Consider the following 69666-nt stretch of genomic DNA (forward strand, 5'->3'; position numbering starts at 1 on the left):
TGATGCATGTTGGTCTTCAAGTAGAATGAAGATGGTTTTTGTTAGATTCTATGTTGCTCAGGTTCTTCATTTTGTTAGAAGCATTTGTATCCAACAAATATTGGGATACGGGTATGGGGATATAATCCTTCAATGACTATTCAAATACATGGAAAAACTTTGGGGGGAAATGGGCATACTCTTGTCGGAATATACCCAATCTGACTCTCACACACGAATCCAAGTAACATAGGTTGAATGAGTTAAGAAATTGGTAGAGACTGTAGGTTGAGGCTTCAGGTAATGTAGAATTTCAATTCAGCTATGATTGTCTGTTTTCCAAATAATGGAAAATGACACTTGAAGCTTAGCTGATTACACCAGTTGGGTTAATATAGTCTATTGTCTTTCTACTCCTGCAAGTTTCAAGTGTTGCTGTCTTAACAAAGGAAGCTAAGCCAAATAAGATAGAATCACCATTGCGAATTCAGTCCTCATTAACCCCGAGTGTCACTGCCTTTGTAATACCTAAAAAAAATTACTACAGTAAGAAAGTAAGATAATATTCTTGATATAGTAAAATAAGGAAATAAAGTGATAAAAAGGGTAATTTTGAGTTATGTCAACATTAAGAAGTATATTATGACATATTAATTTAAGAAATGATTAAATCGCAAAAGTGAGAAAAGTTGTGGCCCAAGAGTAAATACTCAAAATGTAAGGGGTTAAAGTGTAAATATGAAAAAGTTGAAGGACCAATAGTGCAAATATTTTAAGGGTAGAATAATCTAGAAACCAAGGAAAATGGATGAATTAGGACCAAATTGAAAAGGTGAAGAATTTTGAGGGACTAAATCATAATTTTACCAAATTAAGTGATGACTCAAGGATGGAATTTTAAAAGAACATAAAGGGAAAATGGTCAATTAGAAGAGAGAGAAATCTAGAAGGAAATGATGATGTTGGTGATATTTTAAATTAATTAATTAAATAAATATTAGTTTATTAATATTTTAATTTCATTTTTAAATGATATTTTATTATTTTATTATTAATTTATTTAGTATATATATATGTGGAAAGAAAGATGAAAAGCAACCAACCCATCATCTTCCATGCATCCAACGTGAGGAGAAGAGAGAAAGAATGAAAGTTTTGCTTTCTTTACAATTTGGTCCTTCCTCCAAAAACTTACCATTTTCACCTAGAAATCAAAAGAATTTCTGTATCCATCAAGAGAGAAAGACAACAAGGAGACTATGGGGAGCTAGAATATCAAGTTGGATTCAAGAAATTAAAGCTGAAGGAGAGAGAAAATCAAGTTAAAGATTGAAATCAATAGGACAAGGTAAGAACATTGAGATTTTAATATATTTTTAAGTTTGATATAAAGTCTTATGTTCTTGATATATTAGTGAAGAAAAATAAGTGAAAGCGATGGGAAATATTATAGAGAAAGGGAATAAGGAAGTTATAAACTTAGTAATTAACATTTTGCACTAAAACAGTTTTGGACAACAGCAGTAGGTTGACTTTGAAAAATCACCATAAATTGTGGAAATCAAATTAGAGGATGAACAAAATATGGAAATAAAGCTACTGAGTCTAGGTTCTCATAGAAGAAACGGTGTAAGTAATGGAATTGTAAATCATGAGATATAATAGATTTTGTGAGACAAGGTCAGAATGATTTTGGATTCCCCTTTTCTGTATTTGTAAAATCATAAAAAATTATACAAAAATAATTATGGGTTATAATTTATCTGTTTAAAATCATTAAAGATTCTATTTTCAATATAAATAAACAAGGATATCATCTGAATTTTGTACAAGGAGATAATTAAGTTTTAGTGAAGAAGGGTCGGAACTGTCAGACAGCAGAATAGAGGTGAATTTAAAGAATAAACTGTACTTATTGGCTAAACCAAAAATTCTTAAAATTTTATGGTAAGAAGATATGTGAGTATAGTTTCAGATAAAATTAACAAATCTTAATTTTGAGTTCTGTAGCTCAAGATATAAATAATTTAGTGACTATGACTCAAGTGGGCAGCTTTGAATGAATATATAAATAAATGGTGAAATTATAGAAATGTTACATATAAGCATGTTATATACATTAAGGATGTGGAATGGAGAGGAGGAGGAGGAAAATATATAATTATTCAACTAGCATGAGTTTTCATTAAAAATGACCAATTTACATGTTTTAAGTTCAGGGACTAAATTGAACAAATGTGAAACTTTAAGGGTAAATTTGTAAAAATGTCAAAAAGTTACCAAATTGCATGAAATGAATTTTTTTATTATTTAAATTAGTAAATTGAATGAAATATTAATTTAGATCAAGATTGGGTGGAAATTCGAGAAAAATAGAAATTTTCCAAAATGTCCGTGAATTTTGTTATTTCTGCAATTTAGCCTGGTAAGTTCGTATGAACTATATTTTGTATAATTTTAATAGAAGTGAATGCTATCTGGTAATGAATATTATATATGTGTGTGTTTTATTATTGGAATTGAATTATTATTGGTAATAGGTATAATTATTAGATGTTTTGAAATGATTATCGGAAGCTCGATTGGGTTGGAAGCTTGTTGGAGATATATCACATTATCCATTGGTTCTATTGGTAATTTTGGATGATTTGATTCTAGTTATAATTACTTGTATAAGTTAAATTGGTTAATGTTAGCTCATAAATGTTTTGATTTTGATTGGTTATAAATATGACTGCTTGATGAAATGAAATGTCTGAAAATTAATTTATAAACTCCGGTAATACTCTATAACCCTATTCTGGAGAAGGATACAGGTTAGGAGTGTTACAGCCTTATCAATGGAAGCTAAGCCAATTAAGTTAGAATCACAATTGAAATTCACTCATTGTTAACCCCTTGGCTGATAAAAAAAAGATCAGATTTCTTTGTTTTTGTGTCCTGGATTAATCTATTCATTTAGTATTTAGATAGGGCATTTGGTGTTTTCTTCATGATAATTTTATTGGTTCTCTCTACTTTCTAAGGTCTTTAAATGTAGAACATTTGGGTTTTGCCCAAAGCAGATTAAGATTGAATTTCAGAATTTGCATGCTCGTCTGTTCTTGGTATTGTGTACCTTGTAAATGATGAGTTTTTTTACTGGTATCTTATAATATATGAAATGATAGTTTATATTTGCCTTTTATTTTGGGCATAAAGCATACATATTAACATCAAAGTCCATGCCGGGTGGTTTAGACTTTGAGAGGTTTCCTTGTAGAATTTACGAAAAGATTAAAGTCTCTGTTTTTAGCATCCATGGGAATCATTTACCTGCAATTAGTTTATGATTTGAACTGAATCACATATAATAAAGCATTTATATGTGACTTGTTTATTTGTGTGTACAAGTTATTTGGATTGATGAAGAGGTTGGTCATGGGGAATTCCATGATGCTCAGACATGATCTTCAGTGATAATATCAAAACTTACCCTTAATTTCTGTCATCACTTGTATTTCCAGCACAGGCATGCTAAATTTTTTTCTATTACTTTCCTATATATTTGGAAGATCCTACCTCCATATGGCTGTTCACATTGCTGTTCACCTGTATGTTAGGGATGAAAAACCATTTTGGTTCTTGTTAACAACCTCTGGAAGTTGAGCTTGAATTCTATTAGCATGAATCATGGTTATACACATAAAATACAAAATGGTATGATATTAGTCGAAACTCTTTTATAGAGATTGGGTTAAGGCATTTAAGCACCAAAATAACATTAAAAGCAGCCACCATTGAACCAATTTTGAAGTAGTCATATATCCATTAGGGCCAGGGCTCTTATCACTATTCAATGAAAACGTAACAGCTGTGATTTCTTTGTTGGTTACTAGTAAACTGTTTTAATCGAGAATAGTCATATTGCTATATATCTACATTAGTAAACACTAGTAAACTGTTTGATAAGCATGGAAGTCAAACTGTTAGCAGATGATTAATTGGGATTGATCAAGTTTTAAGAGTTGATTCCTACTGAGAATATGCGCAACTAGTGTTTCGACTGGCTTGTTGTTTCATTTCTTGTTCGATTATTTGTTTAGTTGACTAAGGTGGTTGTAATAGTTAGTGCAAATCAGTTTTGAATGACTATTGTAATAGTTAGTGCAAAACATGATTTTTTTTATTTTTAATTTTAACTATTATTTTTCAATTGTTATTCAAGTTTTAATTTTATTGTTATGGATTGGTTTTATGCATTTGTTTTTCAATTTACTAAACAACGCATTTGTTTATTTTTGTAATTCAAGTAAAGTTTGGATATTTTTTATTTTTAATATTCCAATTTATTAAATAATGCATTTGTTAAAATAAAAATAATTAAATGCATAAAACTAATTGTATTAAACATTAAATTAAAATAATTAAATTATATTTTTTTATTTTTAATAATTTTTATTTTTAATATTCCAATTTATTAAAATAAAAATAATTAAATTCTATATTTAATTATTAAATGCCGTTTAATAATTACAAGTCCTTAATTGTTTTAATTAACAAAATATTTTTTTAATTAACTCTGATGAATATTAATAATAAATATAGAAACAACAAAATTTCAAATAAATCTTAAAATTACATTAAATTTTAATTTGATGTAGAATGTAATTTAAAAATTTTATTTTGGTGCAATTGTATAAATATAATTTTAATTTTAATTCAATATATAGATGAAATTTTAATTTTATCTCAATTATACATATACCTACAAAGCATCAACATAATAACATGATCAAAGATTTTGAAGACGAAGAATTTATGCAAATTGCTCTAGACTATTTTCAAAATTTGTTCACCTCACAAGGATAGTCTATTTCTACATAAGGTTTTGGTTAATAGACTAGGCATGCCATCTGTGATTGTATTATCGAGGCCTAAAGTGCTTTTATATCATGACAGCTAATTTGATAAAGAAATGAATTTCAAGTTGCAAAGATAATTTTAATTTCTATTTTTTGATTCGTAAAGATTCTAAATTTGTATTGTTCATTTTTCTTTGATAGTTTGTTATTGCAACTTGAATTCTTTGGCTTGTTTGATTGCTTCCTCCACTCACAATTGAGCGTCTTGTATTCACTAAATCACTGTAAGTTCTTTGGCAATTAAATTCTTTAATTTTATTTTACTGTTATTGAAATTAGAATTGGAGAAATGTGACCCTTTTACTATGATTTGAAGATATATAACACTTTAATATATTGCAGTAATTGTTCGCCTGCCTTTAATTGGACAAAGTGTGAGGCGTAAAAGAATTGGTATTGCATTGACAATATGGTTGCAAATCTGTAGAATCGCGAGTTGGTTCTTACTTACATTGGGTGTCATCCATAGCCTACATACTTATAGACCAAGGATGAGGTCCTATATTTTAGATTTTTGTGCAAAACGAGCTTATGTGAAAAGACTTATAAATGCTAGTGACGAGACCTGTATTGAACAAGTTAGGATGAATAGAATTGCCTTTTTTAAACTATGTAAGATGTTACAAACGTTAGGGGGATTGAAGTCGTCAAGGAACATGCTTGTTGATGAGCAAGTGACAATATTTTTACATATAATTTCTTATCACCTTAAAAATCGAGTTATCAAGCATCACTTTAGTAGGTTCAGGGAAACTGTTAGCAGATCATTTCACAATGTTTTAAATGTTGTCATTCATTTACAAGATGTGTTATTTAAAAAGGCAGAGCCAATTACAACTAATTCTACAGACCCAAGATGGAAATGGTTTAAAGTATTGAAGTGAGTTCTATATATAGCTTCTACATAATTTAGTTGATTTAGATTTAAATATAGTATCCTAACCCAACGTTTTATACATGTGAAATAGAATTACTTAGGTGCTTTAGATGGAACCCACATCAAGATTAGGGTTCCAACAGTTGATAAACCTAGATATCGAACGCGAAAAGGTGACATAGCAACAAATATGTTAGGTGTTTGTACACCTGATATGCAATTTGTATATGTTCTTCCTGGTTGGAAAGGTTCTGTTGCTGATGGGCGGGTTCTTCAAGACGCCATTAGTAGGAGACATGGACTAAAAGTTCCTCATGGTAAAGTACAAAATTAGAGGACTTTGAATTATTCTTTAAGATCAAACATTATTGGGGAATTAATCATTTTAAAAAAAGTTTTTTTTATAGGTTGTTATTATCTAGTTGATGTTGAATACACAAATTGTGAGGGATTTCTTGCACCTTTTAGAGGACACGATATCATTTGAATGAGTGGCGTCAGAGTTATCAGCCAAGTACTCCGGAAGAATTTTTTAATACGAAACATGCCTCAGCACGTAATGTTATTGAAAGATGCTTTAGGTTATTAAAACATAAATGGGGAGTACTTAGGAGTCCATCATTCTATCCTATAAGGGTGCACAATAGAATCATTATTGCATGTTGTTTGCTCCATAATTTTATTCGAACCCATATGAGTATTGATCCTATTGAAGCGGAGTTGGGAGAAGGATTACCTAGTAATGTGGTAGATGACGATGAACCGAATATCGTAAATATTCATCCATTGGATGCATGGGCTACTTGGAGGATGGAACTAGCCAACCAAATGTTCGATGAATGGCAAACATCTAGAAATTAGTTAGGTTTAGGGACAAAATGAGTTTGAGTTAATTTGTTTATGTTATTTTATGTATCTAGTTTGTCAAACTTTGGTGGGGTTTGAATTGTTTTTTGTATTGTACTAAACTTGTTGAATTATAATTTAATTTCTTTTCATTCATCATGTAATATAATTTTATAAAGTGTTGAGCTTTTGGTACATGATATTGAACTTAATTTTAATTTTATAAAGTGTTCACCTTTTGATTCATGATATTAAACTTAATTTTAATTTGTTTTTTTTCTTAAGATAATTATGTCAGGTGTTTTAGAATCAAATGTTTCTTCCGAAACTTCTCGAGGAACCAAAAGGAAATGGGTTCCAGAAGAAGATGCAGCGTTGGTTTCCTGTATGGTGGACTTGCACAATGTTGGAACCTTTAATGCTGATACGGGGTTCAAAGCCGGTTATTTAAACGAGTTGGAAAAAATGTTAGAAAAGGCTTTACCCACTGCAATGTTGAAGGCTAGACCTAATATTGAATCGATGATTAGGCTACTGAAAAGGGATTGGTCAATCGTGTATGACATGCTTAATGGCCAAAATAATAGCAGTTTTGGTTGGGATGAACATAGGCAGCTCGTTGTTGCTGAAGATGCGGTTTGGAACTCTTATTTAAATGTAAGAATTATTTCAAGTCTTTATTATCTTATTTTTACCAAACTTATAACTAATATGAATTCCTCATTTTTATAGAGTCATAAAGAAGTCGGTCAATTCAGACATCGTAGTTTCCCTTACTACGACCAACTTACTGCCATCTATGCAAGAGATCGAGCAACTGAGAAAGATGCTCAAACAACCGCTGACGTTATTGAAGAAATAAATGTTCAGGATGTACCTACTACATATATTAATGAAGAAAGAAACGAATTCTATGACTGCGAAGCTGATGTCTCTTTGGATGACATGGATGTTTCTGCTACAGCACCGCAACCAGATAGAAACCCAGGGGGTTCCACATCTTCAATGAAGAAAAAAAAAAGAATTCTAATGCAAGTGATCATATTTCTTCTTCATTTCATGATGCTGCCACTTTATTGGCGGAAAATATGCGGGCTATTGGCGAACAAATCAGTAGGAGTATTACCTTCGATGTGGTAGTTCAACAAAAGTCAGAAGAATTCCAGATCATCCAAGAAAAAGCTATAAATTTATATCCAACCTTATGTGAAATAGAAGGTTTAACTGTGGATGAGCGCTATCGAGCATTGAGCAAAATTCCAGATCATCCAACGCAAATGCTCATTTTCTTTAGTTTACCTTCTGATGTTTGGTTGGAATGGGTCAAAAGGTTTCTTGCTGACCATTAAAAATCATGGTTATGTTGATGATATTTTGGTAGCTTTTTCTGTTTGTAATATTTGGGATGGTATGTCATTACAATGTTCTAACTTTTTGATGTTGTAAAACTGTATAACATATGGATTATGGATTTGTTTTTCATGAATTTCATGTAACCTTTTCTTAATATATGAATATTATGTTTATGCAAAATATAATTCTCAAGTTATTTATTACTTCTAATTTTTTTATTGTAGAATAATTAAATTATTTGTTTCACTAATGATATTTTAGCACATTAAATATGTATTGCGGTTTAAAAATAATAAAGTAGATTATAAATTATATTTTATAGTATTATATATTATGATTTTAGTAAATTCATATAAGAATATTTAATATTAAAAATTTTATTAAATTATATATTTTTATTAAATTATATTTAATAATAATTAATTTAAATTATATTTATAGTATTATATATTATGATTTTAGTAAATTCTAAGAATATTTAATATTAAGAATTTTATTAAATTATATATTTTTACTAAATTATATTTTAATAATAATTATTTTAAATTATATTTTATAGTATTATATATTATGATTTTAGTAAATTCATTTAAGAATATTTAATATTAAGAATTTTTATTAAATTATATATTTTTATTAAATTATATTTAATAATAATTATTTTAAATTATATTTTATAGTATTATATATTATGATTTTATTAAATTCATATAAGAATATTTAATATTAAGAATTTTATTAAATTATATATTTTTATTAAATTATATTTAATAATAATTATGTTAAATTATATTTTATAGTATTATATATTATGATTTTAGAAAATTCATATAAGAATATTTAATATTAAGAATTTTATTAAATTATATATTTTTATTAAATTATATTTAATAATAATTATGTTAAAATATGCTTAAATTATTTATTATTTATATTAATAATCTTATTAAAATTTAATAACAATAACAATAATCATCTACCTAAAAAAATTCTGCTAAAGGTATTCTAGTCATTTTAGTTTTTTTCCTTGTGCTATTACAACATCATTCCATTCAACCAAACACAAGAATACTATTTACAGTTCTATTCCATTTCATTCTATCAAACAATTGAATTACTATTATGCTTCTATTTCATTACACCTCTATTCCATTACGGCGAACCAAACGTGCCCTAAGTTATGGTGAATCTCATATCCAAGTGGTAGGACAAATATTCATCTTTTAAGTGTTTTCTAATCAGCAATAAGAATGGTCATGTCAAATTCATCATCTTATAATGATCTCAACCCTCCGATTTTATCAATCTTTTCGATAATTCCATCAAATCTATTTTTACATTAAGTAATCAAATTCAATCCATAATCCTATAACGAATCTACAATTGAGTTCTACATAAATGACATCATAAAAGTGAATGCTTCAAAATTTTATTTGTCTCTCCCTTAAATGAAAGGAATGAAAATAATCCCAAAAAAAACTCTACTCAGATACTAATATGAGACCATCCAACCACCAAAACAAATGACTCTATACTAGAGGCTCGTGTTTCTCGGATCTTTTGTGTTCTAGTTTCTCAACTTCTCTATGACTCGTTTTCATTGTTTTGTTTTCTAGTAACTGCACATTTGTTGTTTTCAGTTTCGCAATGTTGTTTCCGCCGCCACCGAAGCAAGTATCTAGAAAAGGGCTCAATAGTTCAAGGTGATTTGCTCACTTTGTTTGCTAGCAGCTTTTATCCCTAAGTGATAAAATCATTCACGATGTGGCTTGAGTCTGCTTTTGTTCTCTTTTAAGTGATGGATGCTTGAATCAAATGTAATTTACTTCTTTTTTATATATGATTTAATTTATACAAGTATTTAGTTATAATTTTTACTAAATTTTCTAATATTTCTGAAATATTTTATATTATTTTTTAGTGATGATATAATATTAATAATATCCTTTGAGAAAAACAAATGGCTCTATATACCTTCTTGGTGTGAAGCAACTCTAAAAATTTGTGTAATGTAACCAAAATAAATAAAAACTAGAGAAGGAATCCAATCTAATCCAAGCAATACAAAGGGCACCATCAAAACAAACAAGCAGAGAAATAGGAAGAAAGAATCATCATATCATCATCATCATCATCATCTATTCGGTTCAGAGACAAAACTAACAGAGAGGATCAATTGAAGAGAGAGAGTGAAAGGCGAAGACAAGGGTATAAGTAAGGTCGGGACTTTTGTTTTCAATCTTGTCTTGGGGTGTGAGCTCTTTACCATTACTCACTTGCATCTACAGTGCGTGCAAATATGGAACTTCACAACGTAACATGCACGTAAAAAAAACCACACTGCTGCTAAATCTTTTATCATCTACCACAAGCCAAAAAAAAGTTGACGCCAGCAAAACAAATGGGAGAGTGAAATAGACGCTCATCAAGGAGAGGATGAGACAGGAAACAATGGGGAGGTTTTTATTGGGAAACTAAAATCCCAAATCTGAACGCATTGATAAAAAAGCCTGAGGTGTTTTTTTTCTGAAACTCATATAAAACAAAACCAAAAAATAAATCACCTCTATCTATCGATCCTTCCCCAAGGATTTTCCATTTTTCATTTTTCTTTCTCCCACTTACCTGTCTCTTTCTTTCATCCCCCTTTTTTCTGTTCTTAGAAAAAAGAAAATGCAGAGCTTCAAAGCTGCAGCACCTCATACTACCCCAGACATGTTTTGCCACTCTTCTTTTTTTCTTAGGTATATTTACTTGCCCTTCACCTTAAGCCATCGTTTTGGTATACAAGTCTCAATGGTTACACTTTTGTTTATGCATGTAAAAGAGAAAACAAAGACTTTTTCTCTAACTCTTTTCGGTGTCTCCGTTTTTTGTTTGTGTTTTGAGTTGAAAAACAGGGGGGACGACGATTTTAATCCCGCTAATGCTTTTCATCACGATGATTCTGTTGACTTAAGCTCAAGTATTCTCTTTTTATCTAAAAATGCATGCTTTTATATATATATATATATTCTTTACTGCTCTTTGCTACTTTAAGCTTTTCTAACAACCTTTTTCTGTTTATAAAATTTTCTTGTAGGCTCCATTTTTAGTTTAAAATCCAGTAATGTTGATGTTGTAGGCAATAGCTTGCACTATGACGCCTTCAACACGGTACTCAAACCAATCTTTCTCTTTGTACATGTTTTTGTATGGTGCTGATGTTGTATGCAAATGTTTTTGCTTTGCTGCAGGGAATCAGGGCAGCAGAGATAGTTTCAAGTGGGACGGGGTGTTTGGATACAGGGCAGTTCATGTATCAGAAAGGGACAACGTTGGGGAATGGGCATATTGAAAACTGGGGTGACTCTGGCCTTGCTGATAATAGCCAACAGACTGACACTTCTACTGATGTTGACACTGATGATAAAAACCAGGTTTTGTCTCTCTGTTTCTTCAATGTTCAAGTGCTAAAGATCATGTTTTGTTCTAAAAGTTTTGCTAAAGGTGTAGTAGTAGAAACTCATGGTACTTCTTGATAACTAGGAATTAATGGGGATAATTATTAGTTCATACTTGGTAATGGACTTGCAGCTTCAACATGGAGCTATTATAACCGTGGATCAGTCCAAGTTAAAAACTGGTGATCAAAAGGTTGTAACATTATTTAAGTTGTGGTGGGGTTTAGTTTCAATTTTCGAAAGCTAACTGAGTGGCCTTTTTGCTTACAGACACTTCGGCGGCTGGCTCAAAATCGAGAAGCTGCAAGGAAGAGTAGATTGAGAAAGAAAGTAACGTGTTTATTGCTGGTTATAATTTTTTTTCCCTTTTTAGCTCTTTGTTTCTCTGTGGTGGATAAATGGGATTTTAGGGGTCTGAGTAATTAGGCCTTCAATTGTGAAGTATGGAATTTAGGTACATGTTCACTTTATAGTGAATCAGCCTTTTGAGTGTTAAGGACTAGTCATTATAGTGGTCATTGGTCAGTATGGAAGAATCGACAAATTGAGGTTGTATCCATGTATGGGAAAGGTAGGATGCATGGCATTGGGTTTTAGCATGATGGATATGTCATCTGTTGCCCCTAAATGGAATGTTGCTGACAATAGTTGTTCAAGGTATTGGAATAAAACTTGAGTGACCTTTTAGGTGTAGTTGATTTACCTTTTCCTTAAAGTGTTTAATTCCACGCCTCAAATAAAATATGGAAGTGGTACACCCCACTGTCTTAAGTCTTCAGGTGAATATTAAACCAGATGCATCTGGTTGGATCGTTTATAGATTTTTGTTTTTGGATAGGCATACGTCCAGCAGCTTGAGAGCAGTCGACTTAGGCTTACACGACTAGAGCAAGAGCTTCAAAAAGCACGACAGCAGGTATGCGGAGTAGTTCATTTTATTATGTTTTTATTGATCCAACCCCATAGGTCAAAATGTATTTTAATTAGTGTATAAACCAAAGCTATCTTTGTGTCTAATTACCTTCATGTTTGAATGCAGGGTATTTTTATTGCGTCTGGACTTTCCGGTGGCCACGGCCTTTCTGTTAGTGGAAATGGTGAGGAAGTTTTTGACACTGTTTTGGGTGTCTGTTCATGGTGTTTAACTAGTTTCTTCTTTTTTCGTTCTTTCCTCTATAAGCTATCCCGTAAGAGTTTTAGTTCATGGTAACTGCAAACGCACAAGCCACCAATGGCAGTACCAGTTGTATGTGGTAGTGCTTTTCAACGCTTTAAACTATTGATCTCAAGCATTGCTTATCATCTGCATGCTCATTTATTCAGTGGTGAAGTTAATCATGTTGCATGGAGGACCATATTCCCTGCATTTTAGTAAATTATGTAGTAGATTGTAGTATCGTGCAGTATAATGGGACCATTAGAGATAAAGGCAATAGCCTATAAAACATATTGTAGAGATGATTTCCTCACATGGTTCAATGGTTTTACTTCCAGCAGCCTTGGCCTTTGACATGGACTATGCTCACTGGCTCAATGAGCATCAACGGCTGATTAATGACCTAAGATCAGGTCTTAATTCTCATCTAGGAGACAGTGAATTGCGCATTCTTGTTGAGAGTGTGATGGCACATTATGATGAGGTTTTCAAGCTAAAAAGCATTGGTGTAAAGGCAGATGCATTTCATATGCTTTCTGGCATGTGGAAAACACCTGCAGAGAGGTGTTTTATGTGGTTGGGCGGATTCCGTTCCTCCGAACTTCTCAAGGTGTTTTACTCTTTCGACATTTTTCTCATTCTATTATCTTTCTTTTGAAGTATCCGTTTTGTTTGACAGCTCTTTGATTTTGATACTTTAGATACTTGGAAAGCACCTTGAGCCTTTGACAGACCAACAATTAATGGGCATATGTAATCTGCAGCAATCCTCCCAACAAGCTGAAGATGCCTTATCACAAGGAATGGAAGCTTTGCAACAAGCTCTAGTAGACACTCTTTCATCTGCATGTTTGGGTCCTACTGCCTGCGGGAATGTTGCAGATTACATGAGCCAGATGGCTATTGCAATGAGCAAGCTTGCTACTTTGGAGAACTTCCTTCACCAGGCTGACCTATTGAGACACCAAACTCTGCAGCAAATGCATCGGATTTTAACCACTCGCCAAGCAGCCCGAGCCCTGCTAGTTTTTAGTGATTACAACTCACGCCTTCGGGCACTTAGCTCTTTATGGTTAGCCCGACCTAGAAACTAATGATAATTCTTTCATTCCATGAAGCTTTTGCTGATTTCATTAATGCTCTTTGCACATATTGATGCGGTTCTGCCATATATTGCACCTTCTTTCACAACCCATTGAAGGTGATGGGATGGCCATGTAGAAACATGATGGTTATGCTATGATTGTAATTTCATTTACTAAACTGAGAAAATTTTCCAATATTGGCCTATAGAGCTGGCATTATTTTAAATAGCGCTGTATGTTAAGTAGAACATTTTAATGCTTGAAAGTATTTAACAACATATTATTATTAACATTTAGATCTTTGAAAGTAACCGACAAAGCTTAAGATGTATATTCTCCTGTCTGGTTCATGATTGTTTGGTTGTGGGCCGTGTGTTTTTTCTCTTGCTCATTCTTGAAGGCCTCCGCCATCTTCTGGAATTGTTGATGTGGGGGATGAACACTCCAGTACCAGTTCTATTGCTATTATCATTTCTCCATAGATTTGAAAGCCAAGTTGGAGCTGAGTTCGTCTTCTCGCCGGCACACCAACTGAAATAACTTGCATGTCTTAAGCGACATAGATTAGCAGCCCCCCTGGCTGGTGGGGAGTTGTTAGTTTCAGTTTGTTGATAATCGTCGTCGTCTTCAGCTGTTAAAAGTAGAATCTGCCTTCTAATTTCAGCATAGAAACCATCGTCTTCATAGTCCATGTCCATGTCCATGGGAAAAAGAGAAGTTTGGAGTAAGGTGGAAATTAAGGCTTGAAGAGCAAGTGGCGTGGTTGGAGAATTTATAGGAGAATCTGGAGAAGAAGTAACATTGTTTAGGGTCAATGTCTCAGGTCCAAAGAAACCTTGATGACTTTAAGTGTCTCCAAATGGATCTTTGAATGTCCCACTTTTTGTATGTTAGTTCATGTTTGTCTCTTAATTGCATTTATTTAATACAAACCCCTTCGAGAACTGGTTTGTGAACCCAAGTGGATTAGAAAGAATGATTCAGGCCTTGTATTTACACTCCACTTTCAAAACCATTGAATCATGACTAAGAAAATGATTTGAGTTCATGGAATCTGATCAAGGATTTTTTTAAAAAAATTTAAATAAATTTAAAATTTTACCTAAATAGCGAAAAATTTATGATTCAATATGGGTCCCCAGTACAAAATTTCTCACCTTTAATCTCAAAACTTGATAATTTCATCATCCGAAACAGTTGATAAGGCCATGTTTTCTCTCCTCTTGCCATGCCATGATAATTTATGTTTTCTCTTTTGTGATAATTTAATTTATTGTACTAAATAATTTTAATTAAATGAATTTATATTTTAAAAAGAAAATCGTCTGAATTAAGAGGAAAACAATAATTAAGGGTATCAAATAACAACTTGTTGACTTGACTGCTATGACGGATACCGTATCAGTCGAGTGGTTAAACCATAAAAATATGAATATTTGCCTATTTGGTACGTAAAGTTGATCAACCAACCCCCCTTTGAAATATTTTTTGGGATTCTCTGGTTTCTTCATTTCCCATGACCATGAGCTAGGAGCCATTTTTTCAGCCCAATCCCTTTTACAACAATAGGATTGCTTGTTTATGAACAAAAATAAATAAATAAAAACGCCTCCAATAAAGTGGTCTGGCCTAGCTTGACATGGTGACCTGATCGATTGACTGAAGTCCTTGGACTGCAAAATAACGGACATCAACATCTGGGTCCTCACTCAGCTCTACCAAGCATGGACGTATCGTCTTCTCCACCACCTATTGCAACAATTCATTACATAATTATGAAGAAGGCAGAGCCGAAAGCAATCGAAATAAAAAATTGGAATACTTACAGACTGATCAACTACTGAAATCAGAGACTGCAAAACCTTCGCAACATTAAACTTAATATTGGGAACCCTGCAGAGAGTAAACAGTTAAAGACATCACTAATTGGGGAATACTATATACATAATACACCTTCATTATCAATTTTTTGCTAACCAACCTGTCTTTTGATGCATTGACAACAACTGGCAACAGTTTAGAACATGTTATTTCTGAGCCCAAAACAGGACCAAGGAGAGAAATAGCACGAAGAAGGGTCATCCGATGAAGATAGTGTGAATCATTAGCTATCTCTAGTACCTGTGCAGATAACACCCCCAACTTTCACATTAAACAAAACTGTCAAACCCAATGAGAAAAGATGCAGATTAGGAGGGCGGCTTTCACGAAACCATTCTGCATAAAATTTTATTTTTTGGCCATAAGGATGCTAATAAAACAGACCAGAGACTGAAGGACTAGGACAGACATCAGTTCAAATTTCAGATTACACTTCTTATTTGCTTTCGGTAGTAAAAATAAGCACGACTCTTCTGCTTTTACTTCTTGCTTTTTAGGTGAAGAAGATCAATTGTCAATATTATTGGACAGACCTGTGGAATAATATGCTGCATCGCCCAATCTGGGCCAAATTCTTCAGCAAGACGCTTTAAATTGTTAGCAGCTGCATCTCGAATAGAGTAAACCTGTAATAATTACAATGCACAATAGTGCTTAAGATAGAAATCATACCATTGTTTGGAATCAGGGTATAATAATTAACAACCCAATGAGAAAAGCATTCACATATTAAATAGAGTTCTCAGTTTGTATGTTACTCCCTCCTAGCTGCCCTTAAATATGCTCCTCTTCCAATTTACCATAAAACTTGAAATGCTGGTTATATAACCACTTTCTTGGAAATTGTGCATTTTCAAACTAAACAAAACTTAGAAAGGAAAGAATATTTCATGAGAAAGTCAACAATATATTCAATTATTTGAAATTTTCCTTTCCTGTCTTAAAGCCATCAAAAGTAATATAACTAGAGAATCTCGTCCTGGATCTTTATTCAATGCATAGTTGCCCAAAACTATAAGTCTACTCATAAAAGAAATATTAGATATACAGGAAGGTTCTAAGGAAATAACTAGAAAATGTGAAAAACTATAAGAGAAAGATAAAGAGTACAGAAATATGGCAACATGCAAAGAAAACATTTTTTGGCAACGACTAATAACATGCGTTCCATGCAAGATGGGAGAAAGACACAAACCTTATCCTGCAACCATTGCATGCAAAGGCCACCAAGTTTATCATCAAAAAACCCAACCCCTAACTGATTTGCCAATAATGGTATATACTCAATTATTGCAAGTCGAACCCTCCAATGCCTATCCTCAGCGAGCTCAACAATGGCTGGTAGTAAGGATTGGGACAATAGATCAATCCCAATAACCTGCCAGTAAGAGTTAATTTAGAAAACCTGAAAGCTGCTTGAGAGAATGCAGTTACTTTCAATCATAAAGGTTACACCTAGGATGCACTAAAAGCATGTACACTAGTAAATAGAGAGTTGTATTAAAACTTGAATCTATTCATTATTAGTAACCACTCCTGAGAACCTGCTGCCATTCAGCTTCAACTGGTTTATATGGTTAATAAAAGTTGAAATTTCAAGCAAAAAGCAAAGCAATTGAGGCAGCAAAACATAAGCAGATCAGCACAGACAGAAAACAGCACTGAAGCTTTAAGTTGCAGCTAACCTGATTCACTTGATCAAGTTTGCTGATTATGTTGAGCCGCACATCAGGGAATTCATCCTTCAAAAGGGAGAGAAATATTGGAAGAAGCTGCTCGATTGTTGCATCCTGCAAGGACCATGAAATGGAGTTCAATAAACCCATAAAAGCAATTTAATCCAGAATCTTGATGCATCCAGCACAACATTGAGAAATCTGTTAAGACAACCACAAGTGAAGAATACAAATAAAAAGACATTATATCCAAACTCACTTGCTAGGAGAAATTTACATTGGTAAAATCAATCATTTCTAGCTTGTATTTACTAGTCATAAATTACCAGCAAAAAAAAACCTTACTTTCTATGATACTTCCTTATCGAGGAATTACTCTATAATACATTATCAGCGTTAAAAAACCTTAATTTCTATGATACTTCCTTATTGAGGAATTACTCTATAATACATTACCAGCATAAAAAACCCTTACGTTCTATGATACTTCCTCATCAAGGAATTACTCTATGCTCTTACCTTCCCAAGGACAGGAGCCATTCCCATCACAACTGAAGCCAAAGCAGCGCGGACATGCTGGGAAGAATCCAATGACAGTTCCTGTAAAAGGTATTTGCAAATTGCAATGCATTGAAATGAGAAGATGGCCAATATATTTAACATAACATGAAACACAGAGCGCTTATTCTCCAATAAGATATTTTCATAGAGGATCGGAAGCTTCTTATTATAACTGTATGTACCTTAACACATGGAAGAATGTGTTGGATTGCAAGTTCTGGACTCAAAATTTGACAAAATTTAGTTACTTTTCCTGCAGCTGCAATGCGAACTTCAGCCTCATTATCACGAAGTAACCGCACATATGCAGGAAGCAAATCAGTCCTGAAAACACAATCGACATGTATAAGAAGTCACCAAGAAAACTCCACCTTAGGTTAGCAGGACTGATAACGGTACAGGGGCAAAATTCCATCTATATGACATAGTATATTTTATTAGCGGCTATGCAATAAATAAATACCTAATAGGCTCTGGTCCCACAGCTTCACAAAGTTCATATAATTGATTTGCAACCATATAACGCACACGCCAAGATTTGTCCTGTTAGTTACAAGAAATAGAGCAAATATAAGAGCACGTAGAATCCACAAAACTGTTTGACACTAAAGATTCCTAAAATCATCACAGAATCTTTTATATGCAAAAGAAAACTCAGGAAACTCAATAGCATTTGCACCCCCATACCCTTCTGGTCGCTTAAAAGAGTTTATTAGATCATGAAAATAGATCAAAACAGAAGTATAACTACACCATAAATATTGCCATGCAACAGAATAAAGTCTTCTGGTCACTTCTTGAGGACTGACTTCCAAAAGTCAACCTCCATATCATGTAACCACATCTTCATGCACTTTTAATATGATACCCAATAGATCATACAGCATTAAAAGAATTATTAAATTATTAGTAGAAGATTATATAAGACATGGCACACAAGATTATATAAAAAGAAAAGGACAATAAAATTTGTAAAACTCACACAAAATTAAATTTAAATGAGACAAATAGTGAAATTCACATTAAGTGTCTACACATATACCTGGGAGAAAGTAACAATTACAGGGAGAATGCGTGCAGCACAATCCTGGGGCTCTAACAACTTTCCAAGAGCAGCACATCCCTCAACAGCCAATAATCGAACTGTATCTTGATCTGATACACAAATTTATAGAAGTTTCTTGTGTGAACTCATGAAAAATAAATGTAAGATACATAAAAACTAAATGAATAAATATACCAGTTCAGCTACTAATGCTTTTACTATAACCATTAAAAAAACACTAATAATATCAGTTTTATCAGGAATCTATCATTGCAACACTCCAGCATGATAAATCTATGATTCTGATGCTAGACCCTGCCTGCAAAGCTATCAGGTTTCCTCCCCTATGTCCATATCCCACAAATCGCTTGCAGGTTGAAGCAGTCTTGGGAGGATGATTAACCTTTTATTTGTTGCTAAGTTTACATCCATCAATATTCTACATGGCACACTTATTATAATTTGATGCAAAGAAAAAAAAAGCCCTCCATCAACATTCGATAACAAGTCAAGCAAGACTGCTAGCCTATTACCAAGTAATTAACAAACTAGTCAAGTACATTCAATATGGAAAACAAAAATCAATTTTGTTTTTGAGCAAGATGGCCTAGAGAATACTTGACAAAACCTCAGTAAGGAAACGAAGTCAATTACTAAAAACCAGGCGGCAGTAGAGGAAGCACAGAACCAGAATCCACGTGTGGAAAGATAAATAATGTAAGCTAAAAACTACAGAGATTTTCCTCAACCAAGCATGTCTAAACCATTCAAATTACCATCTTGTGTAAGATCCTCAAACATTTGCATGATGTCAGCCTTCAAGTGAGCAGATTCAACTGTTCCAGCAAATTTCCACAGATTTGACGCAGCAGACCTTCTTACCATGGGCATGTCATCTTGACATAGTTGACCGTATATCGACCGTAATTCTGTTTTCAACGTCTCAGGGGCACTTGGATAAGCAATGTGAAACAGCCCACAGGCTGAAACTCGAGCTGTAAACCATTCTCCAGCAGCCAGCCTCTGAAAATTTAAAATTTGGAACCATAAAGGATGGCAGCCAAGAGTAGTTTGCATAGAAAATAGAATGGTGCCAAACTAGAATGGCTCAAAGAAATACACATAATCCGCGTAGGATTTGATTACAGGTAATGTCTATGTGGGAGTAACTCCAGTCCATCAAATGAGTCTGTTTTCTAATTTTCTTTTTCACTATTATCCACTATGGCCATATTAGCTGCAGATGGGTCTCCGGTGATATTATTAAGTGCTAAATATTACGTATTAACAGTTAAGTGATTTTATGTTTTAAGCATGTTTGGTTATGTAAGCGAACTATAACTGGAAACGATATTTTAAAGCGACAATGTAAAAGTTTTCAGTATGGAAGGGCCAGCTTTTTATTTTGAGGGAGAATGCATTTAGATAGAACCATTTTGAAAACTTTTAATAATAAAACAAGCTACCTTTACTATTATTTAAATTCCACTCTTTTATTGTTTTCATTGTCCTTCACATAAAAAATGTTTCACAACTAGTTGAAAGTTGAAAGAGTTTCAAAATTCATTGTCTCCAGTTACCATAGCTTGCTTAACTAAATCAGAAACTCAATTTCAAACCTACACCGAACAGTTTCTTGGCACACAGCTTAAGCAACAAAAAAGCTTTTTTTTCTCAATGTAAATTAAGCACTTAATAATCCTTATTGAGAGTTTTATAGTAAACAGAAACTAAACCTCACTAAACAGTAGGAAAATACAGCAATGAAATAAATAACACCAAATCAAGATATGAAAAGTCTAACCTTAACTAAAGGAGTAAACCACTCAATCAAATCATTCTCCCTCATCTGAGATCCAATTTTGCATAATGACTCAACAGCTTTGTCCCTTACACAGGTTTCCTCAACAGTGCAAAGGGTTTCCAAAGGCGTCAGCAAAACATGGGCATGCTCAACACCCCCGACATAGGGAATAAACACTCCCAGCTCCTCAGCCATTGCAAGAAGCACCTCATCGTCATCATCATTGTTTTCACTGAGAAATGGAATTAATTCCGACCTGGTTCGCTCTTCCCCGAGAGCACGTGCAATTGTCGAAAGCCTACGGATCGAGTTTAAACGAAGTTGGATATCGTCATTTTTTAGCTCATCTATCAGGACAGCTATTGGATATAGTGGTGCTTCAACCGTAGACATCGTGTTCCAATGCCTGGCAGCTTCAACTGACTAGCTTAAATCTGAAAAAGCTCACAGTAGACCATTTCAAATAAAAATTAAATCTTTTGTCCTTAAATCTCATGATTCAATAATACTTACAAGTAATTAAAACAGATAAAATTTGATGAACAGATCAGTCCCAGACAAAAATAAATAATTCAAATCCACAAAGTTTCAAAGAAATTTTGGATGTAGAAAGAAAAAATGGAAATGGAACTATAAATTTGGAAAATGAAAATGGCAGGCACTGTAAGATCGGAAGGTGACATAACTCCAAATTAGTAACTAAATAATCAATATATCCTTTTTTTTTTGTTAAAAAAGAGAGCTGAAAATGTCAGAGAAGAGCGATAAAAATGAGAAATGGGAAGTGGGGAGTGAGTAATCTTACCGATCTCGACGCCTTCCCGCCGGCTGTCTCTCTCTCTCAAAACAAGAAAAGAAATATTTTCGATTTTCGTCTCCACTTAACTTGATGGTTTTAGTGGGTATATTAGGATTCATAAAATTTCCGTACTTTTTTGGGCTAATTAATCACTAGGTCCTGAACTTGCTTTCTTTACAAAAACGTCTACAGCCGAACAAAAGAGGAATATGGCCCAATGGTTCCTTTAGAAGCTTCACAAAATAATTTGCCTCTTTATTCTTCCTGATTTGAAATTTAATTTTTTTATTTTTATTTTTAGAAATTCAATTATTCTATTTTTTATATTGAAGTTTAATTATTGGTATCATTAAATCATTTTATTAAATTTATTGATATAATTTTTAAAATAAAAGAAATATTCACTTGAAAAATAACATCGTAATGGACTCAAAGTTAACAAAAAGTTTTAACGTTATTAACAATTGAACTCGTTTATTTAAATTTTACTGGAAAAGGGACTAAATTCCTTAAAATAAAAATAGAAGATTTAAATTTTAAATGCATAAAAATATAAGGATTTAGAGCATATTTTAATCAAATATTAACTACAATTATTTTTATGTAAAAGAATTTTTTTGTAAAAGTCAAAAGAGAAATTACTTCAATTACTTAAATTCAAAGTCGACATAACCCCTTCTCAGGCTAATTTTTATAAATATGCTGAAAAAAAAGTAATTGAAAACCTAGGCTAAAACTCTAAAAATTTACCGATCTACGTTATTTTTGGAGAGAGAAAGAAAAATGTGTGAAAACATGCCCTGTAGGATGCGTTTTCACTTAGGTAAAAATTATTTTTTTCTTGCGGTTGGAAAATAGAAATTTGTAGATTGATTTTTATCCATGTTTAAGATAGACATGGTTACAATTTTTAAAGAATGTTTGAATTTACAGTGGTGTTGTGGTACTAAGTGACCTACAAATTTTATCTACTATGTGAGTATGGAGCCTCACCTAAGAAGTCGGATCGCGTTGCAACTCAAGGTCCCAGTTGACAGTGATTATACAGTCTGGGTGGAATTGTAACTAGGGCTTCAAAGTTTACAAAGATTATGTTGTCAAGAGATGAAGCATAAATAGGGTTGTAGTTGATAGTGGTTATGTAGGCATGACAACGAGTTTCTCATCAGAAGAGGATGCTTTATAAAACTCAAATATAAATATTAGGAAAAAAACGTAGTGGCATTTTAGTGCAATCAAGTAATGCGTCTTATCCACCATCATCGAAGGCGATGATCCCATTATTATAACTTGTGATAGCATTTGGGTGTAACAAGTTATATTAACAAGGTCACTACTTTCGATAGAGATGGCCAACAAGAATAACTCGATTATATTGGAAGGCCCCTTGTGTTTTCCTTCATCACACATATGTTTGAGTTTTATGAAATAAGCTCTTTTGACGAGAAGACTTGTTGTCATTCCTTCATTAGCACCGTCAACTACGAACTCATTTATGTGTAATCCATTGACAACATAACCATTGTAAACTTGAAACATTAGTTACATTTCAACCCGAGACGGTATAATCACCGTCAACTTGGACCTCGAGTTGCAAAGTGATCTCGCTCTTAGGTGCTAGTGTTATACTCACACAACATGTGAAATTTGTAGGTTACCAAGCTCCATGAAATCATCGTGAACCCAAACACAACTTAAAACTATGATTACGTCACCCTCAAAGCGAGAGAGAAATAAATCTTTAAACCTAAAATTTTCAACACGCAAGAAAAAGAAGAAAAATAATTTAGAAAAGATTGAGATGTGATGAGTGGGAGGATGAAGAATGGGCATTTATCATTTATATAGGGGACAGGGTGGGGTATAAAGGAAAAAAATTATACTGGGAATCCTAGGTTGTAGCATTCCAAAGCAATCAAACTACAGTGGTTGAAATGGCCAGAGAGAAAACGCTCTTTGCAAGGGACGTTTTCCTCTGACATGTCAGACATATGGCTTGAAAATGCATCCTGTAGGAAGTGTTTTCACTACCATGTCAGATGAAAACGCCCCTTACAGGGAGCTTTTTCTCTTTGGTCATTTCAACCACAAAACTTGATTGCTTATGAGCCCCTACAACCCGAGATTCCCGAGATAAAGTTGATGGAAGAAAATGTAGAAATCACACGTGTAAAACTCACATGCCAAAGTTAATATTAATTATTGAAGTGTAGCAGAGTTAATTAAAACACTAACTCATGCAGTGAAAACATTAACTTATTCGTTTATTCGTTAATTTTTCTTGTAAAGTAGGGGTGAGTGTTTGATCGAATCAAGTTGAATTGAGTGAAAAAAATTGAGTTAATCGAGTTGACGAGTCATATTTTATCATCCTAACTCGATTTAAAAATTTTTTGAATCAAGCCGAGTGAAATGAAATTCAAGCCGAGTCAAATTGAGTGAAATTGTTCGAGTTAAATTAAAAAATTAAACATGTCAAATTATAATCTTGTGCCAGTATAACTAACTCCATGTTAGAGCACGTAAATTTGAAACTACGTATATTTGAAAACTTTTTCAAAGCAAAATAAAAAAAACTTTAGTATGATAAACTTGATTCATTAATTAACTTAGTTAAGTCCCTACAATAATTATTCTAGAAAGTTTTTAAATTTTTTTAACTTTCTTTATATATATATATTTTTAAAAATTAGAATTTTTACATATAAAATCTGTTATTCAAATTATTCAAGTTATTGGAATTGTAAAATTCAACTAAAATTGTAAATTTTAAACTCACAACTTGATTGCATACAAATCAAACCAATTTAATAAATTTGTTTTGTACATTGTAAATAAGTGTACATTTCAGATGTAAAATAAAATATATAAAAAAATTATAAAATTACAGAATAACGTAATCATAAGCATCCCGAATGTGTTCCACAACCAGGTAAGAGTCAAGCACGCCTAGGGTTCTATCGCACTATTTGGTTTGGCGGCTGCTCGTTGACTTCGACTTCACTTTGACATGCACATCGGAGTTGATTGCTGACTTCGTCTATTTCCTCTATGGTTGATTGTGATCGTGTCCTAGTTGCCCATCGTGGAGACCCTCGGGTCGAGTCGGCGGTTGCAAGGATGACCCACCTCGATAGAACAACGATGCTGGGGGTGTTTACGACACTATCGATGGGCCACTATATGGTGTTGCGTAGCCCAATTGCGGATTGAAAGTAAGAATTGAAGACGATACTAAATGTGTTGGTGTTGTTGGCGGGATCAACATGTAATATGGTATAGTGTGTAACGGTCGTGCATAATATATCCCTAGAGAATGTGTTGATGTAAGGAATGATGGGGCATGCTGTGGTGCTTGTGTAAAATAAACTAGTGCTGAATGTGTTGATGTAGGGAATGATTGTGCAATAATGTGGTGGTTGTGTAAAATAAACTGAAACTGAAGGTGATGATACGAGGAATGAGTGTGCGTGTTGTGATCGTTATGACAAAAAATGGGTTAGAAGCAAAAATAAATGAACCACATTAATCGGGAGGTTGCATGAAAATCGGGTCCTACGCTCCTACATCTCGATGTACTTCTTGTGGAATGTTGGTCAATCTTCCTTGAGTCTCCCTCGCAAGTCAATTTTGTATAGGTCATTGAGCTCCTAAAGTGACGACAGAATATGTTGCGTACACTCGAACTGCCTTATGACTCGGTTGAATTTTGCATCTCAATCATCACAAAAATGACCAATGGCACTTTGATGTGCTAGATGTTGCGATTGGCAAAAAATTCAACCGGGACGCATTCTTGAATCATTAGATTCGTATATAGCATCCAGAAAAATTGCATTACGAATTTATAATTTTTAGAACGTACGTAATATTTAATTTCAAGTGTTTGAATATGTATTATATAAATTTAAAATTCATAAAAGAACCCCATATTCAATTTTTTGGTCTAGAGCTAGTCAGATATTTGCAAGCTCAGTCGATATATCGCTGTGTCTCGTAAGGTTGTTCCACCTATTCAAATAATATGTTATTTCAAAATTACAATAATGAAAAATAAAAATGATAATAATAATGTGGGATGAATTTTACCATGTGACGAGTGGGAATTCATAAGGGAGTTCCACTCGGGATTGTAAAAATGGTAGCCGATACTATGCCCACAATTGGAGAAGAAGCATGCAATGGCTAATTTTAGCTTTATCTGGTATCGCCGCTCAATACATTTCTCGGTACAATGTCGCCAGCACTGGTAATCCCCAACTAAGTCGTCTTGATTCCTTCAAGTCAGCTAGTAGCAGTAGCCACCTCAAATGCACCAAATTGCGAGATTTATCTGGCATTAGCAGACCCTTGATCAACCTCAAGATGAATGCGCGCGCGAATTGTTCCTTTACAACGTTGATTGCTGAAGCCTCGGTAGTTTAGAAGCTATCCTCCAACCATCTTATCTCATTTCGGCTACCCCTAAACTTGTTTGGCACCTTACCTAGTAGTTTCTTGCATGTTGCACTCCAATCGGCACTAACAACTGGCCCCATAACAACATTCCCATTGACCAGTAGACTGAGTTGTAAGATGATGTCTTCGATTGTAATTGTACACTCGTAGCAGGAAGATGGAACGTGTACGTCTTCGGTCTCCATCTCTCGACCAAAGTACTGATGAGTAGGGGATCCAATTTAGTCCTCCCAAGCGTGTGAGCTGCGTATAAAAAGTTTGCATCTCGCAAGTGTCCATGAATGATCTCCAGTGCACATTCGCTTAAATTGTTTATGTACGTCTCCAAAATCTGATCTTTAGGTTGAGTATATAAACATAAAAAATTAATAATATAAAAAACATAATAATTAACTATTTAAATTTAAACAATTTAAGAAAGTTTCTTATTATTTGCAATTGAACGTCTAAGATATGCTTGTCGTTCAAACGAATAAGTTGATTTGCCATTTAAAATTTATAAGAAAAGAATAAAATCGAAAAGAATAATGTTGAGAATCTTTGATTATTTGATAGCATTGAATAGCATAGTTTTAGAGATTACAACTGCTTTTTAAAGATTTTATTTAGATATATTCTTTCCTTAATTGATTCAATACATCATGTATATATAGCCATACATATTTCTAAGAAATACATACTTTTGAGTGAGTATTTCTTCAATACATTAGAGTATTCATCTCTGATTTCATCATGGTATATATCAATTTTTTTATCTAATTTTTGGGATTTTTTCTAATTTTAAAATTTGTTCCAAAAAAAAATCCTAGAAACACAAAATTGGTACTTTCGACCCTAACCTTATTTCTTTTTTTTTAACCACCCCTACCATTGGAGTCAGCATCCACTCGTCGGTGAAACCCCAAAATTCGATGACCAGAAGACCTGCGCATGGGCCTCACGCGTTGTCGCAAGCTTTTGCCTCTTTGTTTCACGCGCCGCGCGTGGCATTCACCTGCTATCGTCATGTTTTTTCGATGTTGTCACTGTGCTCTCTACTCTCTTCCAGTCATTGTCCTCTAAGTGGTGGTGTTTTTTTGTTAAGTTTTTTTTTATCTCTTTTGTATTCTTTTGGGTGTTCTTTTTTCCCTAATTTTTCAAGTAACTTTTTTGGTGTTAGTTTTTTTCCAGCATTATGTCTAAAGACGAGAAGCTCGTGATTCCAACCGATAATCCCTGGTCACAAATTAGTTTTGTGAAGCTTCATGGACATAATTACCTTACTTGGTCAAGGTCTTGCTTGTTGTTTATCAAGGTTTGTGGTTTGCAAGGATACATCATTTGTACAATGTCGAAACCTAAACCCACTAATTCAACGTTTAGTCAGTGGAATTCAACGAACTCTCTTGTTATGGTATGACTTATCAACTTTATGCAACCCAATATTTCCAAAACTTATTTGTTGCTTGATACTGCAGAAAAAAAATTAGAAAGCTACAACTCTCACTTACTATCATGTTGAAAATGATGCGCAAAATTTTAAGATTCGTAATAAGGTCCATGGTACAAAATAGGGGAGCTAATGATTTCTCAATATTTTGCTAAATTAAGTGGGTTGTGGCAGGAACTTGATTATTATCAAAATTTTCAGGTGTCTTGTACCAATGATGCCGAAAAATTTCAGAAGATGTTGGAAAATGAGCGCGTTTTTTATTTCTTAGCTGGGTTAAATACTGAGTATGATCAAATTCGAGTTCAAGTTCTTGGCAAAACTCTGTTCCCTTCTCTTCATGAGGCATACTCCTATATACAATAAGAGGAGAGTCGTGTTGTTATGCTCTATAATCCACCTCTTGAGAAAGCTAGTCTTATTGCTAACTAAGATGGTTCATCGGGTGGTAAGTTTGACAAGGATCACTTGACGTATGACTACTATGGTGAAAGTTGCATGGTCACCCTACTCGAGGTCGTGGTGAAAAATAAGGGGGTAATTCTCGGCCTCAGATAAAATTTTTAGATTATGTGACAATAGAGGACAAGTCCACTTTTACTAGGAGTTTTACCTTGTACGAGATTCAACATCTCCAACGCCTCTTGTCTCAATTGAACTCTACCTCAATTGCCAAGTCTAATCATGCAAAATCAGGTACTGTTTTAAATGCTACATCTACTTCTGAATATTAGATTATTGATTCCGGTGCGAATAGACATATGGCAGGGTCAAACAAATGTTTATTTAACTATACCACTTGTCCATATAAAGATATTGTGTGAGCCGATGGCTCTCTTACCTTTGTCTGTGGAACATTTTTTGTTATTTGTACTCTCAATCTCACTTTTTCCTCTATCCTTTATGTTCTTAAATTCTCGGTTAACCTTTTATCTGTTAGTACTATCACTAAAGCCTTAAATTTTAAACTTGAATTCTGTCCTGATTAGTGTGTCTTTCAGGACCTTCAGACAGGGAAGACGATTGGCAGTGGTAGATTGTGTGATAACTTATATCTTTTGGATCGATCACCCAGTATGTTTCAAGCCTTATTTGGAGATAATAAATATGTCAACCGAGAGATAATTCAGTGGCATAGGTGGTTAGGACATCCATCATTTACTGTTCTTGTCAAAATGTTTCCTACTTTGTTTTCAAGAACTCAGTTAAACTTTTTAGTTTCTGATGCCTGTGAGTTTGCTAAGCATACAAGAAATAGTTATCCTTTATGTAATAATAGAAGTACTGTTCATTTTAAGATTATTCATTTAGATGTTTGGGGCCCTACTCGTCTTACTTTTTTATTTGGTAATCATTGGTTTGTTATATTTATTGACTGTTGCACTCGGATGACATGAGTATTTTTATTAAAGTCTAAAAATGATGTTTTCTCATGTTTTCATTTTTTTCATAAATTGATTACTACTTAGTTTGATACTAAGGTTAAGATTTTACAAACTGATAATGAAACCGAGTATAATTTTAATGATTATTTAGAATCATATGGGATTTTGCATCAGACCAGTTGTCCAGGTACAAGTGCTCAGACTAGGGGGATACGATTTTGGTTGTTTCTTATCTCATTAATTAGATGCCTCTTTGAGTCATTGATTTTAAAAGTCCCATAGAAACCTTATAGGGCAAGACGAATTATCGAGTTTCACCGAAAGTCTTTGGTTGTGTTTGCTTCGTTCATCTTCGACATGGGAGCAAACTGGATCCATGAGTAATCAAATATGTTTTTATTGGATATTCTCCTACACAAAAATGTTACAAATGTTGTCATCCACCATTTAGAAAGTATTATGTAAGTATGGATGTAACATTTCGTGAGGATGGACCCTACTTTTCTTCATCACGACCATCTCTTTAAGGGGAGGTTATTGAAAATGAAAAGATGACACCCTGTTCTGTTACCCTTCCGAGGGAGAATTTAGTTCTAGTAGAGATTTTGGTTCAAAAGAAGACTAGTGGACGATTGTTGGATAAGCCTGATTTAAGGACATACATTAGGAAAAACAAGAAAAAAGACGCCATCATACAATCTACTTTATGCCCTGACTCTTCACTGTCAGGTGAGTCTTCTTTACCTGAGTTTGTTACTGATTTAGAATTACTAATAGCCCAACGAAAAGGTGTTAGAACTTGCACTTTACATCCTACCTCTAACTTTGTCTCTTATGATTCATTATCCCCATCCTATAAAGCTTTTGCTTTGTTTTTATTCTCTGTCTGTTCCACAGGATTAGAGAGAAGCTATTATTGATCCAAGATGGAAAAAGGCTATGATTGAAGAAATGAAAGATTTAGCAAAAATGAGACGTGGGAACTAGATAATCCTCTTGAAGAGTAGAAAATGGTTGGCTACAAATGGGTGTTTACTATCAAGTATAAGGCTGATGGTTCAACTGAAAGACTCAAAGCCATATTAGTAGCGTAAGGATTCACTTAGACATATGGAGTGGATTATCAAAAAACATTTGCTTCAGTTGCTAAATTGAACACAATTAGGATCTTTCTATCATGTGCAGCAAATATCAACTAGGACTTACAACAATTTGATGTAAATAATGTATTTTTACATGGAGACTTGGAAAAAGAAGTGTATATGATAGTTCCTCAATATTCGAGGATAGAGATACTCAAGGAAAGGTATGTAGACTAAAAAAGGCCTTATATGGACTAAAGTAATCTCCTAGAGTCTGGTTTGACAGATTTAGTAAGGTCATGGTATCATTTGGCTATTGACAAAGTAATGTTGATCATACACTCTTTATAAAACATCACAAGGGTAAGATTATTCTCCTTATAGTTTATGTTGATGACATAATAATGACAGGAGATGACAGGGAAGAAATGGCCTGACTTAAGAAATAGTTGGCTCAGGAATTCGAAATCCAAGACTTTGGAAAGTTACAATATTTTCTCGGAATAGAAGTAGCTAGATCGAAACCGGGAATCTTTATTTCCCAAAGAAAATATGTCTTTGGCTCAGGGAATTGGTGAAATGGTGGATAAAGAGAGATATCAAAGACTCGTCGGACGATTGACTTCTCTCGATCATATTTGACTTGATATAACCTATGCGGTTAGTTTGGTAAGCCAGTTTATGCATGATCCTAGCAAAACCTATATGCAGACAGTATTACAAATTTTGTGTCATTTGAAGTCTGCATCGGGCAAAGGTATTCTCTTCTCCAAAAATAGTCATCTCAAGATAGAAGTATTTACATATGCAGATTAGGCTAGTTCTCTTGATGACAAAAGGCCTACAACGGGTTATTATACTCTTGTTGAAGGAAACTTAGTCACTTAAAGGAGCAAGAAACAAAGTGTTGTGGCTCGACCAAGTGCAGAGGTTGAATATAGGGTCATGGCTCTAGGTGTTTGTGAACTTTTATGGCTACAAAAGGTATTGGAAGTGCTAAAATTGTTGAACGAAAATAGATCAACCTTGTATTGTGATAGCAAAGCGGCCATCAACATAGCTCAAAATCCAGTGCAGCACGATAGAACCAAGCATATCGAAATAGATCGTCATTTTATCAAGAAAAAATAGCCAGTGGTGCTTTAATTCTATCTTATCTAGCATCCGAAAAATAGATGGTTGATGTTTTTATAAAAGGGCTCAACTGTAAGACTTATCATAATTTTCTTTGCAAGTTGGGCATACGAGACATCTATGCACCAACTTGAGGGAGAGTGTTGAGAATCTTTGATTATTTGATAGAATTAAATAACATAATTTTAGAGATTACAGTTGATTTTTAGGGATTTTATTTAGAGATATTCTTTTCTTAATTGATTCAATACTTCATGTATATATAGTTGTACACATTTCTAATAAATACATACTTTTGAGTGAGTTTTTTTCTCAATACATTAGAGTATTCATCTCTAATTTCATCAAATAAAATTCAAAAAAAGAATTTAAAAAAATATTTGAAGACTGAGGTTTGAAAATTTGAAATTGAAAATTAAAATTTGAAGATTGAAAATATAAAATTGAAAATTGGGGATTGAGGATTGAAGGTTGAAAATTGAAAATTTAGGAAGGAAGAATGAGTATGGAGTATTTGGTTGAAAAGAATGAAATTTGGAAGGGTTTATATAAGAATTTTTATGGCTGTTGAAATCTTACTAGTCATTGGAAAAGTTACCATTGAATGGAAAACGCTTCCTACAAGGTGCGTTTTTCCTAATGGGGCAGTGAAAGCACATTTTGTAAGACACATTTTTCTTTCTCTCTTAAAAAACAACATAGGCCGATAAATCTTTAAAATTTTAATCTAATTTCTTAAATAATTTTTTTTCTAGCATATTAATATAAATTAACCCCCTTCTCGCTGGCTGAAAAAAAAAAGACTTCTGGTTGAAAAAAACACAAGCAAAGACACTACTTTCTAGAAGAAAATAAAAATAGGTGAATACTATTTTGGCTCTCCAAAGAAATTCTTAAAGTGTTGCCTTTGTGAAATTCGCAACATTTTTATAAAAATGGTCCAACTCATTTTCACGTGACTATTAATGTATTGTAGTAAAAAACTGTTCTGTCAATGAAGTTTTTAGGAGAGTTCCCTAGATTTAGGTCTCATTATGCGCAAATGCGATGAAATTATGTGAACTCTATCCATATTTATTTTGATCTAGCCTGGATTTGTAAACTCTTCGTTGGTTGCTAGTTAAAATTCAGGAATGAAAAAAAGAAGTCTTTGCAATTGCGATACTTACCTTTTTCTCCAGAAATATGCACAAGAAACGGATCCCAAAAGCTTCAGGTGCTCTTTGAACTTCATCTGAGTTAAATTCACCAAAAGCAAAAACCGGGACAATTTCGTTTGTTCTTTTTATAACAAATAGAGCTACAAATTACTGCAGCAGACAAACTATTGGTCCTCCTCAAGATTTAAAAAGAGAAGATAGGCAACTAAGCCAACCACAGGGATAAATCTAAGATAACTCACTACACCAACTTTGCTTTTCTCAACATTTTGTAGGTTCTCACCAATCAACCAAGGCTGGAAGATTGTGTATAAACATATGTCCCAAATGAAGGCATAAGCCAGCCTTTCTGAACCTAAATAACTTACCAAGAACTGCCACCTGTCTGTTATGTTTCCAAACTCACCATCCATTCGACCATAAAGAGCCCATATTGCAGAAAACACACATACAGCCCCACCAGTTAATCCCACTACGGCTGCACCATTTGTCATCACGGAGCCTAGAGGAGAGAGCTTGCTAGGACGGATATCTGCATCAGCTTCGTTCAGCCGGATTGCCATGTAAGGAATTAAGAACGCTGCAGCAGGTCATGGAGGAGTAATGCAATTAGATTCATCACATGCTAGATAGGTTATGTTATAATTTTGAGAGTATGGTAGGGAAAGAAGCGTACTGTTGGTGAGAAACATCTGCAGTCCCCATAGAACATCGAGGGAACTTCTGTATCTGTCCCTCTTGCGATCAGTGAATAACAATGGAGCAAACATCAGCGTCCACCCAATAACAAAGTTGAACAATCCCTCAGACATCTGATCCATAAATACTAATGGTATTAGATTAATAAGCCTTTGTGGAAAATAATTAATTTCACCAAATAGTGATGCTTGCTTACAGGGTGAAGGACTGGGGCATCAATCAGACGAATACCGACTACTCTGCCAAAAAAGGGTTCCAATTCCATTCATTGTATAGATCATCATCAAGGAAAGAACACAATAAAAAAAATTAGAGAAGCTAACAGATTTCTTCTACTGAGAACCATGCAAGTATTAGATGTCTGTATGTACCAGCATTGGTCAAAGGCAAAATGAAGAAGAAATTGAGAGAAAGACCGATGAGTTCGTTTATTGTGTTGGAACTGATGGCCCATACAGGGTCTCCCTGGTTAACTCAAAAAAAGAAAAAAAAAGCTTTCATCTGTGAATAAAATGAAGAGAAAGTGGGAAAAGAAATAAAAGAGGAAGCTTACAGGAGCATAGGGAAGCAAAAAGAGCCACAAGATATAAACAGCCTCAGCGGCCCACAGACTCAGGTGAAGGACTCGCCGAAGAGGACCATCCTGATCGCTTTCTTCCGAGCTGGAGCTCAAGGCGGTGGACTTGCGGCGGGACGCGCGGCAAACAATGGGCGTGGAATGGAGGATAGAAAAGGAGGTTGTGGGCCATGTTTCGCCGTGATGTTTGCAGGGGTAGCGGCTGGGCTGTGGAGGAGGGTTGGAACTGAAGGGTGTTGGTCTTGGAAGAGCCCGGCAATGGGTTTGGCAGAGCAAAGCTTGAGTAGCTAGTACAGCCACGGCCATGCCCTTCACTTACTCTTCATCCCCCAGCTTTGCTGATGAAAAATATGGCTGGGTTGGTGATACGTGGTTCACTCATCGACCGGGTTTTCTTTATTATTTTTGAATTTTTTTTTTATCCAAGTAACGAAAAGTGAAACGACGCCGTTTCAAAGGCCCTTTCTTTGATACAGCCTTGGTTCTACCTTATACAAGGCTTTGGGTTTTTTTTTTTTTTAACTTTAATTTGTTTTCTGAGGGAAAACAAATCGTTCAGAAGAAGAAATTATTTTCCCGCGCATTTTAATCTAAAATCGCCGATCGATGGCTCCGAAATCCGATAACACCGAAGGTACCACCGTCTATTTCTCTTCTTCATTCTTTTCAGATTTTAGGCGTTGATTTTTTAATTTAATCCTAAAGGGAAATTTCGTTTATTACCCACTTATATTTTGTCTTGATTGATTGAAGCTCGATTCTTATTTTTTCTTCTTTCTAAATCTCTTTCAAAATTTATTTGCAGCAATCGTGCTCAACTACGTGAATGAGGCAAGCCTTTTTCTTTCTTTTGGTTTCTGTTAAAGTCTTACGTTTAGATTCTAATTTCTTGTTCTGGTTTCAATTAGGTTCCATTATTTTATTCGTTATTTGGATAATTTATATCAAGGCCATTGTTAGAGGAAATTTAGTTATTAGACTCTGCATTGAAGTCTTTTTAGTTATTAGACTCTGCATTGAAGTCTTTCTTTTCGTTATTTCTCGCTACTCACTTTGATACATTTTCCTTCATTTTGCGTAATTTTCTTGACTAGCAAATAGAGAGTAGATCCTTCAGCTGTTAGGAAATGAGATTTCATCTTAATTATGTGGCTGCCTAACTCCATCCACACGTAATTGCAAATTACAAGAAAAATGATAATAATTATTAAAAAAAAAGGTTAGTGAGAGTATTCATTTGATGAGAGTAATTACGATGTCTTTTGATAATTTGTTATGAGAGTATTCATCTTTAATTATGTGGCTACTTAACTCCACTCACAACTGTAATAGGAAAAAAAAAAGATACCAATAATTATAAAATGGAGGTTAACTAGACTATTCATTTTGATGAAAACTATCTCAGCTTTTGCTGTACAATTTCTTTTAAAACGAAATTAAAAAAGAGAGAGGGGGAGAGGATTGAGATAAATAACCATTCACTGATAGTGCATTTCTGCAAGTACTTATGATTCCTTGTTGAAATCTGTATTCAACCTGACGTTTCTTTTTATAAACCAGCAAAATCGTCCTCTAAATTCTCAAAATGTTGCCGATTCTCTACAAAAGTATAACCTCAAAAAGGCTTCCATTCAAAAAGCACTGGATAGTCTTGCTGATAGTGGAAAAATTTCATTCAAGGAGTATGGTAAGCAGAAGATATACCTTGCTCGTCAAGACCAGTTCAATATCCCCAACAATGAAGAGCTTGCTTCTATGAAGGAAGAAAATGCCAAACTGCAGGAACACCTTGATCAACAAAAAAAAGCAATCACTGAGGTTGAGGGAGGTAATGAAATGATAATCCTTGAACATCAGATTAGTATTCTGCTAGAAGGGGTAGCAGATATCTTTTTGAACATGTCAGCCCTTGTCTTAAGATTCTAACTTTTCGGTTTTACTTTTCTATTTCCTTTTAAGGAAATGTTCTCAAGTTGTGTCATGTAAACATGGGTATATACTGTTGTTTCAGAAATTAAAAGCTTGCAGTCTAATCTAACTCTGGAACAGATTCATGACAAGGAAGCTAAACTGAGGAAAGAGGTAAGGGTTATGACTAATTTACCAATATAGGAGCTTTTCATTCCTCTTTATCAAAACTGGTTGCAGATGTTTCTGCCGAAGTAAGTGAGAAATAATTTTGACATTGTTTGTTATGCATCAGGTTAAGGAAATGGAGGACAAATTAGTTAAATTGCGTGGAGGAGTAACTCTGGTTAGGCCAGAGGAAAAAAAGGCAGTTGAAGCCATGTATTCTGAGAAAATAAGCCTGTGGAGAAGACGGAAAAGGATGTTCAAGGATCTATGGGATGCTATCACGGAGAACTCACCTAAGGATCTAAAGGAGTTCAAGGTTCCAAAGCTCCATTCTTTTAGCAGTAATCCACATTTTGCACCATAAAAGTTATCTGACATTGGCTTGTGTTTGCAGGAGGAACTGGGAATTGAATATGATGAAGATGTTGGTGTGAATTTACAATCAGTCTCTGAGCTCCTTCAGCATGGGAAGAAGCGGGCCAGAGGTCAGTAACTTAACGTGAAGCGGTACATACTTGGTCATCAACTCAGACTCAGATTTTGGTATTTCTCTAGAGATAATATGTTCAGATATTTGTAGTTTCTTCATCCTTGTTAGAGGTCTAAACCGTTACTTCTGGATCCCACAGAGTTCCTCTTTTAAATGCACGTTACATGCCTATGTTATTGTTAGGTCATTTATGTAAAGCTAGGTTTTATAGACTAATAACCTTTGGTTATTAATATTACAAGCCAAAGCATATTATTCTATGAGCAGCCTATTTGATCACAGTTTGTAAGTATGAAAAATCTTAAGTCTTAATCCATTATCTTTTCAAAATCTTAAGTCTTAATCCATTATCTTTTCTGATGATATTCCTTGTTTAGATTGTATGTAGTATTTTCTATAGGAACTTGGTATAGTATAACAAAATAATTAGGCTTCACAAAAGAATCATTCTAAAATATTTTACATTAAGTTTACATCTGATTAAAAATAACAAAAGAAATATCAAAGACCAAAACCAACTTATACACTGAACTAAAGCTATATTTGCAACTCCATGGAACTTACAAACATTTAATTTATTCGCGCTCCTCAATATCCTGTCACTTGGTCCAAGTCCTCGAAGAAAACATCCCCTTATTTATGGTAAAGTGTCGTTTACCTTTCATCCATGTGTGCAGTGGGTTTTCAGGTCGAGTCTCCACCTTCAAGCCAACATGAAAGCTTGAAGGAAATATCAGTCAAGTTTCTTTTCTGAGTGCTCACCACCATTATCTGTATTTAGGACCTTGCCTTTAAGCTTCCTTGCATTCAAATCAAAACTTGAACCACGGGAATCATATTTATCATCATCACTCTCATAAATAACCACTTCCTTCTCCAATAGCTTGAGTGGGTCCACTTCATTGAATGACATTGTCCTAAGGTCTATGATTTCCTCTGCTGATCCTTCACTTGAAGAAGGACTAGACATCTTGATTTCTGGTATCTTCTTGGTATGATTCAACTCCACTGCTTGACTACCATGATTTTCCATATCTTTAGAATTTGCTTCTTGTTTGTCAGACACTGTGTTCTGTCGAGTATTGGGACCATTCTGATCATCAGGATCATAGGAATCAGACCGAGAGAGTTCCACAGCTGCTCTTGCAGCTGCTGCTGCATAGGCAGCTGACTCAAAGGCTGCTTGAGCTGCATCAGCTACATCCCTGTATTTTCTCCTTGTTTTTATTGAATCAGAGAACTCATCATCATCTCCTGCATCATGACTTGCCTTAATTGATGTCTCCTGCTTCTTGCTTACATCCAGATTTCCCTGTATTGATAACATAACCGGCATGCCATTAGTTATTTCTATATTCTAGTCAGTTGATCCTTATAGTAAATTACATACCTCGCTGGAATCAGTGGTTTCCTCGAGTTGTAAAGCAATGCCGTACTCGGCAGCAATCTGGTTGAGCACATTCCTTCTGCTCTGCAAGTCTGGTTGTCTGGTTGACAGCTTCTGTATAATCTGTGGAAGCCAAAGAATTAAGTTATAGCATACTGCAGAATCTGTATTATGCCAGTCAAAAAGTCACTCACATTTCACAAGATTTGCTAGGATCTTATAATATCAATACTAAAACTCTGAAATCTGTAGATTTCCTTCACAAAGCAACCACTAGTAAGCACAATGCAATCTCAGGAACACTGTTCGATATCAGATGCTACCTAAATCTAACAATAAGGTTCTGGTATATACTAGTTTTTGACCCTAGGCAGAAAGGATAAAAGTTAATAGATATATTGTTGAAATCAAGACTTACCTTAGCGTTCACTCCACAATTGTTGCGCAGCTCGATTGCACGAGCAGCGAATTCTTTGCCGTAATGAGATGTAAAAACAGCACGAATCTCTAGAAGCTCGGGAAAATCCCCACACCTTGAAGATGCAAAGAGCAAGCCGGTTATAGCCTCATTGAGCTCGTCAGGGCACACTCTGCAACAGAACACAAAGAGAGGATTATCAAGAAACTTGAAAACCCGACAAGGAAAAAACAAGGAAATGATGGAGAAACATAACCTGTCCTGCTCAATGAGATGGAGTCGTTCAATAACGAGATTACAATACCCTTCAAGTATAACAAAGACGTCCAACATGTTTTGCTCCTTGATCACCTGGTCAACCTGTCGAAACAACCCCCCCCCCCCAACCAAGGTTAGAATTTAGATCCAATGAGAAAAAAAAAACATATTTTCCAGAAAAGAAAGATGGATGAAATCATTGTTACTCTAAGAAGAGCCCGATCATGATGGGAAAGTTGAAGGAGCTGTACAACATCGGAACGAGCTTGGTTGCAGCGAATCTGACGCTGGTTCTTGAAAACAGCAAGACGAGAAATGGCAAGAGTGACTAGTGATTTGAACTTGGAAGGCTTGAAGCCTCGTCCAAGAAATGCAGCAAGCTTCTTTCCCATAAGCTTTTGCCAACTGCAAACCTACCTCTCACTGTGTGTGTATGTGTGTAACAGGAGAGGAGGCTTTTAGCAGACAAAAGAGAAGAAACAAGGCAAGGCTTGTGTTATGTTGTGTTTTTACGTCCCAACCAGAGGGAGATAAGAGAGGTAGGCAGCGTAGTCTATATGGGACCGGTTACGTGTTCCATGCGATTTCTTGAACAGCCATGTCATTTTTATAAAAGTCAATTTATTATTTCAGTCCCTCTACTATACTCAAATTTGGAATGTGGTCTCTACACTTTAATTTAATATTATTTGATCCCTACTTTATAATATCCTTAATTAGCCTAATAGTTAATATCATTAACTATTTTAGTTAAAATTTATGTGGACTCAAAAAAAAAAAAAAACTCTTCTTTCAGGTTTCAACATAATAAATTTCATGTCGGCATGTTCAGCTAGAATTTAGAAATTTCTTTTAGAAAAAATAACAATTGGAATAGTTAATTAAATTAATTATTAATACTAATTTATGATATTATAAAAGTAAATGGACAAATGTCAAAATTACATAAACTTTAATTCAATATACAATATGATACATAAACTTTTATTTGGTGTAATAATACATAAAAAATTTTGATTGGGGTTCGAGTATATACACAATTTTAATTGTGATTCTTGTAAACATGGAAAGAAGTAAATACATCAAATTATTTTTATAGTGGATAAATATAATTATTTATGCATTTAATATATAAAGTTAAAAGTTAAAACGATGTTATATAGATAATTGTCTTAGTAATTTATAAAAATTAGATAAAATTAAAATTACACGAATGAAATTACAAAAAACAAAAATTTATGTATAAGATTACAAATGAGACCAAAGTTGATGTATCGATTCGAAATGGGAAATTAAATGTAAAGACTAAATTTACATTTAAGTATAATAAGCTGACAAAAAAAAATTGACCTTTCTAAAACAAAATGAAGAATGCGTGAAGGGGAAACCGAAGAAGAAAAGAAACAAAGATTTAAGACGCGGTTGGGGCGTCAGTTTCGAGTGACATGCTTGAAATTGACCCCGTTCCCCATTTTATCACTACACACGCATTTTCAGGCACGTGAACAACAACCAAAGGGGAAAAAATCACAACATGAATTTTTGTGCAGAAAATGGAATTATCTTTTTTATCCGACAATTAAATATTAGATATTATCTTTAAAAGAAAAATATAGATAACTAATGTGTCATTACAGCTTTTCTTTCCTATTAAAAAATAGAAATTATTTAAAAAGAAGCGTGATTTGCACAAAGGGCAGGAGAGCGTAGCTGGCTGGGAAAAACCTCACTTCAATCAGAAGCTTCGTTTCGTTTTCTGTCGTAAAGGACTTTCCGTGAGAAACCAAAAACAAGAAAAGTATTAGTAAAAAAAATGTAATAAGTAGAACAATTAATTGTTTGTTGTTTCAGTTTAATTAATATTGGGACAATGAATAAGCTATGGCATATGTTAAAATGGCCGACGTAAAAACTAGATACTTCCGTCAATCTTTCTTGATAAGCCATGCATTTAAAATCAACTCAGGATTTTTCTTTTTGTACACAATATTTTAAAACAGCAAATTAATTTCGGTAAAAAGATCCAACCTTGGAATGATGAAATTAAAATCAATCACGCGTCTAAACCTAATTACTATTTAAATGATTATTTTTGTAATGTTTATGAAGTCAAAATGTCAATATTTTTCTTCATTGGAGTGCTTTCTTTTCCTCACTAGCCGAAAATAAAATCTAAAGGAACCCCAAGACTTTGATTGGTTTTTTCCTTTATCTTTGTTATACGTGAAAACAGATTGGTAAAAGTGATGGGACTCCGTTTATTTACCACCGTAGTTGATTTGACACCCAACAAAGCTAATTAATTTCTTTCATTAAAAAAAAAAAAAGTTATCCCCATGCTTCAAGAATTTATCGATGCAACAATTAACCATTTCTTTATTGGCTGATAAATTAACATGAATTTATCATATTTCTCATGCAACTGATCACTCAATGATCGTTATCGCTATAACTTATTAAACTACTGCTTCACATATTTGGTTTTGGAAATGTAGATAGTGATTTTCCTTTTCTTGTGGGAAAAAGGGGTAACCCGATTTATTCGAATCAAAATTTAGTTATAATTTTGTTCTTTCGAATCGTATAAAGAAAATGAAAAGCAAAAAAAATCTTTTATTTATAAAAAGGATACTTGCGAGTTAATCAGCGTTTTATTTTTGAAAATGGGAAATAAAAATTTTATATTTCAACTAAAAACAAATAGCAAAAAAAAAAAAAAGAGCTTCCAAGTAAATTATTTTACCGTGGTGGGTTTGACGTTAAAAGAAAGCAAAACTAATAAGTAAAATACAAGAAAAATGAGTCTTCTTTCGTATTCATAATTAACAGCACACAAACATACAAAATTATATAGGTGCAGGGGAAAACCACTATTTTCTAATTCCATTCATCTGTGTAACCGTTGTTCCTCCTGAATACGCCAAACCCCCAAAAGCAGCCTCCTCACGCAATATCACAGAAGCCACAAACTAAACTGTTGCTTTATTTGGAATCACTGGCTCTAGCCTTGCTTCCATCAAAAGAGGCCATTCAAGTCACACTACCACAGCCTTCTCTACTCACGGGGTACTACTACATTACCTACCTAAATTTAGTGTTTCTAAATCCAAATTTCAAGTTTTATTGAGAGAGAAACAACAGGAGGCAAGAAAATCTATCACGATTAGATTAAAACGAAGACCCATACAACAAATTTAGGTTAGACTGTAGCGTTTCCAGCAGAACTTAAAAAGACCACACACTTACAAGCTCACCACAAGTTTTAGACTAGCTTACACATTGCACTGATATTGATCAATATGCACATAAGTACCACTCGAGCATTATAAGTTGATGTGTTACTCATCCAAAAATTGGACAGAGTTCCAACCTAAGCCTTTATTTCCATATGCATTTAATTCCTTCGTAAAATCTATGAACAAGAGGATTTATAGGTGCATCAATCCTTCAAGGACAAGATTTTCCCCGTCAACAACATAGAAAAACCCTCATTATCAACTTATTTAGTTTCTTATTATGATGGTAATTTAGAGCCAAAGAACAAGAAAAGCTTCAAAAGAAAAAACAACGAACCCAGTTTCAAAGCTCAATGAGTAAAGCATTAAGGCCCTGCAAGCAATACAACTAAAATAAGTAAAGGGTTTCTATGTCACTTTACAGCACTAATATTGCTGGCAATTTATGTTTTCAACAAGATAACAGAAGGAAGCACGGGAAAGTTTTTAACAAAGGAAACACTCCTATTGCACAAGATTTATTTCTTCAGCAAGTCATTAAAATTCAAGGGTAACAAATGAGATACAGGGGAGGACTTTGAGATTTGATAAGACAGATTCTAGAGCTCCAAAACATTTTAAGAAAAGAAAGCTACTGGAGTTCTCAAGAAAACGCAAAAATAGACAATGCTGATATAATGATATTGAAAAATACTTACAAGAATTGGGGAGCACAGGTTTTACACCCTAAGAACAAAATAGAGAGGATCAAATTAAAATATTAATGTTTTCAACAAGAAAAATTGCAAAATGATAGAGGAACTAGGCAAATAATTACTCACTGAGATGGACTTTGAATTCAAGCTGACTCCTTTACGACCAGTGCAAGTGCCTCCAAGATGATTGAGCCATGGATCAGATATAATGCAATTTCATTAGGACATGCATATCTCTAGAAAAGGTCAAAAGAATTTTAAGAAGTACATCTCTAACAAAACGCAACAAAAAAATATCAATATAATCACAACATATAGGCACCACATAAAATTACCAAGGCACCACAAAAGCATACATAGGATACAAAAAGGTTGGCTGGAAGCAAAGTATAGAATAGTAGTGACCAAAATACATCTCTCTAACAAAACCAAAGAATCAATATAATCAGTTTTTAGGGCGTCAAAAACAGCTCCAAATAAACAAACCAAGGTACCTTCTCCTGGGTGCCTTTTAAGCTTTTAAGCACTGGAGGGTTGCCTCAAAGCAGTAGCAGCTATCCTGAATGAAAAATCAAATTAGACTTCCCAGAGCTCAAACCATTCTGATAAGATAGAAAAACAAAAGTGACACAACTAGAAAATTAACAAATGGAACAGCAAAACCAACAACAATAAAAGACCAGTAGAAACTAAAATAAAAGGGCAAATAGGAAGGAGTCACCTTGCCAAGTTTAAAGAACAAATTTTGTTCTATAAACTCATAGGAAACTGAATATATTTTTCTCATTATTCAACAAAGTTCAGCAGGTAAAAAGATGACAAATTTTCACAATGGCCATATCAAGAATGATTACAAGAGATAAAAACGCCTTTGGCTAGTTGTCTTACAATAGAAAAGTACATTCCACTGAAAGAATCGCCAGTAAAGAGTACTCCTGACCAAACATCAACCTTTTGACTTCAACCATGCCAAAAACAGTGCCCAAAGCTCTTTGTCCAGCACAGAGAAGATAAAAGACAGAATTCCCAATGATTAGATATCTAAATATGAGTTAGGTCATAATGTACAAATATCTAGCGGAACACATTTCTGGAGACATAAAATCAGCAACATGTTTCACTTGCCCGTGATGAATGGATGAGCCAATGCCTGAGTTACTGTCATTCTCTTCTCTGGATCAAGCACAAAAATTTTTTCTAGAAGGTCTTTGAAGTTGGCTACCATCTTTGGATCCTCACCTGGAGAGCCAACAATAATTGAACTGATATCTTTTGGCTTTATGTTAAGAATCATCCTCTTTATACTCTGAAAGGCATATTTAGATTCTTGGTCAAGACAAGGACAACCATGACAAACAACTTATATCAATGTAACAGTATTAAGCATTTCAGAGGGAAAAAAAAAAGAGAAAACCTTTTTAGTAACAGGATCCTCTTCTGTAGCATGAAAATTCAGATCTTGATCAAAGTGTTGTTCCGTAAATGCTCCCTGAAAAGAAAAAAAGGAATAAAAAGTTATCAGCACAAGCAAAGAAAATTACATAATACAAGCAAATATTGTATATTAAAAAAGAAAATGCAAAATATTTTTCTCAAAGAACAACTCATTCACACAAATTGACCATGTACCTTACGCAACATCTTCTTTGGAAAAGGACCTTTGAGTTCCATATGAAGACGCAGCATGTCATTGTTTGTTGGACCAGGGAAAAGAACTTTTCCAGTATATAGCTCATACAAACAGCAACCAACAGACCAGATATCCATTGGATGATCATAAGGCAAACCAAGAACTGCACCATGAAGAAATACAAATAGAAGACCTTAACCAAAAGACATGGTAATATACAGATATCATCCAACACAAGTAAATTATCCAGCCACCCTAAAATGTAAAAGCTTTATGTTGAGACTTACTTATTTCTGGTGCACGATAAAAGCGGCTAACAAGGTATGGTGTAATTTCATTTTTACCAGCAAACATGGCATTACCAAAATCACAAAGCTTCAGCACATTTTTTGCCTCATTTACCTGAAAAGAAAGAAACATGTCAAATTAAACAATCAATTGAAAAAGTTAGCCACAAACATGAATGAAAAACTTATACATACCAGCATGTTATCAGGCTTTATATCACAATGAAGAACACCACAGTTTTTTAGATGCTTAAGCGCAATAAAAAGTTGCTTAGCATAAGCTCTGACAGCAGTTAGTTTAAGACCAATATTGCGACCAAACTTCTTGAGAACTTCACGCAGATTCATATGAAGAGACTCAAAAACTAAACAAAGATGATTCCTGTACTTGAAACTTGACAAAAAACGAACACAATGGCGCTTATCATCTGGATCTGCACCTGCTAATTTTTTCAATATTTGAACCTCCAGCTGACCAGCCTTGTGCCTGTATCAAACCAGTATTAATACAAGCACGTAGCAGGAACAAAGTTGGAGAACTTGAACTCTGTATAATAGAAAAATAACATAAGAATCAATGAGAAAGTTAGATCACTCACATCGTTTCATTATTACGAATGATCTTTATAGCTACTTCTTCGGGAACAGTGGCACCAGCCTTAAGATCCTTCGCACGTACAACCGTCGAAAAAACTCCTTTTCCATGAGCAGCAGTTACTTCATATCGGCCATCAAGTATTTCACCAAATCGATAGCCTGGACAGAAAGAACAGCAGTAAACGAGCTTAAACATATACCAGAGAATTTTGTTTCGGTTATATGAAACATATGTGTCTGCGTGTCTATTTATTTGTATAACAAAGTAACAACTAGAAACTTACTATAATATCCTTCAGCATCATCCCAATTGTCATGAAGACCACTCCTTATAACCGGCAAACCATCACCTTTACCCTACAAACACACCATTTATAGATGTTTTTAAGCCTTATTGTCCCAGCTCTCAACTTAAATATAATATAGTAAATAAACAAACTTCAAACCATGCATGAGAAAGCATTTATGCTAGGAGAAAGCTAAATCATGTTACTAAAACGTACTAAAAGTGAACAAATAAGAGCCTGTTAGCCACTTAGAAACTTAAGTTATTGCAGATATACACGACAAAAAGGGATAAGAAAAAGAGAAAAAGGCAGTCAAGAAGTGAATCCAGACCTGAGATACCAACTTAATCAACTCTTAATTAGTACTGATACACAACAGACCAAAGCAAATAGCCAAATCTGATACATACCAATTTACGAACTCCAGTAGGTGTTTCTCCAAATATATCATCACAGAAAATATCATCTGACCTCTCACTCTGCACAAATAAATAAAATGGAAATTATACACCTAAATAGCCTAAAAATAAATGCCAAATTCAGCACATCCAAATTAAGATCTTAAAGAAAGAATGCAGGTTGAGAATATATAAAATTCAAATGTATTAGAATAGAAAACCAACACACCTTCGGGGTACCCTCACCAAGCCCAGCAGCACCAGATGTCCTCTCCGCAGCAGCATGCCCATTTTCTGAAGGTGACTTCTGAACAGACAATAATGGATCAGCAAAATAGATGTCTTCATGCCCACCAACGACATCTGGACCAGCACGAGTAGGAGCTATTATTTGCCCATTATTCTCTACAGGCCTATTATCTGGTTTAGATAAAAAGTTTATTAGCTATTTATTACAAAGCATGTGAACACCGCGTTACGCTGCATCAAAGCTCAATAAAGCTAAAATAATAAGTTAAAAATAAAAGTTGATGGGGGACAAAAACCTTTATTTACATCCGCTGCGAGTGACTGTGTCTGTTGCTGCAACGGCTGACTCTTATATTTCTCTAAGATGGCTTGCCTTCGCTTCCTACTTTCCTCTTTAATCCTATTGAGTTCTGCCTCTTCCTCCTCCTCTCCAGCAAGTTTTAACGTAATCCTTTCTTCAAAATCGTCTTGCTCCTCTTCATCTCTGAACAAATCAGATATATACGAACTGATTAGATTACGATAGAACAAAATACCATGAAACATCTTTTTCAAATGAGGTATACCTTTTTAGTTTATCACCATGTCTTTCCAATGAATCGATGTTAGAACCATGAACCTTTACTGTTTCATTCTTCCTTGTTCCGTCTCGATAAATTTCTGTTTCATCCCGTTTCGAGTGAGAATGTTTCTTATATCTATCTCGATCACCATAGCCATCATTTTCAATTTCAATATTCCTATCTCTATCCCTACTCCTGTCCCTTCTCCTTTCCCTCTCCCGCTCTTGGTTCCATTCTTCAGTTTTTTCCCTTCTCCTATCTCTATCTCTATCATAAGCACTGCTATGATCCCTGCTCCAATCTCTTTCCTTCTCCCTCTTCCTATCTCTATCTGCTTCTGTATCCCAGATCCTATCATGCACCTTCTCCCTTCTCCTTTCACCATCTAGATCCCTGTCCCGGCTCTTCCCTCGCTCCTTCTCCCTTCTCCTTTCCCTCTCCATTTCTCTCTCCCTACTCCTCTCTCGCTCCTTCTCCCTTCTCCTTTCACCACTCATGTCTCTATCTCTACTCCTTGCTCGCTCCCTCTCCCTTCTCCTCTCACCATAAATCTCCCTGTCCCTGCTCCATTCAACTCCCATCTCCCTTTCTCTGCTTCTGTCGCGGTCCTTCTCCCCTCTTAATTCCCAATCCATCTCCCTTTCCCTGCTCCTCTCTCTACCACGTGTCTCCATGTTGCGATGCCTTTCTTCACCCATATATCTGCCATAACTGGCACTTCGTTCTCTTTCATCATTCCTAACTAAGTTTCTACTACCATGTTGCCCATCCTGACTAGGGTCGCGTTCGTGACGGCGACTTCTTTTCAAAAGAGCCTCCTCATCTACTATGCTTTGGGAACGTGATCTTTCCCTCACAATATAACGTGACTCAGATCTACTCCTAGTATAATCATAGCATCTTGAATCAAGTGGTGAGCTAGCTGATGTTTTGTATTTTTCCCCAGAACTTTCAGAGGACAACGAGTTTCTTGTGTCGCTTAATTTCTTGTCATCAACCTCTTTGACATCCTCATGGTAATTCTTTTTCTTACCACTTCTTGAAGGTGACCTATTGATATGATCATCAGAGACAACTCTGGGGACCAATTCTCCTTGAGACTCAACACTTAAATTTCCAGAGAGCCTAGAATGATTATGCTTCCTATCTTCACTCTTGTCACCAATCCCTCTTACTTGCTCATCCACAGAATTACTATTTTCGCCAGCTCCCTTCAAAAATAGACAATGCAAACAAGAAATTGAGTGCACAAACTTGAAACGCATCATTCTAAAAAATTGAAAGAACAGTAATTACAAGCACATATATGCAACAACTGTAACCAGCTCTTACAACTGAATAGTAAGCCATCAGTCTCCACTGAAACGCCTAGGAGGATACTTCTTTTTGCAATTCAAACATTTTCTTTGTGTGGTAGTGCATATGAATGGGATACTCACTCAGTAATCTAACAAGCTCTCACAAACCACAGATTCATTATCCCAATTTTATAAAAATATAACATAATCCACGAAAATATGCAATAAAGGTCCGTCAGGTCACCGAGAAAAAAGGGCTTGATGAAATTTGTCAAAATTTCCAAACTCAGTCAGCAAGCAACCAAAAGAATAACTTCTTCCAAGTACTGCCCAACACTCAAATTTCAAAATTTTGCTTGATAAAATTCAAAACCAAGTAAAAGGGTACAAATATCAAAATATTTAAAAAATTCCCCCTTGAAACTAAAGAAAGAGCCCGAGTGTCTTCCCCAATTTCTCAGTAACTAAACGGCAAATGGAAACACAAATGATAGTAAGCACTAAACACAGCCGTGACAAATTAAAACAAGCAAGGGTAAACTGAACACACCGGATCCGAAACATCCCGGCCATCGCGAGATTGATCAGCCTTGATTTCGGCGGTCGGTTCCTCATCAAGAATCTCTCCTTCCTCGACGTCATCATCAGGTCCAGGAATCGAAGGAGGAGGAAGCGGATCTTCACCGCTATCTCTGGCTTCGTCCTCGTGCTTTTTGCTGCGATGGCGGTGGTGACGATGTTTGTGGTGGCGATGCTTGTGGCGTTTGGAGGATTTATCGGTTTCCTCTTCGTCGGATGGAGAACGACGGTGCTTCCTTCGATGAGAATCTGTGGTGTCGCTAGCCATTGGGAATTAATTGCAGAAAATCTAGGGTTAAGATTAGGGTTTTTTCAATGAGATTGTTTTTCTTTTAATATTCTTGGAGCGAAAGAAAATAGTTTTACCTTTTTATTTTCGTTTTCGTATTTATGGACTGTTTTCTGGCTTTGGGATTTTGGGCTGCTTGATTTGGGGGCCGCTGCTCTTTCGTACGTGCCGGTTTGAAGCGTGTGGCGGCTATATAAATATATATTTTTTTTTCTCTAAATTTCCAGGGATACAACTTGTAAGGACTCAGCAATTAGTGTCTTTGGTTTAAATATATCAAATTCTGGCACATTAATTCAATTACTATGGGTATTATTATTAACGTAATAGAACGTAGATTCAAATGCCTTAAAGCTTAAGTGAAATTATTCAAAAAATATATATCAAATCTCCTTTATATTTGAAATTAAATTTATATCAACTAAGTTAAACCGATTTCACCAAATTGATTTGATTTGATCAATTTAATCAATTTGACCTAACTTTTACTAATTCCTAGCAATTTGGATAGAACTATTATAAAATTTTCAAATTTACTACGAATAAATCCTAAGATTGTTCATACGTTTTGGTACAATACAATATGTTATACACATATATAATTTTATACATAAAAATTAATTTAATTTAATTTCTACATATCGATAATGTCATTATCAATGTAGATTCATTTTACATGTACATAGTACATCTACAAATAATTTTATTTAATTTTTTAATATATACAATTTAATAAAAATTAATGTTTCATATATACGAATCCCAATAGTAGCCTATTAGTTGGGTGTTCATCTACCTTACAAATAGTTAGAGTTGCAATTATCATTGTACCAAATTTTTTCATATATACATTTAAATAAAATTAAAAAGATCAAAAAAATTTTAAAAAATTTCACATGAAATCATAATTTTAAAATTTATCCCAATTTACAACTGAAAGAGTAATTATACTGTTCGAAAAAAAATAGCCCAATTTACAACTGTAAAGTTTTTATACCGTTGGAAAATAAAAATTATAGTAAATACCAAGAGCAAAAATATAATTAATTCCACAATTTAAAAAAAAGAAGAAGCTCTTTCTTATCTAGGTTAATTTAGTAAACTTCTATTAATTATGGACTAAATTTTAAATTGATCTCTTTTAATTAAATTCTTATGATATTTATATTGTTTTTATTGAATCATCAATTTAGGCGTTAAATACCTATTCAAATATACCATGCATTATTTTTAAAGTACAATGATCAAAATGTAAATGTGTATACTCATTACATGAATATCTTAGATTTGACGTGTTAAAAACACAACGTTATTAGATTTAGGATGATATATTTTTATTATGTTCTATCCAAATTGTTCATAGGATAGTTATACACTTGTAACCCATATGTTTTAAATATATTTTGTGCTAAATTTGAATTAGAATTTATCACTAAACCTAAAAGTAAAAAAAAATAGTAAAAATAAAAATATTTTACTATTTATCTATTTTAAATTTAATCTCTAGAAAAGAAAAGAGTGCATGACACCGCAAATTACTTTTGAATAAATCTTTAAAACCATATTATAGAACTATAGCATTTCGTGATTCATGGGTACATCAACTTTGATTCTCTATTAACCAATAATCTGAGACCATTAACATGGTTAAGGCCAAACCCGTTTGAAGTTCAGATGCAACAGGCTACTCTTTCTACTATTATGTTACTAAATATAGAAATATTTTCAAAATAAAAATATTTTTTCGATATAAAACACTCATGTTGATAAAACGATTTGGCCCTTTTTTTCAATGCTGAATCGATGACCTATGTATAAAGGGAGAAGAATTCTTTGAATTTGAAGGAAAAAAAAGAAACAACTTTGCTGACAAATTACAATTATACATTATACAATTCTAAGTACAATTAGAAATTCTAAATTATATGTAAATTATTTATTTATTTATTATTTATTATTATACTTTTTAGTTTTTTGATATATTTTCTATTTTGGTAAGAATAATCCTCCGAATACTCTGGTCTTGGATCGATGGTTTACTTCTTGGATTTAAGAATGTAAGTCTAACTGTTATTGCTATTAAAATTCTTTTATTAAATTTAGATTTATTATAGGGTTATTTTTTTACATGGTTATCAAGGTGTGTTTTATTTTTGAAAATAAAAATAGATGGACTAAATTTCAAATGTGTGAAAAGTACAAGGATTTAGAGCAAAGACGAAAAGGAAGTTATACAATGCTCCAAATTAAACATTTTCATTTGCAAAATCAATCAATTATTGAAATAAACTATCATCATAAATCTGTAGAATCCCTTTTTAGCAAAGCTTTTTCACATTTAAAAGAAGGGTTACAGGCATGAGGTATTACTATCAGGTCAATTATTGGAATTGGTTTTCCATGGTTGTTTAAAAGTGTTAAGATAGGAGATGTAGAACCAAAGAATATTTCTTCTTTTGACTCTTTCTCTCAAAGTCTTTGATTTTTGGAACCTGATTCTGCCACCCCAAAAAGATGAAATTTGATTCATTATATCAGTTAACAAAGACTAGAAACTTTTCAGGTAAATGCTATGAAAGTGCCATATATACAAGTGAGATATGGCTAAACTGATAACCACACTGCTTTGAATCATTTATTTTCTTTGAGGCTGTAATAAACAAAAAATCTTGATAAGAAGAACAGTGTAGCATGTTGAATGTTTGTTTTGCTTTATTCCGATTCATCTTCGGAAAGTGCGAAAAATCCTCTTCACCATGCTCATTGCGCTGAGAGGATTCTTGTTAATAACAGCAACTTGCTTTCCATTACTAGGGTATCTACTGGTGAGTGTTACCTTCTTCTCCAACACATTCACCAAAACTGAGTCTGTCTCTGCCAATCAAAGAAGGAATACATACAGTTGATTACATTATTGTATTTGAGAAGACAATTTTAAAACAAAAGTACCCTTCATTCTTGACATTATGTGTGCTATTCTCCTTTGACACTCTGCACACTGAATATCGGCTGAGAGAACAACTTGGTGGACCTGTTCTCACCAAACATAAAACACAAAACACTACAGTTCATTAATAAAAGAGAATACAACAAGAGATAGAAAAAAAGAGAGTACTAACAAGTGGCATAGATAAGGATTCAACAGAGGCAAGGCTACTTCCAGGAAGCAATAGGCTTTTTGGGTTGTTAAGTTCAATTTTTGTGACCTCCTCCTTGGCTTGACCAGGATGAAGCATGGTTTCTTTTATCCCTTAATGTAAACACTCAAAGGTATTCATACAGGAGAAAGAAGGTAACAGGGTTCAATCTGGAGCTGCAACCAAAGTGAAAATAAAAGGAATGGAAAAAGATATAGGAACAGCAGCTCCTGCTGTAACTCAACTACAACTGATGGTGCAAGCCCATCTTTTGGAGATGCTACAATTTGGAGGGTGAAGAAAGAGCATCTTAAACTGGTAAAGGGGAAAAAAAGGGTCTTTTTAATGCTTAGTTGAAGAAGATGCTTCATTCATGGAGGGTACCCCACATTCTACTTTTATCCTCATTTTGTTTTTCTCATCCGTAATAATTCTTTAAAGAAGTTGCTTGTGAGACCAAATTCGTATCAATGTCCCACTTTTAATCCATCATGACAAAGATTAGGTAACCACAAGGAGATTTGCTTTAGAATGAGACACAGACTCTTCAAAATTTTAGGAGGATACATCTTAATATGACAAAACTATAATCCTGAAAAGGCAGGATAATATAATATAATGACAATGAAATTCAACTTAAACCTAGGATACTATTTACAGCTGTTAAACTTTCAAAAGGGTAAAAGTGTTTCTATCTGCTTCCCTTTGGAGTGCATTCTTATAATTGCCCATTTTCTAGCTTAACGTCTGGGAATTGTAGCATTAATTAATAGCAATCCTTTATTAGAAGTCATAATCGTTTAATTCCTAATAATCAAATGTAAAGTGATGAAGACAGGGAATAAGCTCCTTAACCGAGATGATTACGACATGGATTAATCACTGGACCTACCATTGTCGCTGTTCTGCTACGGTGTGATACTCGTCACAAATTATCAGAAAAAGTCTGCATAGTTGTGCAATTGGCAAGAGCCAAGATTCGACAAAATTCCCAACCAACCAAACATTCAGTTGCGCCCATATCTGTCAAAACAACCCGCATCACATGTCGATTGTCGAGTATCCATGCAATGCTTTGAGCTCATGGTTGAAACATGCAACAAAATAAACGTGTACGTATATATATATCTCTTTTTACCCTACAATGATATACAGACTACATAAAAATCAGAATCTTCAAGCAACAATCTAAAAAATAGCCTAAACGTGGATCGGACTTTGCAAGACGCAAGGATAGATGCCATTGACTTCTCAAAAGAACATTTCCAACAAAACATTGCGTACAGGAGGTGCACTATGTACATGAAGGAAAATAAAATCCAATGTGGGAAAAAAAAAAAAAAAACCAACTCCAAAATCTCCACTGAGAATGGGTCGATCACCTAGTCATAACCAAGCTTGCTAGAGGCGGCACTACTGAAGAACAGAATAATGGATCACCCATGTACTTGCAGTTATCATTATCAACGTTTATTGACGAAGGGTTTATAAATCTCTCACAAGTAACCAATCCTGAGGTGGCTTTTATGACATTTCTACTGTAATTCAGCTTCTGTACACAGGTCGTATTCCTTCTCTTCCTTGATGACTTCCACTTCAACCGGGAAAGCAAATCATCCTTTGAAAGATCTGGTACAACAACTACCACATCTTTTGCCCCAACACTTCCTGGTTCTACAGGAGAATCATTACAATCTGTGCCATCAGCACCGTACTGTACACCGTCACAAATGGTGGTATCTTCCACATTGCAATCATAAGATTTTCCTTCAACTTGCTTCCGGCCCCTAAATATGGAATTCACAAGATCATGCCTCTCCTTAATATTTATCCAACGATTTCCAATCCATTCCCGAGATTGCCTTACATCCCCACTGCCAAACACTGATTCCAGCTTTTCTTCTGCAAATAATATAATATGTCAGAGCTGGGAAATGGAAACCAGATAGACTTGATAGATGGTTCATGACCATAAAAAAAACAAAACATTAACATTCAGATTTGGAGTATTCTACAAACCTGGGAAATAAACATGAAATTTATCTTCTGAATCCTTCTTAATGACAATGCCCTCCCACCACCCATCATGCCACCACGCATCAACAACAGACCCAACACCAATACATGAAGCATTACATCTTTGGTATTCTGAGGATGGTCGAACAGTTGTCCTTCCACAAATACGGATTCCCACTGGATCAGGAACAGCAACCCTCGATGCCAAAATCCATTCCTATAACATAAAGTCATAAATCATTTAGTAACTCAGAAGATAAAGAGTCAATAATATGAGTTCCCTCATTAATACTTCTTTACAGCCCTGTAAACCAAAAAAAATAAAAATAATACATGCCTCTAATTTGTTAGATTCATCAGCTGCATCCTCAATATCATGGTATTGCACCTTCATCTTATCCCTGTGCTTCTTGATTACATGAGCTCTAAACCAACACCCTCTAATACCACTATCTTGAGCTAATATCTCAACCTGGGAGCCTAATTTTAAATGCTGAGAAACATAGTGCTTAGTGTCACCAGCAGACAGGAATGAAGACCTACCTCCATTGAAACTTTCAGTTCCATTTTTTCTGTTCTGAAAATCTTGAAGATTTGCACCTAATGCATCTACAGACTCTCGACTGCCACTGAAATGCATGTAAACATCATCATCCTTTGACTGACAATATCTCTTTCTAGGTCTTATCCCAAAACCATCATCAATGTCCCAATCTGTTTCCTTATAATCAGCATGTTGCTGATGACTCGCGCAATTATTTGAAGGAGAAAGACTATACATATATCTAAGCATATCTTGTTTCCAATAACCCTTAACTTGAGTAATGTCAAAAGGCTTGAGATCATCATTTTCAAACTGCTTGCAGCATACAAATGGCTCCATCCGAGTATGTTTTGCTTCTTTCAGGAATTTCTTGAAATGCATATGACTAAGGACAGTAGCCAATCCATCTATGCATTCAATACTAAGATCTTGAAGACAAAGAGAAAAGAAAATCTCTTTGTAATTATAATTGTGTGGCAAAACAATACCAACCTCATCAATTTTGTGAAACCATCGTACGACAACCATCTTATTGCCTCTAGAGTCCTCATATAAATCTTCCAAATATGCAACAAGTCGTTTATCCTCCTCAGCTAAGACATAAACAAAGTCATGAATCTGAGATGATTTGTAGATGGGACACAAAAGCCAAAAAAACAAGTTAGAAACTGAAGCCATGCGATGCAGAAATGGCAAGCCTTAAGGTTGAATAGAAGGAGATGGTTGATAAAGGAAGTTACACTCACCGAAATTTTTACACCATTCCTAAGGTAAGACTGATAGTGTTTTCTTTTTTTCCTACATATCCATGAAGAACCTAACCATAAAAATTCTTCAGTGTACTGGCCCAGCTTCCATGACTGAAGATCCTGTAGGAAGAAAAATAGGAACATTGTTAATGAACGGTTGATTGAGGGCAGAAACCCATATCGCCAACATATCATCCATACCTTGAGGGCTCCAAAATCCATGTTTTTCACATCTTTCCCATTCCAAATGCCATCAACTGAACAGTACGGCTCACGAGAAGACATATCTGTAAATTTTAACACAATTAGCAACACAAATACACATATTCAGTTCCACCAGTCTCCACAGAGAAGATAATTTATTACGCAAACATGTGACAGCAGAGAACTGATAATTGAGAAGGAACAAAACGAAAACAAGATGCTCACAAGTCACAATAATAATAGCTCATATAGATTGTGTCTTAATAGTATTCATTTTCACATTCAACAAGAATTAACGGCTGATTCAACCATGTTTCCATGGAGATGAAACATTTTTTATTTTAATGAAAGCAGATATATTTGGTCACGAAAGATGTTGACATAGAGATTTGAGGGCGTAAGAATCCTCTCAATCGGCTCTTAAAAATTGAATTAGCAGTCCTGCAGCCCAGATTATAGTCAGTTAACATTTACCGTGGTGTGCAGAACCAAATAACGCCAGTCAGAGAAATAAACGCCACAGCCAAAACAAACCAAAAAAACAAACAAAAAAAAAAAGGAGGGGAAGAAGAAAAGTATCACGTTACTCGGGACCCGAAGAGAGGATTATGTTTAATGGTTAAGATAATCAATCAAGATAAACGAAAATAAAAATTTAAAGGAGAAAACTCACACGTCTTCTAAATGAAAAATATAAGGAAAGGAAATAAACCAATAAAATATCGCAAGCCAGCAACTCCATTAGTGCAGGCGAAAGAAACCAGCCAGAAAAAATGTAAATGAAAACAAAAATATTTACAGAAAACTTATAAATTAGATAAATGAAATATTGAGAATAAATTAAAGGAGATAAAAAACTGCTTGTTTCAAGGAGAGCGAAACCCCTAGTCAAATCCGATCCAATCAGTATTAACCATAAACAAACCCAGCGCAATCCATAACAAACCCGTAAACCTCCAAGTAAATCTCGAGATACGAAGAAAACAAAGAGAAAAAGTAATCAGTAGTAATTACCTGAAACGACAGAATTAAGCCAATATACAACCTCCCTGCGAGACTTGAGCTTGTAAAACGGCATCGAAGTGAAGAAAAGAGAGCGGTTCTTAATAGAGAAATGATAAGACATGTGCCTCAAGCTTTTCTCTTTCCCAACCACAGCCAGATCTGAAACCCCATCTCTTCTCTTCAAATAGTAATGAACCTCTCTCCTTCCTTTATCGCTTTAAACATTCACCTCGTCCCAGCCCATATACGCCGCTGTGCTCGACGGCACTCCCTCCATTTCCAACTGCAATTACAGGAAGGGGAAAACAAAAAAGCGGTAAAGGAAATTCGTGAGAGAGTTTCTTGCGCGTGATTTTATATTATGCGGGGAGGTGTTTTGGAGAAAAAGGATCAACGGTCAGGATTGCGTACACGAGATTGACATCGTTTGGGGGAAATTTGGATTCCTAAAATACCCTTGGTAAGACTTTGATGATTTACTTGCACTATGTATTTTCTTGTTCCTCATGTTTTTGGCATTTTCATCCGCCACACTCGCATGGCGTATTGGAGGGCCTCTCAGGAACATAACAAAACACAAATAGAGGAAAGAAGGGAAGTCGAGCCCCGAAATTGGTGGTTGATAAAAGTTAGACTAGCTCAGTTTGGTTATCAACTACCGTTAAATTAGTGAAATATGTAAAAAAAAATTAATCGGTAAATTTAATGAAATAGATCATTTAAAAAAAAAAAACTGTGAAAGCGTGTTTTACTCCAAAAGTCATTTCCTCCTTGGTAAAATTTTAAAACGCACCAACGGTAAAATTATCTCCAGCCCAAATGGTAACTTTTTATGTTATAAAGTCATTTTCTATTATTTTCACTAAAATACAACTTTCTCCATCTTCTCTAAACTCTCAATTCTTGCTATTCTCTCAAGATTAATTTTAAAATTTCCAATAAATTTGTATAAAAATGTTTTAGTTTTACTTTATCATTTCGTAAATTATTCATTTTGATTTTCTTTTCACAAATGGCAAATTTTCTTATTCGTTTCGACGATAAACACATTTTCGCTGTACAATTGGTGATAGAAATTTTTTTATTTTAATTAATTTTAATTAACTTAAATTTAAATTTTATAATTTTTAAAATTATTTTGTTGATATAAATAGACAAATAATTGAGTTTTGGAGGGGTTCATACACAATTTATCCAAGAGCGCACCCAATGAAATTCGTGGTTATTTGCAAGATGCGAGATTCTTACATGCGAGATGCTGGGCCCGCAAATTGGATTCCACACTTATTAGCATGTTGGTGAAAAGATGGAGACCAGACACACATATTCCATCTTCTATGTGGTGAGTATACAATCACATTCGAGGACGTATCTTTACAATTCGGTTTATCGGTGGATGGGTTAATCGTTACGGGGGCAATGGTCATTCTTGGTAAGGAGGACCTTTGTGAAATATTTTTAGGGAAGGTGTCGAACAAGTTTCAAGGTGGCTGTATAGAGATGAAATGGTTGAAACATAATTTCATAGAATTTCGTAAGAACGCGACTGACATGGAAAAAGAATAATACACCTAAACATTCATCCTAAGGTTAATCAGGGGCATTATAATGCCTGATAAATCTTGAAATTTGGTGCACATAAGGTGGCTACTACATCTGGTCAACTTCAAAGAATGTGACCAATTGAGTTGGGGATCAACCGTATTGACCACGTTGTACAGGGAGTTGTGTCAGGCGACAAAATCGGATAAGATGTCAATTGGTGGTTGTTTGCTTTTACTGTAGTCATGGGCGTGATGGCAGCTACCATTTTTATGTTTCTGAGTGGATGCCCCTTATACATTCCCACTAGTGACAAGGTAAAATTAATTTAATAATAATATAGCTACCATAGTAAATGTTGTTTATTTATTATGTGATTGAATTAACATATTATTTGAGCAGGTGGAACCATGGGTTGAGTTATGTGGGACTATTGGAGTAGCTCAAAAATATTCGATTGCTATTAGATCAAAGCTTGGATGTAACACCCCTAACCCGTGTCCGACATCGAATTGGGGTTACGGGACATTACCAGACTTAATGCATATTTTTTTTACCAAATATAAAGCTTATTTCAAACTTTAGTAAACAAATAAGACAAACTATATTTATTTATTATTATTTTATCAATTTTTTAAAACAATAAATTAAACATGCAAATTTCGAACAACATTTTAATACATTAATTTGGACCACCTCATTATACACAAAATGGATTGCCCTATCTATACACATTGAACACACAACACACAATATTATGTAACATCATATTCGGATAATTCTTTAAAGCATGAAATGGATAGAATTAATACTAATTTGACCAGTACTTAACATCCATGTTCAGTTAAAATTTTTTTTTGAATCAAGTAATACATATTTATTATTACCAAAATTGGTCAACAATTTACTTACAAAATTGGACCAGATATTAAAACATAAATAGACACAACAAATGCCACTTTTGGACAGCATTGCTACAGGTTTCAATTAGTTTTAATCTTTATTACTCCAAACATTTAATGTTAGTATGACTCAACTAAAGATGTCCTATTTTGGACAGCATAATTACATGCTTTGGACAGCAATAATCCTCCTTCTAACGGCAACATTTAACAACTAAAATACAATAAGTGTCTTAAATCGGACAACCAATGATTCACATCACAACATTAGCATATTAATTATCTAAATACCATAATTATGCCCTAATTTGGACAGTCAATGCTTCATAATATAACAGCAGCATATTAATTGACTAATAACTTGTCTTAAGTTCAACTTTAACTCCCTCATGCAGTACAAACCGAACAGCATGTAAGTTAACTTCAATTTTTTTTTATATATCGAAAGCAATAATGAATGGACATCAAACTAAATAAAATTTTAAAGTATGGAGTTCAGCAGATTAAATAACACTTACTTATCTATCATAGCTTATACTATAATCAAATATGCATAAATAAAATCTCCATTTTAATGACCTTTAAAACCATATGCATAGACACCAAAATAGGTCAAAACAAAGTAAGCCATTTTCGCATGGCTTTTGATTACATTAATATGTACTTGATCCAAAATCTAAGCCATTTTCGCATGGCTTTTGATTACATTAATATGTACTTGATCCAAAATCAACTTTCCTAATAAGCTATACATATAAGTACCTTTTATATAAATATAATCGACCCATGTACTTAGCTAATCATTAAATAAGATATAACATAACACATACTTGATTATTATAATTTTGCAATCCATTTGATATTACATTGACAAGGAACTTACTAAACGCATGTCTTGAGATGATTCACCGGCACGTAGCCTGCTAGGCTTAAAGCCTGATTCAGTACACCTGCATTAAGCCTGCTAGACGTAAAGTCTGAAATATTTCACCGGCATTAAACTTGCTAGGCATAGAGCCTGATTATCTCAGATACGAAGCTGATTTTTCATATAATTCTTTATGATTTACATAAGTCTTTCTCAATAACCGTATCTCAATAAAAATCGAATTATATTCAATTCTTCATAGCAAACACACATTCGAACCATATATATATAATTCACAACATTAAATTCAGCTCACAAAAATTGAAACATATATTCGAACCACATGTATGTATATATAATTCATAACATTAAGTTCAGCTCAAAGAATTTTGTAACATACATTCGAACCTCATATATATATAATTCATAACATTAAATTCAGCTCAAAGAAATTGAAACATACATTCAAACCACATATATATATATTATACTATTAGTTTCAACTTATTGAAGTCAAAGCATACTTTGGTTAACTTACACATAATTTATACAATTAATTTCAACCTACCAAATTCAATAAAGTTTATTTACCGCTTATATACTATTAATTTCAGCTTATTGAATATATAATAGATATATAAATATATTCTGATTTAATAACATTTATTCGCTATTATTAGACTTACCTCGGACGGTGAAAATCGGAATAAGGCGATTAATCGACGATTTTGGTTTTTCCTTGATCCAGCTCCAATTTCTGTTGTTCTTGATCTAAATGTTTTTAAAATAAACTAGTTTAAATATTATTCCATTCAATTTAGTCCAAAAACACATAAATGGGAAAATTACCATTTTGCCCCTAACATTTTACACTTTTTACAATTTAGTCTCTATTGCATAAAACATAAAATACATAAAATTTGCACATACTATGTAGAGGCCGAATGTTCCTTGTCTTTATACAAATCCACACATTTCATTTATTTCACATTTTAACCCCTTAAAATTATTTTTGCAATTTAGACCTAATTACTTAATTTCATCAAAAATTCTAATAAAAAACATATTAATCTAAAATATATATTTCATTATTCATCATCAAACATCACATAACACAAATGTTCATCAATGGCATAACTCAAAATATTCATCAAAATCAAAAATTTAAAATGGGTCGGATAGTATCCGAAGCAACAATATCAAAAAAGTAAAAATTATCAAAAACTGAACAAAGAACTAACCTTAATCAAGCTTCAAAATGGCCGAATATTGCTTGGCTTCTTTTCTTTTTCTTTTGCATGAATTCGGCTAAGGAAGATGATAATAACCTTAATTTTTTTTATGTTTTTATCTATCATATTTAATATTGTCCTTAGCCGTCCACTAATATTAGCTATGACATAATTTCAACATAAGTGCATCATATTATAAAGACAAGTTCAATTAGGCATTCACACATTTAACTATCAATTTTCATTTTACGCGATTAAGCCATTTTCTTTAATCGGTCATTCAAATGATAAAATTTAAACACGAAAATTTCACACAATCAAATTCACACATTATAAACACACAAAATAATATTAAAATATTTTTCTGACTCAGATTTGTGGTCCCGAAACTACTATGTCCGATTAGGATCGAAATCGGGCTGTCACATCGGAAGTCGATGTTAGTTATTGAATTTTTCAAACATATAATAATTACGCAATGATTTGGATTTTAATATTTTGTTGATAACAAAATTTATAATTGTGCATTACAATTTGAATGGATGTCATACATTGATTCGGTAATCGTAAAATGCGCCCTGTTCAAATTTTTGGCCATTCAGAGTATGTGGGAGGCGAAGGTGCCATTGGTAGTTTACGCGAGGTTGGAGATGTAAAAATCTGATCGAGTAATTCGACTGTTTGGGTGGAGGCAAAATATTCTGCCAGCACCGTAAGACATCGAAGCACTACACAAGCTTGATTTGTGGGGGAAAATCGACGAAAATTGGCGGGAATTCCAGAAAGAATATATTAATATTTAGGATCATAGGAACGATTTCATACCCATACACAAACCTTTTTTCGCATCGGAGATGGCAACTTTTGTGGAGTACGTGCCACAATTTAAACTCGCTGGCAAACCACATCTACTACACATACATACTTACTAAATTAACTAATCTCTTGAACATTTTTCAATGGCAATTCAAACAATTAATCAATCTCCATAAGTACATATAAGATTAAGTGAGGTAACACTATATTTCTATATTGTAATAGTTTAATCACAATAATCTTGCAAGTTATGCAAGGTTAATGTACCGTTTAATACTGTTGCTAATTTAACCTTTAGCTACCTTAAAAGATTAAACATGCACCAATTAAATACTGTGTCAATCAATTATAATTTCAATATGTTTAATAATTAATTCATTCGACACCTTACATTTTATAGTGCAAGTATAAAATAAGTATGATTTTATTTAATTGAACAACTTGCCAAGGCCTATAACAACACAAACATTATTTTAATAATTCAAGTGGATAGAATGCAATCAATCTAACACAAATTAATTTAAACCATTTTAGTTAGAATAAAAAAACAACACAATAATTATTCATATTCATAATCTCAACATAAACAAGAAAATTAAAGAGAAGGGAACTAGGAAGTAAACCTAGGATTTCTCTAAAGCCAGACTAGTGCGCTCTTCTTCTTCTTTGCTCATTCTGTTGAACCGAGGCTTCTACAAATAATTGAATGTTGCTATTCCAAGGTGGAAGAAGGTTTTTTTTCAAGAGGGAAATCGACAAGGGAAATGGGAAAATAAGAAAGGGGATGGAAGAGAGAAAGTGAGTGAAAGAGAGAGAGATGTGTGGGAATGAATGTGTGTTGAATGAGGAAGGGAAGAGGGGTATTTATAGGTGGGAATGGCTACTGAAAATAGCAATTAAATAGCAGCCATTCCTCTTCCCTTGGCCAGATACAAATTGTGCAAGTTTAAATGGCTTAAGCTTACTATTTTAAGCTAAGGGCAAAAGTTTGAAGGCAGAAAAAGTGGAAGGGTTTGAATAGGATTTTAAGGAAACTTCAAGGGTTGTTTTGCAAGTGTGGAAATCAGCTAAGACCAGCTGATTGGGTCAGCTCTATGGACAATTTGGGCTGCCCCATTTGTTAAGCGGATCAGTCTTCTTTACTTAACACAATTGGGCCTCTTTTTATCTTTAGGCTTATAATTAATTTTTAACCCAATTAATTTTGGATCAAAATTAATTATAAAATATTTTTAATACATATTTTTGGACCGTCCATGGTTGGAAAATATTACTAGCGTTGCTCTTGATCACTTGATGCACAACATTGCCCCAACGGTTTAAGCCTCCTAGGGTGTTTGCCAAGCCAATTTTTACCCTTTGTGCAAAACTGCCAAAAATAATCCAAATTTGTGTAAATTTATTATAAAAATAATTAAAATTCAATATTTTAATAATTTAAGTGCAAATTAATTATTTTATACTTAAAGTATTAATTTCGACAAAAATTACTACGAAACTACACGAATTAGAGCTCAAAAGGTGCTAAAAAAGTGCATATATTTTTGTTTTTCCAAACCCCAAAACTTAATCCATTGCTCGTCCTGAGTAATGCACAAATTATAAAAGAAATTGCTTGTAATCACCATTGAAAAATATATTTAGAACACATTTCCCCCACAACTATGAGTTTAGTGTAATTATGCTAAAGAATAAGAATTTTGAAATTATGCAACTCAAGTATACATATTGTTCGAATTATTCTAAATTATTATCATGATAGCAAGAATAGACTAAATGCTTTCTCAATAAAGATATGCTAATTATTACCAATTAATTTTTATTTCCTTATTGAAGACTAAACTGCAATCACTAAGTTTAATTTATGCCTTCATATGTTGAGCTTAGCAATTTCTCTCCACTAATGTAGGCAGTACAGAAATCTGAATTGAAAGGTCTTTTAAATGGGTTGTAACGTGGCTAGGCTAGGGGTGGGTAAAAGATAGATAAATTTAGGCTAAAAACCCTAGACTCAGCTTGTATCGGACCTTCAAAATAAATATCTTCAAATTCACCAACTCATTTTGCAATTGAGTTCACACATGCTCTTTGTACATCTATTTCTTTTGAGTACATATGCTCTCTTTTTTTCTTTTCTTTTTTTGAGTATATTATTATATGTACTACAATTTTTTTTGAGCATTTGATACTTCTTTTCAACTCCCCCAAACTTATTTTTAGAGAATATTCTGGATAGATTGAGTCTAATGTTTGAGACAATTTAAAGATAATTATGAGAGAAGTGATAACTTAATATTGCAATGGTTCAAATAAAATCAGGCCATATAGTCTCAAAGTTGGGTTTTGAGGGATAAATATTAGTTAAGGTTGACTTGAAAGGATCAAACGGTCCAAACAAAAATTTGCCTAAGTCATTTTCAAAATTCCATGCTTCCTAGGGTTTCGCCTCAAGAAATTAATAAGTCAATTCTAGAGACTTAAACTTTCATGTATGCCTAGCTCTCCTAATGAATTAAAAATTTTATGCTACAATTTACAAAATTTATTAAGAGTAGCATTTATGTCATAATTCAGCTAACATAGGAATCATTGAGATAATAGAACTTTATTTATAATAAAGTTTCGCATAATTAACAAAAATTCCAATTTTTGAGCAAAATATAACTTATCATAATTATAAGAAAAATGTATCTTGAATTTTTTTTTTCAATTTTTGGTCCCCTTACTTAAGGTGAATAATGTCCCTATTGTTAAAAACAATAGAGAAAATGAAAATATAGAAGTGAATAGATACTATACACCAAGTAGGATCCTAGAAAAAGGAGGTGAGTCAATTTTGACTGCTTAAATACCAAACTCTTCCTAGACAGATCCAATCTTAGATACGTACATATCTATTGCCACACTTACTATTTTGTAAATTGTTCACTTTTATTAATGATTTCAACCTCTTATTTTATTATGCGAAAAATAAATTCCTAAAAGAGCTTAAAACTAAAAACTTAAAATATCCTAAAAAGTAAAATAAAATAAAAACAAGATTCCCCATTTTTATTTATTTGTAGTCCTTTCTGAATACGACCGCCTCGTTCCTTCCTCGACATTGGAGTCCATGGTTTGAGTATAAAGTTTGGAAATTCAAGCACAAAAACAAATGGGTTATGAAATATATATTTTAAGTGCATCTCTAATTGAGTCATCCTGTATTTTTAAGTATCTGCAGTAAGCTTGTTGCTGCAACTGCATATGTTGCAGTATAGCCATTATATCAAATTGTTCACTTCGTGAAATGGTGCTAGATGAAGGGACTCTCAGCGCCGGGCTTAGAAAATATGTTAAGGGTGGTTTCAGTTTTGGGCAGATAGGTGAGTAGCTGAGGGTAAGGTTTAGAGTTTGAGGGGTAGCGGTTTTAAGGATAGTTTAGGTGTGATGGTTAGTGGCTTCCAACAAAGGTGTCCAGGGTGGTGATTTAAGGGGTTAAGGGTTGTGACATTAAGGGGTTAAGTGAGATGCACTATTGGGCTACTTAGGAGTGGCGGTGGAGTAAGGTAAGGGCTTTTGGTTTGTGTGGAAAAGGGTTGAATATTTCCCTTCCTAGCAGTGTCTTAAGCCCAATGGCAGCTCCTTTTTGGATCCTAAGCTCCTGTACTAAAAGGAAACTAAAAAAAAACTCAAAGAAATTAGTTCTTGGGGGTTAAAAGTTGGCCCTTTATTTAACGAAACAAATACTTAAATTCTTCAGGCTACTTAGAAAAATAATTTTTTTTGAAAAATTACATTAAATTAAAGTCCCAGGAAAGACTGGAGGGGTCATAGTTGGTCATGCTTAAGTCCCAATCTCCTAGAAAGAATTTTAATTAATGTAATGACCCAAATAAAATTTTATCTACGTCTACCATTTTATTCAAATGAGGGAAAAAAACTAAATATAAAATAACGATAGAGAAAGTGAAGAGAACTCCAATTTATTCGAAATAATTACTGACCAAAACAGTGTCAAAGGGCCATCTATCATACCAACCATACTCATTTAGGAAGTAATCATACTTTTGCCTAGTAAATTTGTCCAACATTTGTTTTGGGAAAGAAAATCGAAAATGGTATTTTCTGGTGGCCTTGTTTAGCTACCTGTAACCCATGTAAATCCGCTAACTTATGACTCGAATATCTACAATAATCCATTCAAAACTCTTATTGTGCTTTTCCAAAACCACAAGTGACTCTTCTTCATGACTCTTGGTGAACTTAACTAAAACCATGATAGGTAAAGTCAGAAATAAACCCAAATAATCATATTTCAAATGAGGAGGCAAAAGCTTCAGTTCCAATTCAATTGCCTCTTCAATCAACGATTTTGGTTGTGTTTACTCCCAAGATAATAACTCTAATGAGTCTAGTGGAGCTTCCTGAGTGGATCCCTTCTTTTTAGCTTCTAGAGGAGCCAAACATTTCTCGTCTTCATCATCACTTGGTGAATCCGCTAATAGAATATGTTCTAATGGATCGTCTAGAGAATTGAGTTCCAATTCTGTATAATCTAGAGATTCCATCTTGGAAATAACAGACCAGTCTTCAACTACTGTAATACCCGATTTTGGCCCGGGTAAAAGGCCCAAATTGCAAACAGGCCCATAAGAGCCCAAATCAAAATGAAATGAAGGCCCAAATCAGTTGCAGAAACCCTAGGGTTTCTAAAGAAATCTTTGCGCCGCAGCCAAGCACCTAGCCCGCACGAGCCGCATCCTCGATCTTCACCTGCACCAAAGAAAGGAAACACAGCAAATAAACCACAAAGAAGGTAAGAAAATCAAGAAATTGAGAATCAAAATAGATATTAGAATAGATTTTATTTTCTTGTTTTCATTATGGCTATAAAAAGCCATCTCAAATAGAGAAGAGACCAAAAAGAAAAACTAAATACAAATACAAAATTTTCTTTTTGATAGAAAATGTGTTTTTTTTCTCTGTTTTACCTTGTTGATTATCGTTCTTTTATTTTTCATATATATATATATTATTTTTTTATATTTTCTCTATTTTTATTTATTTCTGCCTAAATAAAAAGAAGAAAAAGGAAGAGAAAACTTACCTTTTCACCGGAATCGCTGAGTTGGTGCCCTCTCCTTCGCGATTGGAGAGCAGGGCAACGATGGAGGCCATAGGGATGGTTTGAACGGAGGCGGTATATGAACATGAAACCCTAGCAGAGGGATTCTCTGCAATTTAGTGTCAAAAGGGGGAAGAATGAATTTTTAGGGAAAATTTTGGTTTTTTATAGGTAAATGAAACGGCGTCATTTGGGGGGGTCTCTACGGCCTTAAAACGACATCGTTTTGATCCCTACGGCCCTTGACCCGCGCGGTGACCTGACCCGGGGAAGGATTCGCGTGTTTTGGGTATTTTGGTTTATTTCATATGCAACCCCTCTTCCTTTCACGCGCTTTTCAAATTGGTCTTTTTTTGTTGTTTTATTTTCTTTCACATTTAATCGCATATTTTTGTTTTTGATTCAATTTGGTCTGTGCAAAAGTGTTGCGTTTTGAGGGGAAGGAGTATTCCTTACTTGACCCCCCATGAAATCCGCATTTTCGCATTTTGATCTTTTTTTTTGTTTTTTTAATCACATTTGTTTTACAATTTATTTATTTATTTTAATTAGTTTAATATAGTTTTATTTATTTATTATTATTTATTTATTGTTATTATTATTTCTATATTTATGCACGCATTTTTTAATATATATATGCATTTATTTTATATAATATATATATTTTTTGACTTTTATAAATACATGCATATACTTCATACATATTTATTATTATTATTTTAATTTCAAAACTTTTATATATTTTATATTTTATATATATACATATACACTTTATAACACATATACACTTTCCACACTTTATAATTTAAAATACACATACATTTTCTATAACATATTTATGTACACGTTTTTTATTCTTTATATTTTTTGTTTATTTCCTTCGTCTATTTATTGATTTAAGTTTTCATTTACATTTTAAAAGAATGTCCTTTTTTTATTTTGCTTATTCATTTGATATTTTTGCATTGTCATTGTTTATTTTTTTTATTTTATATTAATTTCGTTTATTTATTATTTATATTATTTCTATACAATTGTTGTATTTGTTACTGCGACATTTATACATACATTCCATATAACATTACATCATCCTTTTACTCAAATTTAAAAATAGAATTTTTTTAAAATAGAGATAATACTTGCATTTGGGATTTTCAAGAAAATTGAGCCCCAACGTATTGGGTTCCAATTTTCTTCGTTAAATCTAACAATCGAGAATTGCTCTTTAAAGAAACAAAATAAAACTTGTCATTGGGAATTCAACATGTTGTGTCCTAACGTATTGGATGTGATGCGTTGATTTCTCGAGATAAATATTTTTTAAAAACAAAAAAATAAAGGAAATATTCAATGTTTGAGATTTTAAGAAATCGTGCCCTAACGAATTGGGCTGCGATTTCTTCATAAATTTTAAACAATTAAATATTTTCTTAAATTTTATTACACGATTTTTTGGACCAACTCATCTTGAAAAGAATAAAATATTGTGCCCTAATGCATTGGGTGTGATATTTTCTTTTTTCAAAATGAGAAAGTCTTAATAAGTAATTTAATTTAACTAAGGAGCGTATTTATTAACTCTCGACATTAAGACACTAATTAATCAACTTGGTCCCAAATTTTGGGCGTTACGAGGGTGCTAATCCTTCCTCGTACGTAACTGACTCCTGAACCTATTTTCTTAAAACTCGTAGACCAAAGTCATTTTAGGTGATCCAATCACACTTTAATAAAAGATCGGTGGCGACTCCCTTTTCATCGACAACTAATTTTTATTTCTCAAAATAAAAGTTGGTTTCGACAGCTTGGCAACTCCACTGGGGACTTTTTTTTTAAAAATAAGAGAGTCGAGCCAAAAAGTTGATTAGTTTTTGTCTTATGGTCGAGAAAATATTTTTTTAAAAAATTCATGAGATCCTTTCGTATTCATTATTTTCTTACTTAATTGATCTTTGCCTTATACATTACATGAGTTGAATGATTTTACCCTTTTAAGTGGGAGTGAGAAACTATTCCTTCGTGAGGTTTTCACCTCCGTATAGGATAGTGGATCACTTTCGGAATACATCGGTACCTATGCCTTCGTGAGATTATCATCTCCGTATAGTCATAGGGAAAATGTGTTCCCCTGAACCAAACTTGATCTATATAAGCCTATAATGGGTGAAGATCGAGGGATTTGCTGGTTCGGGTACCTTTACTTTAGAGCCAAACTGCATATAATGAGCCTTAGGAGCTTGCCTTAGGTAGAACCACACTAAACCCTAGTAGATGTCCTAATAGACGTTTTACTCTTCCTTGATTATATGCTTATATTTGATACTGATTTTTGTGTTTTATTTTGATTGCATGACATGGCATTTTATCATAAAAGGCGTCAGTTTATATTCAGTTGCTAGATAAAAAGCTTTTCATGGAAAAAGGGTTTCTTGATAAAGTGGAGGACAATTCGGCTGTCCGAACTTGGTTTGAGGCTATACAACGAAAGAAAGGCGATAGTTTAGCTGACGGGTATGTATCAGAATTATGAGATTTTACGCGTATCAGTGTAACTCAAAACAACTTGCAAGAGTTAAGGGAAATCTGGGGTCAGTGGAATGACAAGGTTAGACAGCTATTTTATAATAATTATGGGGATTTGCCTTATTTACTTGATGTAAAGGTAGACAAGCATTTGTTTTGAGCCCTCGCCCAGTTTTAGAATCCTGCTTATAGCTGCTTCACATTTGGGAGGGTCGATTCAGTGCCTACAATAAAGAATATATGGCGTTACTTCGATGTTCACAGTTTCAAGTAGACAAAGTTTACTCAAAAGCCATAAATGTGCCAACCTTTTCGAAAAAGCTGATATGTATAATGGGGATGAGTGAGCAGTGGGTAGCTGCACGGATTAAGCAAAGGGGAGATAACAAGTGCATTCCCTGGAAGAGTTTGAAGGATGCAATTCTAAAGCACCCAGACGTGAGGAAGAGAGTGGATGTCTTCGCTTTGAGTATATACGGTTTAGTTGTCTTCCCCAAAGCTTTGGGGCATGTTGATGAAACAATCACTGACTTATTTGACCTACTTGATAAGAGGATTACACCGATTTCGACAATTTTAATAGAAACCTTCAAGTCATTGAGTGCGTGCCGGAAAGTGGAAGAGGGTAGATTTATTGAATGTGCACAGCTACTACTCGCGTGGTTTCACAGTCACTTTTGGAAGGTTGATAAGGTTTCGTATCCGGTTTTCTTAGAAAATGATTCACCACTAAAGGAGATTGTAGCCACACCAAGAAGAGACGCCATCTCGAAGGAGAAGTGGATAGCAATTCTGCAGAATCTTCAAGAGGAGGACATCGAGTGGAGAGCCCCTTGGTTATTTCCAGATTAGATCTTGTATAGATGTGATAAGTTTGATTCGGTTCCTCTGTTGGGAATTTGGGGAGCTATTAGATATGCCCCATTGTTGGTGCTACGACAGTATAGGTCA

The 69666-nt window shown here is 33.9% G+C and overlaps 8 protein-coding genes across 28 annotated transcripts; 2 read left to right on the forward strand and 6 right to left on the reverse strand.

Annotated features, from left to right (window-relative positions):
* Window positions 1-10497: 10497 nt before the first annotated feature.
* On the forward strand, window positions 10498-14599 carry LOC107918827 (transcription factor TGA2.3). Of its 9 annotated transcripts, none has more exons than XM_041110259.1 (10): window positions 10498-10703; window positions 10860-10924; window positions 11042-11115; window positions 11196-11378; window positions 11488-11595; window positions 11673-11750; window positions 12241-12318; window positions 12442-12499; window positions 12900-13168; window positions 13260-14599. In XM_041110259.1, exons 1-10 carry the CDS (start codon window positions 10633-10635, stop codon window positions 13650-13652), a joined length of 1377 nt encoding a protein of 458 aa, XP_040966193.1. In that variant the 5' UTR covers window positions 10498-10632; the 3' UTR covers window positions 13653-14599. The 9 variants fall into 9 exon arrangements, with proteins under 9 accessions (XP_040966193.1, XP_040966195.1, XP_040966192.1 ...); XM_041110261.1 differs by having other exon boundaries at window positions 10499-10703; window positions 11673-11732; XM_041110258.1 differs by having other exon boundaries at window positions 10500-10703; window positions 12897-13168.
* Window positions 14600-15056: 457 nt separating this feature from the next.
* Window positions 15057-21573, reverse strand: LOC107920389 (serine/threonine-protein phosphatase 2A 65 kDa regulatory subunit A beta isoform). Of its 2 annotated transcripts, none has more exons than XM_016850091.2 (13): window positions 21416-21573; window positions 20611-21044; window positions 19583-19829; window positions 18804-18916; window positions 18225-18304; window positions 17944-18085; window positions 17720-17800; window positions 17210-17314; window positions 16720-16902; window positions 16058-16150; window positions 15625-15764; window positions 15470-15536; window positions 15057-15392 (listed from the first exon to the last, which is right to left on the reverse strand). In XM_016850091.2, exons 2-13 carry the CDS (start codon window positions 21001-21003, stop codon window positions 15273-15275), a joined length of 1764 nt encoding a protein of 587 aa, XP_016705580.2. In that variant the 5' UTR covers window positions 21004-21044; window positions 21416-21573; the 3' UTR covers window positions 15057-15272. The 2 variants fall into 2 exon arrangements, with proteins under 2 accessions (XP_016705580.2, XP_040966201.1); XM_041110267.1 differs by lacking the exon at window positions 21416-21573 and adding an exon at window positions 21124-21276.
* Window positions 21574-32114: 10541 nt separating this feature from the next.
* On the reverse strand, window positions 32115-33746 carry LOC107918675 (uncharacterized). Its single transcript, XM_016848260.2, has 5 exons — window positions 33310-33746; window positions 33128-33221; window positions 32953-32990; window positions 32734-32869; window positions 32115-32637 (listed from the first exon to the last, which is right to left on the reverse strand). Exons 1-5 carry the CDS (start codon window positions 33637-33639, stop codon window positions 32222-32224), a joined length of 1014 nt encoding a protein of 337 aa, XP_016703749.1. The 5' UTR covers window positions 33640-33746; the 3' UTR covers window positions 32115-32221.
* A 94-nt stretch (window positions 33747-33840) lies between these two features.
* Window positions 33841-36229, forward strand: LOC107920456 (homologous-pairing protein 2 homolog). Its single transcript, XM_016850188.2, has 6 exons — window positions 33841-33967; window positions 34139-34164; window positions 34894-35161; window positions 35345-35415; window positions 35537-35725; window positions 35804-36229. Exons 1-6 carry the CDS (start codon window positions 33940-33942, stop codon window positions 35900-35902), a joined length of 681 nt encoding a protein of 226 aa, XP_016705677.1. The 5' UTR covers window positions 33841-33939; the 3' UTR covers window positions 35903-36229.
* Window positions 36230-36325: 96 nt separating this feature from the next.
* On the reverse strand, window positions 36326-38537 carry LOC107920455 (uncharacterized). Of its 2 annotated transcripts, XM_016850187.2 has the most exons (5): window positions 38169-38537; window positions 37961-38064; window positions 37705-37876; window positions 37290-37409; window positions 36326-37211 (listed from the first exon to the last, which is right to left on the reverse strand). In XM_016850187.2, the coding sequence occupies exons 1-5, from the start codon at window positions 38352-38354 to the stop codon at window positions 36633-36635; spliced, it is 1161 nt and encodes a 386-aa protein (XP_016705676.1). In that variant the 5' UTR covers window positions 38355-38537; the 3' UTR covers window positions 36326-36632. The 2 variants fall into 2 exon arrangements, with proteins under 2 accessions (XP_016705676.1, XP_040966202.1); XM_041110268.1 differs by having other exon boundaries at window positions 37705-38064; window positions 38169-38535.
* A 2213-nt stretch (window positions 38538-40750) lies between these two features.
* Window positions 40751-48180, reverse strand: LOC107919914 (serine/threonine-protein kinase prpf4B). Of its 10 annotated transcripts, none has more exons than XR_005923695.1 (17): window positions 47753-48180; window positions 45908-47115; window positions 45638-45825; window positions 45322-45512; window positions 45105-45173; window positions 44692-44764; window positions 44410-44566; window positions 44006-44297; window positions 43811-43925; window positions 43523-43686; window positions 43308-43382; window positions 42782-43199; window positions 42388-42447; window positions 42020-42069; window positions 41897-41924; window positions 41536-41571; window positions 40751-41407 (listed from the first exon to the last, which is right to left on the reverse strand). XR_005923695.1 is itself a non-coding variant. In XM_016849355.2 (12 exons), the coding sequence occupies exons 1-12, from the start codon at window positions 48047-48049 to the stop codon at window positions 43011-43013; spliced, it is 2961 nt and encodes a 986-aa protein (XP_016704844.2). In that variant the 5' UTR covers window positions 48050-48180; the 3' UTR covers window positions 42589-43010. The 10 variants fall into 10 exon arrangements, 2 of the variants coding, with proteins under 2 accessions (XP_016704844.2, XP_016704842.2); XR_005923692.1 differs by having other exon boundaries at window positions 42388-42452; XR_005923694.1 differs by having other exon boundaries at window positions 42020-42129; window positions 42388-42452.
* A 2387-nt stretch (window positions 48181-50567) lies between these two features.
* On the reverse strand, window positions 50568-52063 carry LOC107920482 (uncharacterized). 2 transcript variants are annotated; one of them, XM_016850218.2, is made up of 3 exons: window positions 51190-52063; window positions 51020-51101; window positions 50568-50938 (listed from the first exon to the last, which is right to left on the reverse strand). In XM_016850218.2, the coding sequence occupies exons 1-3, from the start codon at window positions 51304-51306 to the stop codon at window positions 50793-50795; spliced, it is 345 nt and encodes a 114-aa protein (XP_016705707.1). In that variant the 5' UTR covers window positions 51307-52063; the 3' UTR covers window positions 50568-50792. The 2 variants fall into 2 exon arrangements, with proteins under 2 accessions (XP_016705707.1, XP_016705706.1); XM_016850217.2 differs by having other exon boundaries at window positions 50568-50944; window positions 51190-51542.
* A 361-nt stretch (window positions 52064-52424) lies between these two features.
* Window positions 52425-56313, reverse strand: LOC107920481 (uncharacterized). The gene is made up of 6 exons (XM_016850215.2): window positions 55735-56313; window positions 54718-54803; window positions 54514-54636; window positions 53561-54385; window positions 53227-53440; window positions 52425-53109 (listed from the first exon to the last, which is right to left on the reverse strand). Exons 1-6 carry the CDS (start codon window positions 55844-55846, stop codon window positions 52586-52588), a joined length of 1884 nt encoding a protein of 627 aa, XP_016705704.2. The 5' UTR covers window positions 55847-56313; the 3' UTR covers window positions 52425-52585.
* Between the last annotated feature and the right edge of the window lie 13353 nt (window positions 56314-69666).

This window comes from Gossypium hirsutum, chromosome D13 (genome assembly GCF_007990345.1).
Source record: "Gossypium hirsutum isolate 1008001.06 chromosome D13, Gossypium_hirsutum_v2.1, whole genome shotgun sequence".
NCBI classification, from domain to species: Eukaryota; Viridiplantae; Streptophyta; class Magnoliopsida; order Malvales; family Malvaceae; genus Gossypium; species Gossypium hirsutum.

Coding starts and splice junctions, on each gene's coding strand:
- LOC107918827 (XM_041110258.1), top strand. CDS start 10,633: ATGCAGAGCTTCAAAGCTGCAGCACCTCATACTACCCCAGACATGTTT. Junction 11,379..11,487: donor ACACTGATGATAAAAACCAG/GTTTTGTCTCTC, acceptor CTTGATAACTAG/GAATTAATGGGGATAATTAT. Junction 11,751..12,240: donor AAGTAACGTGTTTATTGCTG/GTTATAATTTTT, acceptor GTTTTTGGATAG/GCATACGTCCAGCAGCTTGA.
- LOC107920389 (XM_016850091.2), bottom strand. CDS start 21,003: ATGTCTACGGTTGAAGCACCACTATATCCAATAGCTGTCCTGATAGAT. Junction 18,917..19,582: donor TGAGGATCTTACACAAGATG/GTAATTTGAATG, acceptor TTTGTGTATCAG/ATCAAGATACAGTTCGATTA. Junction 18,086..18,224: donor GTGGGACCAGAGCCTATTAG/GTATTTATTTAT, acceptor TTGTGTTTTCAG/GACTGATTTGCTTCCTGCAT.
- LOC107918675 (XM_016848260.2), bottom strand. CDS start 33,639: ATGGCCGTGGCTGTACTAGCTACTCAAGCTTTGCTCTGCCAAACCCAT. Junction 33,222..33,309: donor TTTTGCTTCCCTATGCTCCT/GTAAGCTTCCTC, acceptor TGAGTTAACCAG/GGAGACCCTGTATGGGCCAT. Junction 32,870..32,952: donor ATGCCCCAGTCCTTCACCCT/GTAAGCAAGCAT, acceptor TTTATGGATCAG/ATGTCTGAGGGATTGTTCAA.
- LOC107920456 (XM_016850188.2), top strand. CDS start 33,940: ATGGCTCCGAAATCCGATAACACCGAAG. Junction 34,165..34,893: donor TGCTCAACTACGTGAATGAG/GCAAGCCTTTTT, acceptor TTTATAAACCAG/CAAAATCGTCCTCTAAATTC. Junction 35,162..35,344: donor AATCACTGAGGTTGAGGGAG/GTAATGAAATGA, acceptor CTGTTGTTTCAG/AAATTAAAAGCTTGCAGTCT.
- LOC107920455 (XM_041110268.1), bottom strand. CDS start 38,354: ATGGGAAAGAAGCTTGCTGCATTTCTTGGACGAGGCTTCAAGCCTTCC. Junction 37,410..37,704: donor ATTGTGGAGTGAACGCTAAG/GTAAGTCTTGAT, acceptor TGGCTTCCACAG/ATTATACAGAAGCTGTCAAC. Junction 37,212..37,289: donor AAACCACTGATTCCAGCGAG/GTATGTAATTTA, acceptor TTATCAATACAG/GGAAATCTGGATGTAAGCAA.
- LOC107919914 (XM_016849353.2), bottom strand. CDS start 48,049: ATGGCTAGCGACACCACAGATTCTCATCGAAGGAAGCACCGTCGTTCT. Junction 47,116..47,752: donor GCCGGGATGTTTCGGATCCG/GTGTGTTCAGTT, acceptor CTATTTTTGAAG/GGAGCTGGCGAAAATAGTAA. Junction 44,298..44,409: donor ATTCGTAATAATGAAACGAT/GTGAGTGATCTA, acceptor GGTTTGATACAG/GCACAAGGCTGGTCAGCTGG.
- LOC107920482 (XM_016850217.2), bottom strand. CDS start 51,306: ATGCTTCATCCTGGTCAAGCCAAGGAGGAGGTCACAAAAATTGAACTT. Junction 51,102..51,189: donor AATCCTTATCTATGCCACTT/GTTAGTACTCTC, acceptor TGGTGAGAACAG/GTCCACCAAGTTGTTCTCTC. Junction 50,945..51,019: donor CATAATGTCAAGAATGAAGG/GTACTTTTGTTT, acceptor TTTGATTGGCAG/AGACAGACTCAGTTTTGGTG.
- LOC107920481 (XM_016850215.2), bottom strand. CDS start 55,846: ATGTCTTATCATTTCTCTATTAAGAACCGCTCTCTTTTCTTCACTTCG. Junction 53,441..53,560: donor ATGAATCTAACAAATTAGAG/GCATGTATTATT, acceptor TTTATGTTATAG/GAATGGATTTTGGCATCGAG. Junction 53,110..53,226: donor ATTTCATGTTTATTTCCCAG/GTTTGTAGAATA, acceptor TATTATTTGCAG/AAGAAAAGCTGGAATCAGTG.